At 34.2% G+C, this 71,402-nt stretch overlaps 7 protein-coding genes across 8 annotated transcripts; 1 reads left to right on the forward strand and 6 right to left on the reverse strand.

Moving 5' to 3' along the window:
* Positions 1 to 374: 374 nt before the first annotated feature.
* On the reverse strand, positions 375 to 3,471 carry LOC108479951 (uncharacterized). 2 transcript variants are annotated; one of them, XM_053022629.1, is made up of 4 exons: positions 3,048 to 3,471; positions 1,643 to 2,071; positions 1,130 to 1,327; positions 375 to 792 (listed from the first exon to the last, which is right to left on the reverse strand). In XM_053022629.1, exons 1-4 carry the CDS (start codon positions 3,156 to 3,158, stop codon positions 775 to 777), a joined length of 756 nt encoding a protein of 251 aa, XP_052878589.1. In that variant the 5' UTR covers positions 3,159 to 3,471; the 3' UTR covers positions 375 to 774. The 2 variants fall into 2 exon arrangements, with proteins under 2 accessions (XP_052878589.1, XP_052878588.1); XM_053022628.1 differs by having other exon boundaries at positions 1,084 to 1,327; positions 3,048 to 3,463.
* Positions 3,472 to 4,587: 1,116 nt separating this feature from the next.
* Positions 4,588 to 6,137, reverse strand: LOC128285682 (methyl jasmonate esterase 1-like). The gene is made up of 3 exons (XM_053023551.1): positions 5,603 to 6,137; positions 5,392 to 5,523; positions 4,588 to 5,042 (listed from the first exon to the last, which is right to left on the reverse strand). The coding sequence occupies exons 1-3, from the start codon at positions 6,041 to 6,043 to the stop codon at positions 4,749 to 4,751; spliced, it is 867 nt and encodes a 288-aa protein (XP_052879511.1). The 5' UTR covers positions 6,044 to 6,137; the 3' UTR covers positions 4,588 to 4,748.
* A 4,667-nt stretch (positions 6,138 to 10,804) lies between these two features.
* On the reverse strand, positions 10,805 to 12,728 carry LOC108478698 (methyl jasmonate esterase 1-like). The gene is made up of 3 exons (XM_017781173.2): positions 12,158 to 12,728; positions 11,935 to 12,066; positions 10,805 to 11,176 (listed from the first exon to the last, which is right to left on the reverse strand). The coding sequence occupies exons 1-3, from the start codon at positions 12,596 to 12,598 to the stop codon at positions 10,868 to 10,870; spliced, it is 882 nt and encodes a 293-aa protein (XP_017636662.2). The 5' UTR covers positions 12,599 to 12,728; the 3' UTR covers positions 10,805 to 10,867.
* A 5,257-nt stretch (positions 12,729 to 17,985) lies between these two features.
* Positions 17,986 to 23,198, reverse strand: LOC108479775 (uncharacterized). Its single transcript, XM_017782554.2, has 9 exons — positions 22,645 to 23,198; positions 21,136 to 21,333; positions 20,853 to 20,950; positions 20,110 to 20,194; positions 19,829 to 20,032; positions 19,504 to 19,760; positions 18,874 to 18,964; positions 18,549 to 18,765; positions 17,986 to 18,451 (listed from the first exon to the last, which is right to left on the reverse strand). Exons 1-9 carry the CDS (start codon positions 22,861 to 22,863, stop codon positions 18,240 to 18,242), a joined length of 1,581 nt encoding a protein of 526 aa, XP_017638043.1. The 5' UTR covers positions 22,864 to 23,198; the 3' UTR covers positions 17,986 to 18,239.
* Positions 23,199 to 24,561: 1,363 nt separating this feature from the next.
* Positions 24,562 to 26,611, reverse strand: LOC108478962 (pollen-specific leucine-rich repeat extensin-like protein 3). The gene has a single exon (XM_017781412.2). The coding sequence runs from the start codon at positions 26,537 to 26,539 to the stop codon at positions 24,791 to 24,793; it is 1,749 nt and encodes a 582-aa protein (XP_017636901.1). The 5' UTR covers positions 26,540 to 26,611; the 3' UTR covers positions 24,562 to 24,790.
* A 420-nt stretch (positions 26,612 to 27,031) lies between these two features.
* LOC108476993 (CCG-binding protein 1) lies at positions 27,032 to 28,722 on the reverse strand. Its single transcript, XM_017779392.2, has 3 exons — positions 28,239 to 28,722; positions 28,084 to 28,157; positions 27,032 to 27,566 (listed from the first exon to the last, which is right to left on the reverse strand). The coding sequence occupies exons 1-3, from the start codon at positions 28,468 to 28,470 to the stop codon at positions 27,246 to 27,248; spliced, it is 627 nt and encodes a 208-aa protein (XP_017634881.1). The 5' UTR covers positions 28,471 to 28,722; the 3' UTR covers positions 27,032 to 27,245.
* Positions 28,723 to 42,258: 13,536 nt separating this feature from the next.
* Positions 42,259 to 49,889, forward strand: LOC108477097 (uncharacterized). The gene is made up of 15 exons (XM_017779547.2): positions 42,259 to 42,697; positions 43,027 to 43,429; positions 43,519 to 43,696; positions 43,778 to 43,917; positions 44,269 to 45,112; positions 45,300 to 45,400; positions 45,627 to 45,771; positions 45,853 to 45,921; positions 46,016 to 46,061; positions 47,128 to 47,600; positions 47,947 to 48,026; positions 48,364 to 48,499; positions 48,790 to 48,988; positions 49,245 to 49,327; positions 49,458 to 49,889. The coding sequence occupies exons 1-15, from the start codon at positions 42,598 to 42,600 to the stop codon at positions 49,584 to 49,586; spliced, it is 3,126 nt and encodes a 1,041-aa protein (XP_017635036.1). The 5' UTR covers positions 42,259 to 42,597; the 3' UTR covers positions 49,587 to 49,889.
* Positions 49,890 to 71,402: the final 21,513 nt, after the last annotated feature.

Below are 71,402 nucleotides of genomic sequence, written 5' to 3' on the forward strand. Positions count from 1 at the left end.
TATACATGTATGTATGGTATTCAATGCTAAGATTTTCAGCAGACCCTGTATTACACCAGCATAATATAAAGCCACTAATAGATAAGGCAAAACAATTGATGTCCTTAAGCTCCAACTTCCTAGAATAAGTACTCTTCAGAATCTAGACCATTCTCATGTTAAACCTGTTGTTAGTAGTCAATGATAGGTGATAATAACATAGAATGAGACATGCTCATATCATGTTTCAGACATCATAAAGTTGAAATTTAGTTTCATTGGATTAGAGGAATTAGTTGAAGAAATCAACGCATCTGTAACATTTACAATTAGATCAACACATCTTTTATCCAATATTATCCCAACCTCACATGCAACATGATAGCGAAAACAAGTTTCGGAATACCAGCTGCTCGTATAGATAGAAGAGTCAAAGGTTCGCTTTCAAAAGAAAATTTACCAACTTTGCATTTATCACAAATACTGAAAGCGTAATTTATGTATTTAAAAATTTTCACTACTGCCACTATATGCAAGCTTTTAGCCACTGTTTGGACCAAATCCTCGTGATATTCTGTCCAGAAAAGAAGACTACACAGCCGCAAGTTCCCCAGTTTCTCTCCCAAAACTCAAGGTTAAATGAAACAAGACACGCACACAGAAAAAATAAAAGATTGGGGCATTTTTGGTGCTCAAAGTTTCAAGCTGAAAATCCCAATCACCAGCCGGTTAGGTTTGTCGAAGCCTTCTCCAGTTCTGATATATTTTCCCAAGCAGCTTGTCCTGGCCGGTTTCTCAGACACAAAATGCAATCTGTTATAAGACGGGAGGCATTAGCTATGCTAAGAAGTGCATGTATGACTTCAGTAATTAGACATCATTACTCATAGTAATGGAAAATTATTAAAAAGAAAGGGCGTCTATGATAATAACCAAATTGACATAGATTATCATTACTAACAGCTAAAGACAACTGCACCAATTACCGATCATTTTCTATGTTAATAACCAACTTGACATAGATTATCATTACTAACAGCTAAAGACAACTGCACCAATTACCGATCATTTTCTATGTTACACACACTACCCAAAAACCTTTACCTCTTGAGATTACTGCTTATTCAATTTCAGAATCTCTGACATTTACCAGACTATTTGGCAACTCAGCTCCTGATATTTTGGATCTGCGATACCACAAAAACATAAACCATAGAGTCCTGAATAATGCTCCATTTGCAATGTGAGGAATGAAAATCCGCCCCCAGTATGGGTAATATGGGCCTGGCAGTTTGACCAATGTGAAGAATATTGCTATTGCAATCAGGTGCCATGGAACTTCTGCATCCTGAAAAACAAGCCAAAAGATTGACAGAATGTTATGTGCCAACATTTTATCCCATATGTACTGTGTCAATAACAATATTTGACATTTTGAATAATTCTACTAAGGGAAACAATAATAAACATGTCCAGGCATTCTCTTTGTGATAGATTCTGACTCAAAAGTTACAAGAAACACTAAGGAACAATGACATAAATAAGGCATTCTCATAGTGACTGTAAACAATTTCATAAATATTGACAAGGCATTTCAATAGTCTGCTCAACCAGCATGTTTAAGTTTCCAACATCCTTTATTCATGAGTAACAAAATACATACCTTGAGAAGAGGAGAAAGTTCCAAGGCAGTTTCTTTCAGAAACCCGGCGAGTACAAAGCCAAGGAGTAGGGGAACAGGGATGATGGTCAACTTCCTTTGATGCGCACAGTAGGACATCTCACTGAGGGATGAAACTGCCAGTACGGGTACACTTAGATATTTGACCACTGCTAGTGTAAGATCAAGTATGAGTTGAACAAAGTTCTCCAAAGCTCTGTTCCAAGGAAATCTCTTCACAGGTTGAGGAGAACTGTCCCACAGTCTTCTTGCCTTCTCTTTTATATTGTCAAAATTTACTTTTTCAGGATCACCAGACTCGCCTGTGGCCATATTTATAGCAGAACAGATACTTGGCTTAGTATTCAGAATCACTTGGTTTTGTTTCATGCTCAAACCACATTTGTGTGCTTCAAGATACTGAGTTGAATCCTGATACAACAAAGTAAGCACATAAAAAAGTATGATAAATAATCTTGTCTTTAAAGTAAAGTGAAAATAAGCAAAAGTAAATTAGTAAGCAACCATTGAACTTTAACAAAAAAACATCACTATTCCATGTGTCAAAATTAAATTGATAAAGTTGAATCCAGCATGAAGATTATTGGCCAAAGATAATCTTGTCCAGGAGAGATAGGATACAAGAATTAAAGCAGACATTCAAATGGGCAGTTTATTTTTAAAAGAACAGTACCTGCTTCTTACTATAGATTGTAGAACCAAAATTTTAAGCAAAGTCACCAAACAAATCGAGTAAAAAGAAATTCATATACCAATAAGTAATCATACCTCAAAGCAGAAACAAAAACATAGCACTATCACAAGGAAAATTTAAAGTGATAGGCGAAACAATTCAAGAACTGGAATACTTCTGTTAATTGAACAAAATAAAACATGTGCAAATGCAATAAACATATAACTTCCCATGCTCCTTTTGACAAACAAAGAACCCTAAAACAACCTATCAATTTAAAAGCTGTTAGCATCCGGTACCTTCATACTTTACAATGAACATAGTTAGGTAAGACACAACTCGCCCGGCCAAAGCTCAATACAAGCGGAATAACTTGAAGCACTAGCTAGAGCCATAGCTATTTTGGCAAGTATTACGACTAGTCGATATACAAAGTAATATGGGAATAAAGCTAGCTAGTTGAGCGAATGAACGTGAAGCAATATTGGATACAAGAAGACGCGTGATTTCACAAGTAAATGATGATGCATTCAATAAGATTATGCAATTCAAGAACCATTTCTAATATCTAATTTTACCCTAGACTGAGAAAGACACAGGACAAAAGCTCACAAAAAAAAAAAGGTCAACCCAATTAAAAGCAGGTATAAAACCCAATATTCAGTATGGAATTAATTGGTAACCAACCCAAAAGGAGAAAGAGAAAAGCTTTACCTTGAGCTTATGAAGAAAAGGGGAATGAATTTTTAGATAGGTTTTAGGGAAGCCATGGAAATGGGTAGAAGCAGATAACAAGTGAGAAGAACATGCAGCGATTGTTGCCATTTTCGATAATCACAAAGACCCTTTCTAGAGATTAATGAGTAAATGTCTTGCAGAGGGGAAATTTTTTTATGAAGGGCACAAAATCGCCATTGTTGCAGATATAGTGGGAGAATGGGTGTGGGAGGGATAAGACTGTATCTTTTGATAGTTGGGGCTTTGGGACTCTTCTCTTTACTTGGAGCTTATAGAGGAGAAAGAAACGTTCGTGTAGATGGAGGGTTTATAGGTAGAGCCAGGCTATGCTACTAGCGTGACTATTTCACGCATGGGTGAATCTATCTTTGAACGGTTTATGATATGCAAGTTCAAAAGCTGTGTTACTGAAAGCGGAACTGTATTCTATTTTATTTAATATATAATTATTTTAATTTTTTATTATGTAAATATTAAAAATATGAGTAAACTATACTTTTAAATAAGGTTTGTTTGGTCTTTCTAAATTTTTTTCTCAATTTGATTATTCTAATTTAAATAATTATCCGAATCAATAATTATCTCTAAAAATTCTGTTGATTCACTAACAAATTGCTGACATAACACATGAGCTCATAGAGTGATTGACAGGTGGAATTTTTTTTTACAAAGTTAGGGACCTCTATAATTAACCCAAAATACTTTTTTTTTTACTTTTGATTTCTATAATATGCTACAAGTCCTTCTACTCTTTGAATAATTGAAATTTAGTTTCTATTTTTTACTTCTAAGGAATTTAGTCTCTCTACTTTTCATATTTCCAAATTTAGATCCAACTACTAATGTTGTTAAATTTTTTATTAAATTTGTTGGTGTGGCATTTTAAAATTAAAGAAAAATAGAGTGAACAAAATATGGCAAACAGTATTTTAAAGTGATCGTGGGTGTAGTTTACCCATTTTATATTTAAAATGATGAAAATAATTTAAAAGTTGTTGAAAATTATTTTTTAATATTTACTGAAAAAAGTTAAAATTTTGTCAAATAATATTTAAAATTCATAAAACAAAACTCATTTTGTCAAAATAAATTTAAAAATTCAAAACAAAAAAATAATATGAAAAAATCGAAAATCAAACCGAGTTAAACCGGATTATAATAAAAAGTTTAAGAAATTCAAAAGAAACTCGATCGAATCGAACTAATATCACCCTTGCGACTTTGAATGGGACATGATTTAAGTTTTTAAAAAAATATTTTTATAAAATAATAGTAGTATTTTAGGGGAACTTATATATTGATGTTGCTTTTTTAAAAAAAAATTAAAGATAACATTGAAAATTAATTACAAACCTATGTTGGTTTGCAATCCCGCTAAATCACTTGTTGAATAAGTGATTAATTAAAAAGATGTGTTCATTCAAGAACTTAAATCGGCTACTACTAGTTAACTTATTAATCACGTCATAGTGTACGAATGTCGAGTAAAGAATTAGTAAAAAGTATTATAAATTAAAGTGACTTTACTGTAAATGTGAAATGTCAATTGTACTATTTTAAATGTTACAATAGAACAGTTTAAGTATTTCAATGATTGAACTAATGACATTAAAATCTTATAATAAAAATACTATAAATAGATTATATCTTTTTAGCGTTGACTGTATTATCAGGGTCTCAAATTGAATGACTGTAGTATTTAGCTAAGCATAATAGCAGATTAGAAAGTTGGAAAGGCTTGGACATCATCACCATATGATCGGACCCTTTGATCACTTCAACTTGATGGGGTGGGTTTTCCCGAATCATCCACCCTACAAAATCCATCTTGGAGACCAAATCCTTTTCTGAAATTATAAAAACCCGATTAACCGACCCGTATTTCTTCTGAGAGAGTACTATTTCTCTTGACATGTCTTCTGCACTATACAACCGTATTGGTCTCATCAACATACTTGCCAATGCAGAATCCTGCAATTAATTTTTTTTTACATTTTTTAATTCTACAAGTAGATTTAAGGTGTGACAAATATTTTATATAATGGAGAATTCTATTGAATTTATGTTCATTACAATGTCATTTTCTTAGTTACATGACTATTAAATTAGTTTTGTAATGTCACACCAACAAATTTATTAAAAAATATAATTTTTATTATTTTCTAATTTTTACATATTTTTATTTTTATTTTCTATTTTTTAAAAATTATTATCTCTAACTTCTAAAATTTTAAATAGCATATGAATTTTTACCCCAATTACAAACTCAGACCGAATAGACCGGACCAATGAAGCCGAAGCAGTAATGTGAGTATCGTACCTCAGGTGGGCTGAGCTGGTAGACTTTAGAAGAGAGGAACATTGGACCAAAAGTGAAGGTGGTTGGAGGGCTGCTAGGCCCATCATCATATGTATAATGGTTGTCCATTTGGGAATCTTGATCACGTAATGCCTTTCAACAAAAACAAATTCGTTTCTTTTCAATCATTTATTCAATAATAAAATGAATCATTGCATCATTGCATGCGTACCTTCTGAATGAGAATGGAAACGTTGAGTATTGGACCAGGCATGGAGGCTGTCACAAAAACTGCTACAGAGATTTTTTCCGGAAACATTTCCATTGCTTGAGAGATGGCCAAACCGCCTAAACTGTGACCAACAAGCACCACTTTTTCTTCATTGGGTAACGATGCCATGAATTCCCTCAAGGGCTTTATGTAATCAGAGATCGATCTCAGAGTGTTGACTTGCTGTGGATCAACCCCTGACCCACCCAGGTCTAAGGCGGTAACATTGTGGCCACCTGATTTTAGCAGTGGCACCACCTTGTACCATGACCAAGCGCCATGGCAAGACCCATGAACCAGCACAAACTGCTTTGGTGGCTCCGATGATGTTCCCGGCACCTTGGATAGAAGGTGGCAAATTAAAAGTGAAACTAAGAGCATGAGCTTCCAAATCTGGTACATGTTTTTAGGTTGGGTGTTGGGTATTATCTGGTTATGGACAAAGCTCTTCACTTGGAGCTTTGGTTGAATGCAATATTATAAATCTTTCAGTTGGAATGACAAATTAACTAGAAAATATAGTATATTAATATGGGTATATAAATCATTTGTGTCATTTATTTTTTTCCCCACTTGCCTCATGACACAGGATAATGACATTTTCAATGATGGGCACGGGGACCAAAACAACGATATCAAGGATGGGTTTCTCTCTTTGGATTTGGCGGTTGACTCCAAACCAGAGAAATACATTCCAGATCGGGGTGTAATTAAACAGGAAATTCAATGAATTGTTTGTGAATTATTTGTATAATGTTCATTTATTAAGTTAAATAAATAAGTATAAACAAAATTTTTATATTCATTTAATAAATGAACGAACACGAATTGAGATGTGTTCGGTTCGTTTATATTCACAAACAAGTTCGTTTATTGGCTCATTTATAAGTTCATTTATTAACTATTTTATAAGTTCGTTTATTGACTCGTTCATTTATTAATGATATTTTCTTATAAAAATTCTATTAGTATATATTAATAAAATTATCTTAAAACTCGTTTATTGTTCTATTAATATATATTAATGAAATTATCTTGGTTTGTATTGTTTTTATTTATAATAAAATTATTAATATTTATATTTGACTATTTTATATCTAAACAATATATGTGTATGTATTTATTGTTTGTTTGTTTGTTTATTATTTATTAACATTGTTCGTGAACATGTTCAAATAAATTAAATGAACATATTCGTGAACAATAAATAAATGAACATGAACAGAAATAATTTTAAATAAACGAATATGAAAAAAATTTAAAATTCTTAACGAACACAAATTGAGCATGAACAAATTTAAAAATAAACAAACAAACATGGACAAATATTTGTTCTGATTTACAGCCCTAATTCCGAAAATCACTTTGGTGGGGAAAACTATATATGTTAGACGAGGGCTAAAATCAGGACTGATTTTCTATACTCTTAAAAAAAGGCTGGCCGGTGGAGAACAGCCACAAGATGGGCATAAATCCATACATTTTTGCTTTAAATTTAAAAATACAAGATGAAATTAAAGTGTTTAAGCTGTGCCCCATGGTCAGCCCTTGACTAAAATTCTCATGGGAAAGATGTTGGGCAATTGTTCTCTGATGAGTCAGAGCACATGGTGTTGGATGTAAGCCATTGTATCGTGGGATGAGGCTTACTTAAGCCTAATACCATGGGGGAAGGGATTGGCTTTGATAATGCCCAAGCACTCACCGGACTGGAGAGAAATATTGGGGAAGTTGAGCATGGAGTTTTAGCTTTCCTATTAAGGTAGACCCCAAATACAATATTTTCCCTTTTTTTCTTTGTTTTAGAATCCATTAGGCGTGGGAAAATTTGAACTTATTGATGAGGTAGAAGTTCAAGAGTATGGAAGAATAAAAGGGGCTTAAGACACTTCTCGAAATAAATAAATAAATAAAACAAAGTGAGTAGACAAAAAGGAAAATTGTCACACCCATGTATGACGGATTTGAGATTAAAACGTGTAGCAGTGAAATTATTTGTTTCGCAAAGTGTAATCACTCATTTGTTTATTTTGGCGAATAGGAGTATGTTTATATTAACCGCCGTGTAAGTAAGTGAAGATTCTATTTCAGGTCATTCTACTATTTAAAGAGAAAAATTTTGTTAAGCGAAAACGTAATTATAGTATGAGTTCCACTAAATGAATAGTTCGCCTTGTTTGTTTGAGTAGTGTGCTTGTTGGGTTATAAAATGATCTAATTAGAAACCGACTAGATTGACTAGTTTAATATCCATTATACAATATCTTCATTTATATTTCTCTCGGAGTTTGAAGTAGAGGTGTGCATGGGCCGGGTGACCCGGCCCGACCCTGCCCGAAGACCCGCCTGAAATGTAGAAGGGTTTGGGCAAAAATATAGGCCCGAAAAATGGGCTTGAGCAAAAAAATAAAGCCCGTTTAAAAAACGGATTGAGCCTCGGGTAAGACATTTTTGGACCGGGCCCGGCCCGAATTCACTACATGACAAAAAATATTTTTTTTAAATATTATTTTCTTATTGTTTTCTCCCTATTTTGCTACTATTTTGTTGTTATTGTTGAGATATTGTATAAAACTTATTTTATTATTAATTTTATTATTATTTTAAAGACATTTGTTAATGTTGTTATTATTTTAGAAACATTTGCTTGTTAAGTTGCATCTATTTTAGTGTTGTTTAAGTATACATATTTTTTAAAATTTATTTTAATTTGTTGAGAAGTATTTATTTTGATGTTTTTAGTATTTTTGATGGTTTATATATATTTTAAAATTATATAAAAATAAAATAAAAATTAATATGGATGGGCCGGGTCGGGCCTGGGTTTTAACATTTTTATTCGGGTCGGGCTTGGAAAAAAATTTAGGCATATTATTTGGGAAACGAGCCTAAATTTTTAGTTGGGCACGACCCGAACCCTGCTCGGCCCGGCCCATACACACCTCTAGTTTGAAGGCCATTAAGAAGGACAAACTCTAAATTAAGTGACATTTGGTAAGTTCCATTAAGTAAAATTGGGTTATATATGTGACAAGGGCTCGTAAGAAAGGTTATTCTTCTTTCAATATTACTCTCTGATTCTTTTTTTTTTTTCAAATCTAATTGTATCTCTCCCTTATTAAGTTGGAAGCAAAGGTTCTGGGTTTAATCGGTGCTCATTCCATCTCCGAGTAAGTGTTACGGCTCTACATCTTAGGTTTTGAAAGAGTAAGTCTATAAGGGGTATATGAACAATAAGTTGTTAGTATAAGGTCTTGCATGGGGTTATCTACGATTTAGATGTCATGGAATTTGTATGCATAAGGTTTGTAATAGTGAATCTATGTTCTTTAAGCAGTTGTTATTGTTGGTTTGAGAAGGATGTCTGGGTTAGAGCTTCGAGCTACAATGGGTGAGTATCACATGGGTCTCTAATGTCGATTCCCACAAGTTCTTCTAGATAGATCTCTTGTGATCGATGTTCCAATAACGATGCATAAGTTCTTAAATGACAGTTGAAAAAATATATATGTAATCTTAGTATAACGTTCTTGTGAGTTAAATATGTAATGATTTGTATGTGTGGGTGTAAGTGATTCTTTGAAGCAATTATGTGTGTGTGCCTGGGACGTATACTGTGATACATGTTTGTGTTTATGTGTGTGAAACTTGTATTGAAGTCTGATTTGATTAAGAAAATGAGTACAACCTACCTGAGTGTATACTTATGTTAGATATATGATTGAAAATGTTAAAGAAATGGGGTGTAAAAGAGTAATGGGAGATTATGTGATGTGAGCTTTGACACCATGGTGGTATTCAATATACATGAATTTCGGTATGATAATTCTAAAGAAGTCCATGGTCATGGCACATACTAGAAAGGGGCAGATGAGCTGCATTTATCTACTGAGGTTTTCTGTGTGTCCCAGGGCGACGATGGACAAACCTCACACGATGTGAGTTTAGGCAAATCTATATCGCAAACACAACAGTTCATGGAATGCCTGGGTGGAATTTTGATTGGCCTTTGTGGCGAATTTTGGTTAGCCTTTGTGGCGCATTTTGTTTGACATTTGTGGCAAATTCTGATTAGCCTTTGTGGCATATTCTTTATGCTACCTTTGTGGCATATTCTATATGTTACCTTTGTGGTATATTCTATTTGGCCCTTGCTACGTCCTCTGCTAAGTCTATGTGGTAAATTATGTATCGCAATTGTGGTGAATTATGTATCATAATTGTGGTGAATTCTGGGTACACTCTAGGTGTTCTTTGATAATCAATTTTATGGTAAGAAATGATATGTCTGGAGTTATTTTGGTATGGTTAGCTCTGTGATGTATCGAAGGAGTCATAAGGGAAGTTTCCTGAAAGGAAGTATATATCTATAAGTTTAAAAATGGTATTCACCATGGTAATTCAAGATTAACATTGAAAATTAATTACAAAGCTATGTTGGTTTGCAAACCCGCTAAATCACTTGTTGAATAAGCGATTAATTAAAAAAATGCATTCATTCATAAGCCTAAATCGGCTAATCACTAGTTGACTTACTGATCGCGCCTAGTGTCACGATACAACACACCTAGTGTTACGACATCTTTGGCAGACTACTCCAAGTTGATTTTTCATTGAAGTTTTGCTCCCCTGAAGTGATGGAGGGTCGGTGTCACGACATCATTGCATCAATGTTGCAACACCCAAAGCAATTGATTATTTCCTTAAGGTTTGGCCATAGTCATTTCTTTACACACTCAAATAAACCATTAGACTTCAACATTCACGAGGTCAAGGATGTTATTCATAAAAGTGGTTGAAAAAGCATGTGCGATGATGGATACAAAGTGCATATATTGCCAGAAAGTAGCTAGAGTTATGGATGCAAATCATAGGAAATTTAATTCCATGACAGTGGAAATATAAAATATCAATTTTCATCACGTGGCACAACCTTCACGTATCGCATAGCAAAAACAACCTAAAAAAATGGTTGTCATTACTCTATAACGGTTGACCGTTAACTTTAACAATCTAATGGCTTAAGTGATTGAGATTAATTGAGTGAAAAAAGAATAAGGGTTTAATTAATTTTTTGAAAATATTCAAAGACTTAATTAATAAAGAGATAAATATATATCATAATTGTATTTAAAGTGTATAAAAAATATGAACGATATAAAATTATATTCTTAAAAGGACATATTATAAATAGATTATAATACTTTAAATTTCTTTTAGCGTTGACTATATTATTAAAGTCTCAAATTCAATGACTGTAGTTTTAGCTAAGCATAATAGCATATTAGAAAGTTGGATAGGCTTGGACATCATCACCATATGATCAGACCCTTTGATCACTTCAACTTGATGGGGTGGGTTTTCCCGGATCATCCACCCTACAATATCCTCCTTGATAGCCAAATCCTTTTCCGAAATTATAAAAACCCGATTAACCGACCCGTATATCTTCTGAGAGAGTACTATTACTCTTGATATGTCTTCTGCACTATACAACCGTATTGGTCTCATCAACATAGTTGCCAATGCAGAATCCTGCAATTAATTTTTTATTCATACATTTTTTTAGATTCTATAAGTAGATTTAAGGTGTGATAAGTATTTTATATAATGCAGAATTCTATTGAATTCATGTTCATTACGATATCATTTTTTAATTATATTACTATCAAATGAGTTTCGGAATTTCACACCAATAAATTTAATAAAAAAGTTTAATAACGTTAACAATTAAACATGCATGCATTTTGAAATTGAAAAGTAAAGAGACTAAGGCGGTTTGGTTTCTCAAAATATTTTTATTTTCATCTCTAGAGAATAGTTTTCATTTTCTGTTTTTTTTAAATTGAAAATATGTTTGGTAAATAAAATAATATTTTTAATAATAAAAACATGAAAACAAACTTAGTAACTATTTTTTTCTAATAAAAATAAAATATAATAACTACATTTATACGAACTCAAAACAGTGTACCAAATTTAATATTGAAAATACTTTTGTGTTTACATGAGTTTGAACTAAGGGCAGTTCATCTAAAGTTAATAGTCCTTGTTTTAATTATTTTCATTCTTACAAAATATTTTTAGTGAAAACAGTAAAAATAATTTTTATTATTTTCTAATTTTTCACATATTTTTATTTTATTTCCTTTTTAAGAAAAAGATTATTATCTCTAAATTCTAAAATTTTAAATAGCATATGAATTTTTACCCGAATTACCAAGTAATTGATTAAAAACTCAGCCCGAATAGACCGGACCTATGAAGCCGAAGCAGTAATGAGAGTATCGTACCTCAGGTGGGCTGAGCTGGTAGAGTTTAGAAGAGAGGAACATTGGACGAAAAGTGAAAGTGGTTGGAGGGCTGCTAGGCCCATCATCATATGTATAATGGTTCTCCATTTGGGGATCTAGATCACGTAATACCTTTCAACAAAAACAAACCAGTTTCTTTTCAATAATTTATTCAATAATAAAATGGATCATTGCATCATTGCATCATTGCATACGTACGTACCTTCTGAGTGAGAATGGAAGCGTTGAGTGTTGGACCAGGCATGAGGGCTGTCACAAAAACTGCTACAGAGATTTTTTCCGGAAACATTTCCATTGCTTGAGAGATGGCCAAACCGCCTAAACTGTGACCAACAAGCACCACTTTTTCTTCATCGGGTAACGATGCCATGATTTCTCTCAAGGGCTTTATGTAATCAGAGATCGATCTCAGAGTGTTGACTTGCTGTGGATCAACCCCTGACCCACCCAGGTCTAAGGCGGTAACATTGTGGCCACCTGATTTTAGCAGTGGCACCACCTTGTACCATGACCAAGCGCCATGGCAAGCCCCATGAACCAGCACAAAGTGCTTTGGTGGCTCCGATGATGTTCCCGGCACCTTGGATAGAAGGTGGCAAATTAAAAGTGAAACTAAGAGCATGAGCTTCCAAATCTGATACATGTTTTAGGTTGGGTGTTGGGTATTATCTGGTTATGGACAAAGCTCTTCACTTGAAACTTTGGTTGAATGAAATATTATAAATCTTTCAGTTGGAACAACAAATTTACTAGAAAAAATAGTATATTAATATGGGTGGGTATATAAATAATTTGTGCCATTTATTTTTTTTTCCCACTGCCTCATGACACTGGATAATGACATTTTCAATGACGTGCACGGGACCAAAACAACAATATCAAGGATGGGTTTCTCTCTTTGAATTTGGCGGTTGACTCCAAATCGTAGAAATACATTCACATTGGGGTGTAATTAATGTTGAATGAATTGTTTGTATCACGTTGATTTATGTTTGTTTATTAAGTTAAATAAGTGAGTATAAATAAAATTTTATATGCGTTTAATAAACGAATGAACACGAATTGAGGTGTGTTCGGTTCGTTTATATTCACAAATAAACTCGTTTAAAAGCTCGTTTATTAACTCGTTTATTTATTAATGATATTTTCTTATAAAAATTTCATTAGTATATATTAATAAAATTATCTTGGTTTGTATTGTTTTTATTTATAATATAATTATTAATATTTATATTTAATTATTTTATATCTAAACAAATATATGTGTATGTATGTATTTATTGTTTGTTTGTTTGTTTGTTATTCATTAACATTGTTGGTGAACATATTCATTGAATGTTCGCGAACATGTTTGAATAAGTTAAATGAACGTGTTCGTGAATATTAAATAAACGAACATGAACACAAATAATTTTAAATAAATAAATGTGAACAAAAATTTAAAATTCTTAACAAACACAAGTTGAGCACGAACAAATTTAAAAATGAACAAATGAACATAAACAAATATTTATTCGTTTAAGCTCAATTCATTTACAGTCCTAATTCCGGAAATCACTTTAGTGGGAAAAACTATGTTAGACGGGGGGCTAAAATCAGGACTGATATTCTATACTCTTAAAAAAAGGCTGGCCGATGGAGAACAGCCACAAGATGGGCATATATTTTAGCTTTAAATTTAAAAATACAAGATGAAAGTGTTTAAGTTGTGCCCCATAGGCAGTCCTTGACTAAAATTCTCATGGGAAAGATGTTGGGCTATTGTTCTCTGATGAGTCAGAGCACATGGTGTTGGATTTAAGCCATTGTGAATGCCCAACAAGAAAAAGGAAAAATCGTGGGATAAGGCTTACTTAGGCCTAATACTATTGGGGAAGGGATTGGCTTTGATAATGCCCAAGCACTCACCGGACTGGAGAGAAATATTGGGGGAAGCTCAAGAGTTTGGAAGAATAAAAGGGGCTTAAGACACTACTTGAAATAAATAAATAAATAAATAAAACAAAGTGAGTAGGCAAAAAGGAAAATTGTCACACCCAAGTCTGACGGATTTGAGTTTAAAACGTGTATTAGTGAAAATTTTTGTTTGGTGAAGTGTAATCCACCAATTTGTTTATTTTGGTGAATAGGAGTAGGTTTATAGTAACCGCGGTGTAAGTATATGAAGATTCTATTTTAGATCATTCTACTATTTAAAGAGAAAATTTTTGTTAAGCGAAAATGTAATTATGGTATGAGTTCCGCCAAATGTATAGTACGTCTTGTTTGTTTGAGTATTATGCTTGTTGGGTTGTAAAATGATTTAATTAAAAACCAACCGGATTGACTGGTCTAATATTCGTTATGCAATATCTTTATTCATATTTCTCTCGGAGTTTGTAGGCCATTAAGAAGGACAAACTCTAAATTAAGTGGCATTTGTTAAGTTTCATTACGTAGAATTGAGTTATATATATGTGAGAATGGTTTGTGAGAAATGTTATTCTTTTTTCAATATTACTCTCTGATTCTTTTTTTTTTTTAAATCTAATTGTATCTCTCCCTTGTTAAGTTGGAAGTGAAGGTTCTAAGTTTAATTAGTGGTCATTCCATCTCTGGGTAAGTGTTACGACTCTGTATGTTAAGTTTTGGAAGAGTAAGTCTATAAGGGATATATGAACAATAAGTTGTTAGTATAAGGTCTTGCATGGGGTTATCTACGATTTAAATGTCATGGAATTTGTATGCATGAGGGTTGTAATAGTGAATTTATGTCCTTTAAGCAGTTGTTACTACTGGTTTGAGAAGGATATCTGGGTTGGTGCTTTGAGCTACAATGGATGAGTATCATGTAAGTCCCTAATGCCGACTCCTACAAGTTCTTCTAGATAGATCTCTTGTGATCGATGTTCCAATAACGATGCATGAGTACTTAAATGACTATTGAAAAAATATATATGTAATCTTTGTATAACGTTCTTGTAATTTAAGTATGTAATGATTTGTATGTGTGGGTGTAAGTGATTCTCTGAAGCAATTATGTGTGTGTGTGCCTGGGATGCATACTGTGATACATGTTTGTGTTTATGTGTGTGAAATGTGTATTGAAGTCTGATTTGATTAAGAAAATGAGTATAGCCTACTTGAGTATATACTTATGTTAGATATATGATTGAAAATGATAGAAAAATGGGTGTAGAAGAGTGATGGGAGATTATGTGATGTGAGCTTTGACACCACGATGGTATTAAAAGAAGTTTGTCAGAACAGTAAACATGAATTTCGGTATGATAATTTTGAAGAAGTCCATGGTCATGGCACATTCTAGAAAGGGGTGGATGAGCCGTATTCATCTACTGAGGTTTTCTGCATGTCCCAGGGCGATGATGGGCAAACCTCACACGATGTGAGTTTAGGCAAATCTATATTGCAAACAAGACAGTTTATGGAGTGCCTGGGTGGCATTTTGATTGGCCTTTGTGGCGAATTCTGGTTAGCCTTTGTTGCGCATTCTATTTGACATTTGTGACGAATTCTGATTAGCCTTTGTGGCGTATTCTGTATGCTACCTTTGTGGCATATTCTATATGTTACCTTTGTGGCATATTTTGTTTGGCCCTTGCTACGTACTCTGCTAAGTCTATGCGGTGAATTATGTATCGCAATTGTGGTGAATTCTGGGTACACTCTGGGTGTTCTTTGATAATCAATTTTATGATAAGAAATGATATGTTTGGAGTTATTTTATATGGTTAGTTCTGTGATGTATCGAATGAGTCATAAGGGATGTTTCCTGAAAGGAAGTATATATCTATATGTTTAAAAAGGGTATTCGCCATGATAATTTGTTAGTTAAAAATACGGGTGTATTCGCAATTATGAAAGATATAAGTATCCATATGTTATTTGGACTCTGCCATATTTGAATAGTATCATGCCTGGTTCTGGGTCCCTAAGGAATTGAAGTTGTTAGCTTGAGTGTCTGGTGTTTTGTAACAAAGATGTGCAGAATTCATTTGAATGATCTAAAGTGTACTTATCATGGTAATTCGCCAAAAGTAAGATTTGTAAGTAGTATCCGCCAAGAGAATAGTACTTGTGGTTGACTGTTCTGGAATAACTATTTTATGGTTGTTGAAGGGAAGAGAAATGGCAGTATTAACTGGTAAAATCTTGAGTCAGCCTTTTAGTAAGATGAAAAATGATAAGTTAAGAACATAAGTGGTGTATAAGTACGAGGTTATCCGACGATGTGAAGGTATCCGCCAATAACAGAATTGAGTAATCTGATTTTGCATGATGAAGAATTCAATAAGTAAGTTTAAAAAGGTAATTTATATTCAAGCTTAATAAGTTCTCCTGAACTTACAAGTGTTATGATTATGTTTCATATTTTTATATGAACGAGCTCGACAGGAGGGACAAGCAAGCAGTGTGCCAATGTAGCGGCGAAGCAGGTTGCTATGCATACGGTGGACCATTAGTAAATAAGGCGTATTGTAGAATTATGCTTTAAAGACTCTATCTTTAGTACATGTTTGAAATGTAAAAGATATAGTGACAAGTAATGGCAGAGCCTAAGTTTTTTTGGGGCGGAATTAAATTGTATATTTTTGCGATAGTAAAAATACAATTTCATCATTTTAATAGCCTATATCTTTATAATTTTTAAAGGGTTAAACCAATTTTTTATCATTTTTGAAAGGTTAAAGTGCAATTTTACTATTACTAATTTAAAATTTTATAAATTATAAAGGGCTTAAATTAAAAATTTACCATTTTATAGGGGCCATGGCCCCCCTGGGTCTTCATTATGCTCCACCACTGGTGACAAGTCTAATGTATTCTATTATGTCTAAATATTTTCAATTGCTTCTTTAAAAATAAGATTAAATATAGTAATTTTAAAAATGTTTAAAAGTCGAGTTGAAGAGAGCTGTTTTGAAAATTTTGTTAAATATTATGTGCAATAACACTCGAAATTTGGACTCGATGATTCGGGTCGCGTTAAAGACATTACAAGTAAGACGAGATCTGTGGGGCATATAAAAAAGAAATCGAGTTAATGAAGCATCAGCTTAGGTTCTTGAGACATGATTATGGTCCAGAACTAATGGAATTGCCAACCGAAGAGATCAAAGGGAGTGAGGAGGCAATGACCTCCTCAGAGGAAAGGCTTAACTAAACTTGATAGCTTTATTTAAGGCGAGGAACAAGACCTTGAATAAAGCTACAATCTTTTGGCTTGATAACTTTATTGGTTGGGATGATCCAGGGGTCAGATTATGAGGTTGAGGTTCCTGTAACTTCGTAGGATCTAGTTTGTTTTGTTATTTAGTGTTGCAACAGTTATACAGGATGTTTCATCTTACTCTTAATCACATGCTAACATTGTTAACACAGCTATTTGTTTTAGGTGGCTGAACTTAGGATTCACATTGACCTAAAGTTAGAATCTCGAGTTAACAGTCATGGAAAACTTGTATTATCGTTATCTACCTTAAGGAGGTTGCGCTTACAAACGTCACTCCATAGCCAGACCTTTTTCCTTTTTCTTATTTGTTATTTGTGTACTTTGTATTTCTGAATTTTCTGGTCCAAAGGTTTTTGTAGTTGACGATGACATCCTGTTCTTTTAACTTTCTCATTTTCCTACATCGCCCCATAAAACAATGTTTTTGTTGCCTTCTCAACCATTGGCCACTATTCCAAATTCCAACTTTTTGCATTGGTTTCCAGCATCCGAAATAAGTTCTTTGATATCACTAGAATTACATACAGCATGGTCAATGAGTGGGGCTCCGTTAGGCTTCCCTGGTATCAAAGTTCGGCCAGTGGAACCTAGTTGGCAAGATTTAGATCAGTGTGTCAAATTGAGATCAAATGACTTGCGCGTTGCATTTTATGTTTGCATTATATGACTTACCCCCACCTTCACTCACTGTATGGTGCAGTTCACTGTTTCATGTAAAGCACAAAGGTCGCAGTTCAGTTTTCCAAAATAGTGACCATAAAATCAAGAACAAGAAAATTTTCTTAAAACATTTGAAATCCGTAAAAAAGAACATGATGTTTGAATTTCATTTGATCCTTAACGTGGAAATGGTTTGTTTAACATTCCAGATTAACATTCAAGTTTAACAATGAAATCTACACAAAAGAAACTGCTTTACCCCCTGCTTAAAAAATGAGTTCAGTTTCAATGGTGTAGAGCACAAAAAGTTTAGTAATACTGGGGGTTAAAACCCATCTAAGATGCAACTATTTACATTCGCACTAACAAGACATGCAGAGAATTCAGGTTTTCAAGCAGCTGGCATTGAGTTCGAAAGGACCACATACGACAAATTTTGGAGTCCATCCTGGATTTTGCTCACTGCAATGTTCTGATCACTACGGAGATGTTCAGAGAAGGAATTAGCTTTCTCCTGGATAGATGCTTTTGTAAGTGCTTCATGTGAATCTGCATTAACACTCTTAATGGCCGCTAGATAAGCTCCAGCTACATCGGATATGCCTGAACACATTTAAAGATAATCACCCTCGGCTGAGATGCATACCAATGTTAAACATATATAATATAACTGATAACAAAGAAGTACAAGGAAATTAACCTGTGATAAAGCTGCTGGATACAGCTTCCACGTATCCTGTCATTGATTGTGCCTTCAATCTTATTAGTTTAGCCTTCTCAACAGAATCTTCTGGCCAGTCAATATTCATCATATCACCATCGGCATCTTCATCTTGAACTTTGTTAGAACCAGATATGACAGATTTACCCAGCATCAGGAGATGAGACATTGCTAAACAGCACATTTCTGAAAGCCTCTGCATAGACGCGCATAATCTTTTAAGATCGCCAAGGTACAGGAAATGAAAATCATGTTCAAAAATAATTATCAAAATGTTGAAAAGAATTTGAAAACATCTCAATACATGAACCCCCTCTGAGTGCAGCGAATCTAGCCTTCCAGCAGTTCTTTGAATTACATCATTAACAGCTAATCCTGCCAATGCATTTGTGAACCTGGAAATGTTGTGGAATTAACAACAGACCAGCAACAATTATGAATATCACTATGCTTATGAGAAGAAGAAAAAAAGACGACAAATAAAAGTTTACAACACTATAATATGAGTTGATAGTTCAGAACAAGAGTTATATCACTATTGCTGTATACCCATTCTGAGTTCATACTGGATCCAGAAACCCTACAAACTTGCAAGTTGCACCCATGCTTATAATATAAAAAATGTTAGGTCAAAATCTATTATTGTGCATTCCAAAGCATGTCTAAGACTTAAATTCCAAAGGACAAAAATGGAATAGTTATCAAGCAAAGGCTACTTAGCATATAGAACCAAAACCAAAACCAACTCATTAAAAGAAAATTCCAATTTGATATTTAATGGATGAGCTCCTGAAAGAAAGCCCAAACAAAAGATGCCTATAAGTAGTGCAGACAATCAGAGAACCACAGTATATAGCCATTGGCCACTAATGCCATGGAGCAGACAATTTCTAAGCTAAGGTAAATGAAAAGCCATCTGTGTTCAGCAAATTACCCAACAGCCATATCAGCAGCCTTGCTGACACTTGAATCATGTAAAATTTTCATCTCATCATGACTGCCATCAGTTCCAGTCTCTATTTTCTTTCCTTTGGCCGACTGTGGACCATTTCCATCAATTTCAGCATCTAAACTGAAAATTTGTTGGATTTGTTTAAGCTTTCCCTCATACACAGATTTCTGTTCAGAAGGCAATTTTGCTTTTCTCCGGTTAAACAGAAGGGCATAATGGCTGGATAATGCTTCCAGTTCCTGAGTTATGTAAAAAAAATTTAGTCATTTTAATCATCAAATATCAACTTCAAGTATAAGAAGCTAACCTCTAACTGCTCTGGACCTCCGTATATGTAGAAGCATCGATCAAAACTAACTTCCTCTACCGACTGATCCTCATCAGATAGATGCTCAGTGCCCTTAGAGTTCTTTTCAACTTCTATACCAGTTTCATTGATCAGTAAATCCATAGTCTCCTTTCCCACATATTCAAGCACTTGCATTCCCTTTGTCGTAAAGGCTTTTCCAGACTGCAATATAAATGTGAGAAACAAGAGATCATCATAACATTACCAAACAGGATAACAGGGACTGAACAATGACAAACCTCAATTAATGAGGGTGCAACTGAACCAGCGGGTAAACCTCCATGCTGAATGGAATCTGCAATGTTCACAGCAGAATGCTCAAGCCTATACAATAAAAGAGACAAACCTATTAGTGGAAAAATGCTTTCACAAGTATCCGTTTCTTGAGTTCTATGGCAACTATGAACTATGGAATGCCACTGCATCAGGAGAAAATTGAGGAAAATTATATAATGAAGCACAAAATAGAAAATAGAAGGAAATTAGACAATGGAAGCACAAAATCAAGCAGCAGCCTATGGTACTCACTTGTTTATCTTAGCATAACAAATCCCATTTCTAGAAATAAGTCTATCCAAACATGACATCTGAATATTCTCAACGCCAGGAAAATTCTACAGAGTCCCAAGTGATACATGAGTGGTTAATGTCTTGAACATACAGTCACATCATGGCTTTTACAGAGGAAAGGTAAGATCCAATATATGGGAAAATATTCTATGATAGTAGAACTCTGAATCCACTAGTTAGAAATTAAATATTCACACTGAAGGACTTCCAAAGATTTGTTTTGAAGACGCATTGCAATTAACAAGCATCAATTCTTTTTTCTCTTTTTTTTTGTTTGTTAGCTCCTGGAAACCAACTAATTATTTTAAAACCAAACTCTATATAGCTTGCAATTTGAACAATCAATCTTCTGCCGTATGCAATCAATAACATGATGCAAATAAAATGACACATTGAAAGACATGAAACATACTTCTGAACAAAATTGGTACCCCCCTTCCATGCACTCCCTAGTGCCTGCCATGCACCAGAAGCAAAATTTTCAACAGAGTTGTCAAAAACCTTCAAACCCTGCAAACAATGAAAGTAGAATATAAAAGATAATAAACCAAAATATTGATTCTGGTCCATCAGAACGATATGGTACAACTGAGTACACACCTTGGTGTGTCTGCAGAAACAAAGCTTAGAGAAAATTACCATCATTCCAGATTTGTACAGCAAATACTAGTAAAAATAATATAAAAATGACTTGCCTGACCAAGGAAAGAATCGCCACTTGCTTTCTCTAACTTATCCAGAGCAGATTTTCGTAGCTTGTCATCCTCATCCTCATCCTCACTTTCCTTTTCACTTGGAGATTCTTCTGCTTCATCTGCCTTAGAAGATTCTGACTCTTCAGCAATTTGTATATCTGCAATGCTCTTTGCAGCCTTCTCTGCAACCACAGAAGCCTGCATCCAGAAAGCACTGCTTAACAAAATTGAAAACAACCTCCTATAACTAATTATTACATGAGAAGTTGCATAAATCTCCTATAATTATCAATTTATGTTATTCAGGATCTTTCTAGATCATAAAGATAATTCTCATTACTGGATACCATAAAGAGGATTCTCACAACTGGAATCAAGAAACTTTCAAGTAACCATTTGAAATGTTTAAAAGCGACATATTACTTCCCAAAGCCTAAAAACTCATACTGCACAAACTGAAATCTGAAAGTGTTAAGAGGACAGTGAAAATATGAAAATTATTGACCTTAAGGGGGCACTTGTTGATCTTAATATTATTATACCATTTTTCCTATTCAACATTTCCAAATTCACCAAGGATAAAATAGCAATAGTTTGCATAGGAAAAGCAAAATGCAAGTGATCCCTGAAACCAAATAGGAAAAGTATAAATTTAACTCAGATTCCTTAAGCAAAATGGCCTAGTTGCAAGTTTGACAAGACTCGTTTTCAAATAATGAGTCGGACAAATTTTCACCCAAAATAGTGAATAGAGTTCTTTGTAAGGAATGTAATTTCAGTAATAAATCACAACATCTAGTATCTATGTGAAACTTAAAGATATTTCTACAACCAGCAGGTCTAACGTAACGAATAAATGACTACAGTAGCAACTTCTTCGGTCCTCAAACAGCAAGCTGCATCTTTGACAAAATGCATTTAAAAGCAAATCACAAAAGGCTCCACCTAGAATTGGGGAAAAAAATAGAAAAAGAGTTCATTATGGATAAATAACACATATTTCCTTTGCCATAATCAAATTGATTACATACATTATAACCATTTTATGGATACGGGAGTTCATGAAAAGGCTGGGGCAAGTAAGGAATTCTACTGCAATTAATTCTTTATTATGTAATGACCAAATTCAGACCATGCAAATCCAACACCTAGGATATGAATTTTAATAAAAGATTAGGTTTTTGAACAGCGAACTTCATTTTTCTCTTCCTACAATGCTTCACGTATTAAACACAGAGTAAGGTTTAATTCATCAAAACCAAAAATCTCTAATAACTAAACCCATACTGAATAAGGTTTCCACAGTATCAAAAACCTGCTAAATTAAACAACAAAGTGATGCACACTTCAAAATGGGTATTCGAAAAAACAGTCCCAAAACAGAATGTTTCAGTCCAAGATCTAGATTCACTCAAACCCACATATCTAAACATAATAAAATAAACAATCTTTCATTGGAATAACAAATCCCGGAAAATGATTATAAAAAGGGAAAAAAATGAGGCGTACATTGCGAGAGATCTCCTCAGCGGCAACAGTGGCAGCCTTTTGAAGATCTGAGAGAACCGAGAAAGCAGAGAAACCCCAACCGCCCCATCCTCCTCCACTATTTGGCGCTGTAGTTGAAGCCGCTAATTGCTCCTCCGTTTTGGGTTCTTCTTCTTTTCCTAGCTCTTCCTTTTCTGAAGATACTAATTGTTGTGGTGGTGGGTTCTTGGCATCTTCCATTTCTTTTCTTTGCTTTCGTATAAAAGAACAAATTAAAAGTTGGTATATCAAACAAAGAACCTATTTAAGAAAAAAGTTATGTTTGGCTTCGATTTTCTGGTATTTTAGAGAAAAGGTTGAATGAGATCTGTGCAAGGATAGTTGGAGGTTCAAGTTGTTGAGAGTCGAGGGGGATAGCGGCTGTTTTCAGTCGATAATTGACCACGAAACCGTGACTCAACGTGCGACCAAAGGCAATCGACTTTCAAACCATAAGCAAACCTAACGCTGCCGTTTTATGATTGGTTGGGGCCACTGGGCCAGAACAAACCTATTCTATTCACATTCTCAACCCATTATCCACAGATTGGATTAAAGTTTTAAGGGTAAACTACCATTACTCCCCCAATTATGAGTAAATTTTCATTTTAGTCAATTAATTAAAAGAGTTATAATTTGATTATAATATTTTTAAATTTATATTTTTATTCTTTCGTTAACAAGAAATGATTATAATATTAATTTTAGTCCTCAATTTTATAATTTTTATTAATTTAACCTTAATTTTGTATAAAACAATTGAAATATTTTTGAACTTTTAAAATTCTAAAAAATCTAAAAGTACATCAAAAATTCAAAAATAAAAATTTAAAAATATATAAATTCTAAAAAAAATTAAAGTAGGAGAAAATAGGAAAAATTATTTTTAAACCCTCCAAATTTTCTCTCTATATTATCTGTATAAAAATATACAATGTTGTTCTTTAAAAATACAAAAAAATATTATAAAATTCTAAAATATTATTTAAAAAATCTAAAAATCTTATAAATTTTAAAAATATATAAAAATTACAAAATTTAAAATTCAACTATCCAAAACTTATCAAATAGATATAATTCTAAGTTGGTGGTAGTAGCCTTTGACTTTAAACAAGTTCATCATTAAAGTTCACTCTCTTAGTGTTAGTTTAGCATTACTTTTAAAAAGTGTTTAATATAGTATGTTAAAAAGTACTTTTGAGAAATAAAATATTTATTTTAGACATGATATTATAAAGTAACAAATATGCATTTAAATAATGTTCAAATTAATTAATATTATGATATTTTAGCAAGAATATAAAAATAATATATTATAACTTATTGTTAATATTTTAATATATGAAATATAAATTTTAAATATTTATAAGTAATTAATATTAATTGTAGCATGCAATTTTTTATACTTATTATGTAAATTAAATTTTTTATTTTTAAATAAATATTTTAAGTAATTAATATTAATTATATCATTTCATATCGTTTAATTACCTCGATATGGCACACATTCTGACCGAGAATTGGATTGATTTATTTTTTATACTTACCATTTAAATTTTTAAATAAATATGAAATTTCTTTAAATAAATAACATTTTTACATTAAAATTGGTTGTTATTGTCATTTTATATTATTAAATCAAATTTGTCGGGGAATAATGGAACAAAGTTATATATTTTATTGATTTGTATAGTATAAAAAAATGTGTGTTTGCAAATTACAATAAAATTTGAGTATGAATGAAAAACCAACAAATATATTGTTTATTGTTATATTTTGAAGTTTGATTTTATAAATAAATACCAAAAAATATTTTTTATTTTTATTACAATATTAGTAAATAATTTTATATATTATAAATTTTTTAAAAAATTGAACATAAACCCATGCATCGTAATATTCAAAAGAAAAATAATTGCTTTATATTTAAAGGTAATATGAAATTAAGGGTAAAATGGTGAAACACTTGATTTCATATTATTGTAATATGGCATACCCTAAGTATGGCATTAAATACATATAAGTGACCTCTCTACCAATTATGTTACAATTGTATTGGGAATGAAATGCATGCGCAATTATCTTTTCTTTTCTTTCATTTTCTTATACATTATCAAGGTTGTAGTACTCAGTAGCCTGGGAACATTGGTGGAGGTGGCGATGAGTATTGGAATCCCAAGTTTGGAGGGAGGACTACTTTTTTTGTAGGTGGCAGTGTCAAAGCAACAACTGGAGGTGAAGTTGGTGGTGGTTGTGATTGAACTGGTGGATGTGGAGAGTAGACGGGTGGTGGTGATTGAACTGGTGGAGGTGGGAAGGAGACGGGTGGTGGAGGGGAGAGAACTGGTGGTGGTGGAGATTGAACTGGTGGAGGTGGAAAGGAGACGGGTGGTGGAGGGGAGAGAACTGGTGGTGGTGGAGATTGAACTGGTGGAGGTGGAGAGTAGACGGGTGGTGGAGGGGAGCGAACTGGTGGTGGTGGTGATTGAACTGGTGGAGGTGGAGGGGAGTGAACCGGTGGTGGTGGTGATTGAACTGGTGGAGGTGGAGGGGAGCGAACAGGTTGTGGTGGTGGTGAGTAGACGGGTGGTGGAGGGGAGAGAACTTGTGGTGGTGGTGAGTGAACGGGAGGTTTTGGCTGTGGCTTTGGAGGAGCTTTGACGGGTGGCTTAGGTGAAGAGCCACCACCACATTTGTCTTTACTACAATCAATTGGATGGCTCAAAACGGCTTCGCATTCATTGCCTAACTTCTGGTTCGGCCTATCACCCAAACAATTGCCAGTGTCATCCAATACGATGTCTTTCCTCGAAGTTGGTACACAAGCATTGGCCGCTCCATTAAAGTAGTTTTGAGAGAATGAGAAATTAGACAAGCTTGGCAACTTACAAATATTCTCAGGCAAAACACCTGTCAACTTGTTATGGGAAATGTCCAAAACATTAACCCCTATCAAGTTTGAAAGCTCTTGTGGCAAAGCACCGACGAATGAGTTAAAGCTGGCGTCGAACACAGTCAGGTTCTTAAGCGAACCAACTTCCAGTGGGAAGCAACCGCCCAGGTCATTGTTCATGAAAATAATCTCATCCAAGTTCTCCATTTTGCCAATGCTATGTGGAATACAACCTTTGAATTTGTTGTTGGCAAATGTCACCACAGAGACTGTGGATTGGCCGATTGTTTCGGGAATGGTCGAAGTGAACCTATTGTTATTTAAGAACAATGCGTCGAGTTTCATTTCGAAAAGCTCAGGCGGTATTTGGCCTTCAAAATTGTTGAATCTGATGTCGATGTACCTGACACTCGACCAGGATAATGTAACATTCGGGAAAGGGCCGACGAACCGATTGTTGCTAACATCAAACTCATGCATAAGCGTAAGCTCAGAGAAGCTATTGGGTATAATCCCACAAAATCTGTTGGAATTTATGTGGAACAATGCAAGATCGCTCATCAACCCCAGCTCTGCCGGAAGGTATCCGGCAATGTCAGCATGATTAAGATCAACACCAGCAACAACTTTTATTTTTGGGTCATCCAATGCTTGAGCGCAAAAGACACCGGAGTAGCCACATACATTAGGACCAACCCAATTGTTGGTTATGTTCTTCGGATCAGAATACATTGCCTTTTTCCAGGCTTGGAGGGCAATGTAAGCCCTCCTCAGCCTAGAATTATCAAATTTTAAGTTTATTTGAACTTGAAACTCAAAACCATCAGGAAGTTCACCATTTTCAGGGAGGGTTAAGAGTTGACGTTGACTGAGGTATGATGCTTCAGCATCAGACAATGCGAAAGAAGATGTGGATAATGAAGAGAGAAAAGAAAAGAAAAGAAAAGATAACCCAAAAACCTGCGACCTTCGAGGTTTACCCATGCTACCCACCTTGATAGGCCTGAGGCTGCTTATAGTTGGCAAATTGGCAGTGCAAGAGGGTTAGATTATATTGAGGAAGGGAGGGGGGAGGGAAGGAAGGCATGGTTTAACACGGAAGGTGGCACCTGTTCTACTTTTAGAAAATTTGTTGCGCCAAGCATAGCTAAAAATAAAATGATTTTACCAAGTCTTGACCATTAACCTACTTCTCATTATGGATCAGCTAACTAACTCTTCCTATTTCAATATCAAACAATGCCCGGATTCAAGAATGTAAATCTTTTGTTGACGTAGACTACCAATTTTATGTAAGTTCAGTTTTGTAAATATAATGATAATTTTTAAATCATGAATCAATATTGATTTCGATAATTTCCCTGTAATATTAGGGATGCTTGAATTCATCCTCCTAAAGTCGAGACACTAACAATTAATTATGTTTTCAAATTTCGGTTGCAATAAACAAAATCATGGTGGTAGTACAAGTAAAACTTTGAAACAAAAACAGTGATTAATAGGTAATGGAATTACAGAGATTCAAAACACAAACTTGCAACACCGTCATTTTCAAAAATGGAATCAGGTAAACCCCACATTCAACAACAGTTTCTCCACAGCAATCCCACTCGAAAACCCATTTCTACAAACTCCCAAAACATTTTATGTACAAGGGGAGGCTAGTGTATGTATGATAATAACATTTATATCAATTGGTCTCGTGGTCAGGTGCAGGAGAGTACCAGGCAGGAAGTGTGCCTTTGGTTCTAAGCATTCTGGTAAATGGGGAATCCAGCATTCTTGCTCTCTCTTCTTCCTCTATTTCTTCTGCAGATTTTGGCAACCCATCTGGGATATGACTGAATATTTTCCCTTCATGTTCAGTCTGCAATGGCTTTGCCTTACTTGAAATTCCTTTGTTGTTTCCATTGTTGTGGATGGATGCGATTCCATGTAAGAAACCAATCAGTGACTTAACTCCCCCTGCTTGTATAATTAACTGCTCTACCTCTTCTTTCGCTACCTCTTTCTGTCATCCATTGCAAAGTTAACTACTGACTATGTTTTCTTGAACTTAAAATATCTATGTCTATGTCTACCATCCATATAATCCTTCAAAAATCGTCCAAAAAATTTCAATATATATATTTATACCTGTTTTGAACATATATCATATCCCATAGTATCACCAAATTTCAAAAATTGACTGCTAGAGTCATAGTTGGATCCTCGTAATTATGGCATAAAAACACTAGAGACTAACTATTCTTTCCTACTTTGATTTATTTTCTACGAAATCAAACGAAAATGAACTAAACTAGGAAAATAATAATTTATGTAAAGTTACCACAATAATCTAATCAATAAACTGGAATTATTATGGATTTTAAAACCTTCCCAGATTAGTTTAATTGAATTTAGAATTAAATGAATTCATAGAATCTACCTATAGATTCTAGACTTAACATATTTCACCTGTATTTTCTTATCATCCAAATAAGTGCAATATCTCAATTATTTAAAATTTAAATCTATCAAAAGCTTACCTCAAGATCTTTGAGTTCGAAATAAGCTCTCCAGCAACTATAAGATTCGTCTCCTTCAAGTGTCGAACAGTAATCTGAAAATAACGAAATTACCAAAATAAATACTAAATCACTATTGATTTCTTTTTTAAAAGTTATACAAGTAATTGACGTACCAGCGAGATCGTTCTCAGATTTCTCAATCAAGGGAGGGTCTTTAACAGCACGCTCGAATTTTGTTCTACTAAAAGGCTCGAGCTTCGGTATGTAGGCGTCGTTGCTCGAAGAACAGCGAATCGTGGAAGCAAATCTCGTTTTCGACAACGGTGATAATCCCGAACGGCGGATATCCTTAACCTCCACAAGGATAGGAGCAGAATAGGTACGTAAGAGGATGGACTTTATCATCGTGGCCCAAAATCACAGAAATTTTCTTGTTTTGCTGGTAAAGATGATAATGTGTGGCAATGCGTTTCAAAATTTATAGTGGAGTGGAACAAACTGGATAAGAATCTAATAAAGATATTTTATTTGAATGATTGGGATTAGGATATTTTGTATTGAGCTTTTGAATATTTGGATGACAGGCGAATCGTAGCCGTTGGATCTGGTTTGATCTTAAGCCGCCCACGGCTTTTGCACTTGTTGGGATTTTGGCCCTTCATCCGTTGTTTTTCTAGCCGATCCCTTGTTTTTGTAGATGGATAAGCTTAATTTTCTTCTTAAATTAATTTTGGCTTTTGCATAAGCTTAATTAAGAATCAAAGTAACCATTACATCAAAAATAAAATTTTACATTTCCAAATCAACATAACCTTTAATTTAATAATTTTGAACGACTTATTTAATATAAAAATACTTTAATATCTAATTAAGTAGAATCAACACAAAATGATAATATATTTCAATAATATTATAAGTAAATAATATTATATTTTGGATAAGTTACACTAACAGTCACTCAACTTTCAAAAAATGACAAACCAGTCACTACCATTACAAATGTAACAAAAATCCGAGGTGGCCCGTTAACTTACCATGTTGGCATCCCACGTGGAAACGACATCCTCTACAACATTCCTGTTAACTTGCAGCAGTAGGAGAAGAAGAATAAAGAAAAAAAAACCCCTTTTTCCATTCAACAAAAATTGTTTCTCCTTTTCCCCCTTTCCCATTCTAAACCAATACTCCTCTTTTGTCATTGATGCCTTACCCGACTCTACTGATGAACAAACCGTCATCTCCGAAGATAATTTTAATGATCTTGGGGTCATCATTTCGGCTTGCTAGTAAAGCCATGCCATACACAAGTCATGTATCCAACATACCGGCTATGGACTCATTCATCTTTAGAGCATAAGCCTTCACTTATATCAAAGCACATGAGTTGTATATGAATGGTTAATGACTAACTCAGGATTTAGGTAAATCACACCATGAACGTCACAAGTGAATTAATTCACAAATGGATTTTGAATTAATTCATCTTGGGTTAGTCCAATGTATCATTCTACCAATGAATACATCTATGCTACTACTCGTGGAGTCAAATGCTCCAATAGCCAAGACTAGCCATCTCTCCAATTAAAATTGTAGGCTACATAATAATCCTTCTCAGTATTTGAATCAAATATTCACTTCAATTCTTTTACAGGATTACAAATTTAGTTAGATTATCTACTGAAGTAAATTATCTTTCTTGTAATATAAACGTTCTTATAATGCCACTTATCTTGAGTTTGAATTTAGACAATCAATAAGCTAATATTTGCTTGTCACATTTTCGCTATACATGCAAAATATAAAAGACAAAAGTATAAATGACATAGTAGTGAAATATGAAATTAACTTTATTTATTTATCGTTCAAATAAATAGAAAATAGTTATATGTTTACTACAATATGGGCACATTTCCCAACAGTATGCAAGTATAGTTATGCTTGAAATAATGTTAAACTAATGTATATAAATTATTGAATGCCATTGAGATTTTGATTTTGAATGGTTGGATGAAATTGATTATTAGAATATCATATATGTGTGTTTAGGATGTATTAAAAGCTTGTAAATATTGTTCATTTGGTAAAAATATGATAGGAATATGACCAAGCCTGTGTTGTGTAAAAATTATAGGTTTTTGGTAAGAAATTGTACAAATAGTATGTGACGTTGCGACGTCACATATGTTATCACGACGAGTCCTAGACGACGTGAATTTTGTTTTCGTGACGAGGAGGCCATTTGGCTAAGTCAGTATGTTGTGTCGCGATGAGGAACCCCCTCATGTCGTGACATTAACTCAAAGTTTTCAAATCTTTTCTATTTGATCCTTGTTCGATCGCGAGTTAACTTACCCGTGAATGTTTATTCATGGTACAGATCACTTATATATCTTGTGGTTATGTGATTGATTATGCAAATTCATATTTAAATTGATCGGAGTTACTCCAACAATGAATGTGACACACTACGACTCAGACCCAACGATCGGGTCGGGTATAAGGTGTTACAACAGTGCTTTTTATCTTCTGGTCTAACTCATTAGCAACTTTTAGTGACCAATTTTTAGTTTTTGTAGGTTACTGTAACACCCCTAACCCGTCTCTATCGCCAGATTAGAGTTATGGAGTATTACAGTACAATTGGAAAATTTTAAACATCATAACATTCAATAATTTAGATATATTATAAACCATTCATTATCATACATTTTGTCCTTAAATTGAGCCCTCAAGGCCCTAAAAATAACTTGGAAGCAATTTGGGATTAATTTGAAACAAATCAAAAACTGTAGAAAAAAGTAACAAAAATTGAAAACAAGGGTCACATGGCCGTGTGAAATCACCCTAGGTCATGTAACTTTTGAACAAGGGATACACAGCCATATCCCAGCCTGTGCCCTCACCTGTGTAACTCTCTGAGTAGGGTCACACGCCCGTGTGCCAGGCTGTGTAACTCTCTGAGTTGCCCTACACGCTTGTGTGCCAAGCTATGTGTTAGGCCGTGTAACTCACTGACTTGAACCCTAAGAAAATTCTCAGATGACACATGACCATGTCGTCAAGCCGTGTGCCTCACACGGCCGTGTGATAGCCCATGTCTCAGGCCGTATAAACCGAAAATTCACCTAAAATCAAGCCATTTCATAACCTAACCATGCATAAACATTCAATCCATTTGTGCACACTTTAAAAGGACCTAAACATAATCCAAACATACATAAAGATGCCATTTTAAGACCCTAATTCAATTAACCAATATGCCATTCAAATGCACCACAATACACCAAAACTACAACTATCAAAACATGTCAATATTGTCCCATTTCATACATGATAAACTATTCCAACTACGTACCAAAACATACCACACATAACCATTTTCAAACCATTCAAAACATACCATAAGAACCTTATTTACAAGCATTAACAAGTGACTAAAATGACATAATTTGGCGAGGTATCAAAGTGCAACAAACTAACACAACTTTAATAACTTAACATACCAAAACATACATCATAAAGATCCTATACATGCCATTAATAACCTTGGCCAAAATGCACAAAAACTACCAAAATGATCACTCGATAGTGTGATAGGTCTCCGACGAGCTTCCAACCAAATCGAGCTTACGATAATATATAAAACAATAAAAGTAAACTACATAAGCAACGAGTGCTTAGTAAGCTCGTATAAAATTAAAACATAACTTACCATTTCTATAATAAAATTCATAGAATAAGTACAAACCAATACCAATGCCATAAGCTTAGTGTAAGCCTATACAACATCACCAACTCACAAGTTAGTATGTCCATCCATAGCATAAATGAAATCATTCATAAAATATGTAATTTTCCATATAAGTACAACATCATTTAGTTCATCAATCCTTTCGTTAAATCATGATTCAATCTATTTGCATACTTACCATTTCGTTCCATTTTCTTGCCCGTTGAACCATCTAGAATTACATCGAATACTCGAGAAAACTCACACAAAGTGTGCCTTTCCGTAACATTTCCTTTACATCATTGCTCACAAGAGTTGTGGGTCGGAATGTAAGCTACACGATGCTACTCATGCGAGTTGTGGAGAATCTGCAATAAATGCAGGACCTCAGCTATCGATAGGACATTTAAGACCAACACCCAAAACATGAAATCTCTAATTACATGTCATTTGTATCCTAATGATTTCTAAGGTTCAACCGGGACTCAATATCCGTCAATTCATCATAGCATTTGTAACGACCCGTTTTTAATGAAATCAGAACAGTGGTTTTGGGACCACAAATATGAGGTCATAAAATTTAATTTAATATTATTTTATGGTTTATAGCATGTTATAATTATGGTATAAAAATTACGTTAAGAAATTTTACCGTTTGTATGCTCAATTTGTGAAAAAAGACTAAATCGCGTAAAGTGTAAAAATTGGATTCTATTAGCTAAAAGGGTTAAATAGCTATAGAAATTTAAATTGGAAGTCCTTATATGGAAATTAAACCATTAAATGTGATAGTGGAAGTTGTTGGCTTGGCAATAGTGTAATTATTAAATGATGTAAAGGGTATTTTGGTCTTTAGGCATAATAAGACAAAAGTAATAAATGAAAGAAAAATTTTCATCCTTTCTTTCTTTCTTCAGCCGATTTTGAAGAGGAAAGAAGCCATATTTGGTTGAGCAACATTCGTCCAAGCTTTTATTGTCCAATTAGGTACGATTTTTAGTTCCGTTTTTAATGATTTTTATGTTTTTAAGATCGTTGCAACTAGATCTAGCTAGCCTGTGCATTTAATTTTGAAAATATGAAAGTATTTAAGTTTTTCTATTGATAAATATGTTAAGGTTTTAAAGTCTAATAGGAGAAAAATAATGGTTGTTGTTAGATAAACAACATTTGTAAAGAAATTTTCTATGAAATTATCAATTAGAGATTAAATTGAGAAATATGAAAATTTTATGATATATATGTGAAATTATGAAATTTAAGGGCTGCTGTAGGCTTATAAGATATTCGACTAGGTTGAGTGTGATGAAATTTAATGAATTTCATTTTACAAGCCTAAGAACTAAATTGCAAAGAATTAAAAGTATAAGGGCAAAATGGTAATTTTTCCAAAATATGTGTTGGACTGAATTGAATGTGTTTAGTATTGAATTGAGTTAAATTCATTTCTTTAGATCCGGTTAGACCTCATACGGAGTTAGATCAAGGCAAAGAGAAAATCTCGGGTTAATCGCCTTCGAATTTATGTAAACTCGTCGAGGTAAGTTTGTGTAATTAAATTTCGTATTTATATGCTTTAATTGAAATACATGAATGTGAATGGTTTAATTATTTCGTATAATTATTGAAACATAACCGATATTGTACGAAGAATACCAAGCCCCGTTGTAACCTTCAAAATTCGTGGGATATAAATGACAATGTAATTAGGGTTACCGATTTGGTCGAGGTCTTGCATATGTTGTAGACCCACCAAAGCTCATATGAGCTTATCGATATTCAGCTCGTATGAGCTTACAGATATTCAGCTCGGATGAGCTTACCGTTTGTCACTTGTATGAGCATACATGTATAAGAATTGACAGATTACCGTTCAGTACACTTTCGTGTGTACTACCCGTGTATCCTACAATATTCTAAGTGGTTCAACGGGCATAGTATTATTACGAGACTTTACAAGTTCGATACAAACTAGTACAAGTATTTACATGGAAATGGTATATATATGATATACAGATATATGGTATATATGTTACATGTACATAGAATTTAATAATTGTTAAATTCATACATAATTCTGTTACGAGTTTACATGAAATCGATACGAACTAGCACAGGTATATATGTAAATTACACGAAATGGTTTATAAATGATATATGAATACATGGTATAGATGTTACATGTATATGGAATTTAAATAGTTAATGAATTCATACATGATTCTTGGTTTTTATATGAATACATGGCTAATTTGGTAAATGGTTCAGCGGGCAATATTCTGATAGGATATGACAAGAGTTTGATACGAACTATTATTGGTATAGATATGAATTACAGGGAAAATGGTATTATATGCTATATTGGTATATGAAATGGATGCTACATGTTTATGCAACTTGACTAGTTGTTGAGTTCATCCGTGATTATTGATTCATAGGTGAATTTACATGACTAACATGGTTGGTGTATATGTACTCAGGCTTTGGCTAAGTGTGGTTGGATTATACCACGTTAAAATTTTATGTTATGCATTGTAATGGTATATGCATAAACGAAAATATACTTGTGATCATGAAAATGTGATTTTTGGTTTATATATGTGTTTATATGGTTAACTTGGTTGATAATTATATGTTAAGCTTTTGGGCTAAATTAAGTTGTGATATACCTTGTTTCACTTACTTCATTTGTGATCAAATGGGTATGTGAAGAATAAAAAAACGATAAATTGCTTCAATTAAAATCGCTATAGTAGTATGGGATGGTATGAGTTTTTTTTTGTATGATTGGAATATGTTTAGCCACATGTTGGAATTATAATTGCACGTAAGTAGTGGATACTTATGTTATAATGTTTTGAGGTAAATTGGGTTGATAATGTGTTATTTAACCTTGAGAGGTTATTGTTGTTTAGGCTAAGGCCAAGACACGTCGGATTGACTTAAATGGATTGCACTTATAAATTGAAACAGTGAACTTTATTTTTAAGTTGCGAACTTATTAAGCTTAATTGCTTACTCTGTTTATTTTTCCATGATTTTTAGATATCGAAAGCTCGTTCGAGTTGGAAGTTGTCGGAGATTTCATCATACCATCTATCGGTTATTTTTGGTACTGATGGTTTATAATTTTGGTCCTATTTGATTTGGTCAAGTATTTAGCCATTTGATTTGATTTGTTTGATACATGTTGTTATGTATATATATATAACTAAATGGTCTTGTCACATTGATATATGTATTATGATGGTATGTGATATTATAACATGTTATAAGCTTGATATTGGTTGGCTTTGAATGCCTAATTATGTCATGATTATATGCAAATTGTCGTATTTAGGTTGGCACCACTTTGGGTGAGGAAAATGGCTTGGAAGATAGCCTATTTTTGTCGACACGGGCGTGTGTCTTGGCCGTATGTGACACACGGCTAGGTGACACGGCCGTGTGTCCCTTGATACTATTTAGAAATTAAGTCACTAGCTCCACACGGTCTAGCACACGGGCGTGTGGCTTGGCCGAGTGGCACAAGTTAGTATACCCTCCAATTTGCACACGGCCTGGCACATGGGCGTGTGAGGCCATTTCGAAGGGTACATGGCCTGGCACACGGGCATGTGGTCTGGCCGTGTGACCCAACTCAGAGAGTTACACGAGGTCGGACAAGGCCTATAGCACGGGCGTGTCCCTTAGTCAGACGGGCGTGTCCCCTGTCCACACGGGCGTGTGACCCCTGCACTTTGAAAAATTTTCCATGTTTTCATAAAAATTCATTGAGTGCTCAGTGTAGTCCCGAACCACTTTCAACGACTATTTAGGGCCTTGAAGGCTCGTATTAGGGACTATATGAATGAATTAGAGTGGTTTTTTATTTGAATGAAAATTGTATATGACAAGTTTGAATGATTGAGTTATAAGTCCGATAATGCTCCTAACCTTGTTTCGTTGTCGAAAACGGGTTAGGGGTGTTACAGCATTGATACATTGTATATTAATTCATTTACATCAAAACAACATAATAATCATTCAATTTAAAAAACATTAAAGCAATTACAGTTCATACAAACTTACCTCGATAATCAGTGTAGCGACGTGAAAATTTTAACTTGGTCGCTAATTGTGGCGATTTAGTGAAAACTTGAAAACTGAAGTTTGATTTTGAAATAAAGAGGGAGTCGCCACCAATCCTTTTTCCTAGGTGTGATCGGACACCTATTAGATTTCTTTCTTTTTTTTTAAAAAAAACAAAAAGAAGGCCGAATTTAGGTCTACGTCAAAATCCAGAGAAAAATTAGGGTTCAAGAGTTGGTTACGCGCGAGGAAGGTATTAGCACCCTCGCGACGCCCAAAATTGGTATCTTGTAAAACACGTGTTGTCTTGATTTTCAAAAATACGAGTTCAATATAAGATTTAATCATGACCTGATTGAAAAGACGAGAAATTTTAGTTTTTTGGTTTTTTTAGAAGGGTGTTCTGTCTTTAACACGAGCCGACAAATTCCATCCAACATAGCGATGAAATCTACGGCTTAATGTTAAATCGATGCATTGTCTTACTTATTAAAAACAAGAATAAGATTTTCAAAATAATGCAAAGCAAATTAATAAATAAAAATAAATAGAAGACAGATCTAGAAGTATATTGAAGCAAATATAGGTGTAACAATAATATTACAAACAATAAAGATGTATGCGATATTAAACGTAATACGAGAATTAAACATGAAATGGAAACGGTGAATGTATATGTATACGCGTATAATAATAGTATTAAGAGTATAAAGCGTGAAATATATATATATATATATATATGAATGATAATAGTATTAGAAATTTACTATATAATATTTGAAATATACATAAAGTAAGTAAAATATATATCACTAATAATGTTGAAGTATATACATAATAATATATATAAAAATTTTAAAAACGTATGTATAAAAATATATATATATAAGTTTATAATGACAATAATAATAAAAGAACATATAAAAATAAATATAACTTAATACTTTTAAAAATAAAACAATGGTTAATAATAGCATAAAGGGTAAACATATATAGTAAACATTAATGTTAAGACAATACTATAGACATGAAGAATTTATATATAATGAAGACACACAATAATGCTAATAATGATAATAATAGTAATAATGATACTAATAATGGTAAAAATAATATAATAATGATAGCATGAATATTATATACAAACAAAAATAATAATAAATAATATTAATAACAATAATAGTAAAAGTATAAAGAAAGTATGACATTATTGTAAGGTAAGGGAAATAAAGTAATAAATAATAATATGTTAAAGATGGTAAATATAATAGTAAATATAATGATGTTACCACATATAAAGAGCATGTATATACATATATGATAAAAATATTCATTAATATTATATATAATAGTAATACTAAAAATAATGATGTAATATAAAAGGTAAATATAATACAATAATAATATTAAAATAAAGTAATTAAGATAATACTATATATATATACATACATGTATAATAAAACCTATACTAATATTACATATAATAATAATACTAAAAATAGTAATAATAATACATTAAAAATAATTATGTTAATAACCGAATATTAATAATAATAATAATAATAATAGAAATAATAGTATTAATAATATTAGGAATAATACTAACAATACTAAAAAATGAAAATAAAATAAATAAATAAATAAAATGAAAAGGGACGAAAATTGAATTAAAATAAAAGTTTTGGGCGAATTTTAAAAGAAAGTAAAGAGGAGAGGACTTATTAGAACACGCGAAAAACGTGAAGGGACCAAAACAACAATAATTCCTTCCCCTCAAAACGCAGCGTATTAGTGGGGGCTAAATTGAAAACCACGAAGGATTATGGGGCCAAATTAAAAACATGAAAGATTTAATTACAAAACATCAAAAAAGCGGAGGGGTTAAACGCGCAAATAACCCCTCCCTTAAAAAACACGTGGATCCTACCTGGAGCAGGTCGGGTCGACCCGACCCAGGGCCAAAACGACGTAGTTTTTGTTTAAAAGAGGGGGGGACCAGAACGGTGCGTTTTGGTCCCTATAAAAGCCAAATTTTTTTGAAAATTTTTCATTTTGTAGCAGGAGAAGAAAAAAAAAAGAAAAAAAAAGGGGGGAGAGGAGAGAGGGGGGCTACCAGCCATAGGCCGGCCATTGTTCGATCGACGGACCTTCGCCGGCGCTGGCGCCGGCCATCGTACACGGTGGCCGAAAAGGTAAAATTTTCCCTTTTTTTTTGTTTTTTTATTTTTATATTTTTCGTATTATACGCTTATATATTTGGTGATTTTTTTTGATATATATTTGTGCAAAAATAATCCTAAAACAGTAGCTAAAAGAAAATCGAATCACCTTAGGTTTTCCACTTTTTGATTCTTTGATCTTTGGTTTTTTGTTTGCTTGAACGTTATTCTTGCATTTGAATACTGATTGGATTGCTAGTTTTGCCTTGGGATCGAATTTTTTCTTATTTTTTTGTGTTTTAACTGCCGACCCATTTACATTTGTTTTCATGGTTTTTATAGCCTATAATTTTTACAAGTTGTTTCCTTCCTTTTGCTGTTGAGTGTTCTTTTTGTCCTTGCAGGGTGGTTGAATGGTGGCATGGGGCTGACAGCAGTGATGGGACAGAAACGGTGGTCAGATGGCAGAGGTAAGTGGCCGGTCAAAAGGGTGGTTAGGGTTTCGGTTGAGAGCTGATTAGAGTTAGGGGTAATTGGGCTGTTAAGTTTTTGATGGGTTAGTAGGTTTAGGTATTGGGTTGTTGGGGTTTTGGGCTTTTGTAATTGGGTTTTGGGGTTTAATGATTGGGCCTCTCGGTTTGATTGTAATGGGTCTGGGTAATTTGTAAACGGCCCAAAATTGGCCTATAACAATCAGGGCGTAGAAATAAAGTTGAGTACCAATGCTTTAGCTTTTCCTCGATTTAGATCTGATTGTGGTTTATCTTGATCTATATAAATAATTTTATTCAGTTTAGTGCTTCTAGAATTCAATTCAGTTCAATCCATAATTCATATTTATGAAAAATTATGAATTTACCCTTAACATTTTAACTTTTCATAATTTAGTCCTTAAGCTCATAATTTGGAATTTAACCATTTTAATCCTCCATATAGGCTAACCGAATTTCATAGGGACTTATACCAACTCATTTAAGCCAACATTTCATAATTTTAACATGAAATTTTACTAATTTCTTAAACAAATCCCTAAATGCAATTTCATAAAAAATCACTTAACAAAACTTGTTTATTTTTCAACAAAGATAAATAATCCGTCAACTAATATCAAAACCTATTCAAAAAAATTCATGGCAAGTCCCTTAACCTTTAAAATTTTTGCAAATTAACCCCCGGGCTAGCTAAATTAAGCTAAAACGGACTCAAAAACATAAAAATCATTAAAATTGGGACTTGAATTCACTTACATGCATCAAGGAAGCTTGACCAATTATCTCATCCTATTTAATGGCTATTTTAGGGTTTGAAAAAAATGAAGATGATACCATCTTTGTTTTATGTTTTATTATTTAGTTTTACTTTTATTTACTAAATTACTACTTTAACCTTTAAAAATTATCAAAATTTCATTTAAACTATGTTTATGCATATCCACTAACCCTTTAATTGGTAAATTTACCAGCTTAGTCCATTAACATTCCTTTCCATAGCCATTTAGCCCTTTTAACAAATGGAACTCAACTTTTTTACCTTATATGATTTAGTCTTTTTTACTTAATTAATAATGTAAACATCAAAATTTCTTAACGAAATTTTAATACGACCTTAATATAATCTTGTAAACATTAAAATAATAATAAAATAATAACTCACTCATCAAAATTGTGGTCTTGAAATAACTGTTTCTAACACTGTTGAAAACAGGTTGTTACAACTCTCCTCCTTAAAGGAATTTTCTTCCTCGAAAATCTTACCAGAAAATAGGTTCGAGTGTTGCACTTTTTCCTAGGTAGCCTCTTTAGTTCCGTAACGTTGCCAGAGAACTTTAACTAAAGCTATTCTTTTATTTCTTAACTCTTTAACTTCTCGAGTTAAATTTTTGATCGATTCTTCATTGTACGACATATCTGGCTGAATCTCAACATTTATAGGTGAAATTACGTGTGAAGGGTCTGATCGATACTGTTGTAACATCGACACATGAAACACGTTATAAATTTTCTCTAACTCTGACGGTAAAGCCAATCGATAAACCACTGGCCTAATCCTCTCGATGATCTCATACGGCCCGATGAATCGCGAACTAAGCTTTCCCTTTCGGCCAAATCAGAGAAATTTTCTCCAATGTGATACTTTCAGAAATACTCTATCACTGACTTGATATTCAATATCTTTTCTTTTCAAATCTACGTAGGATTTTTGACAGTTAGAAGCAGCTTTCAAACTGTCTCATATTACTTTAACCTTTTCTTCGGTTTCTCTAATCAAATCAATACTTAATAACTTTTTCTCGCTCAGTTTAGTATAACGGAGTTCGACATTTTGACCATACAAAGCTTCATACGACGCCATTTTAGTACTCGTCTGATAACTATTATTGTAGGCAAATTCAACTAACAGTAGAAATTTCTCCCAATTACCTTTGAATTCTAAAACACAACATCGGAGCACATCCTCAAGTACCTGAATTACTCGCTTAAACTGACCATCGGTCTGTGGATGAAACGCTGTGCTGAAATATAGTTGAGTACCCAGAGCTTTGTGTAATTTACTCCAAAATCGAGAAGTAAACCGTGGATCCCTATCAGAGATAATAAATACCGGTACACTATGCAGTATAACAATCTAAAAAATGTACAATCCTGCCAACTTTTTAAGTGAATAATCTATTAGAAAGAAATGCACGGATTTAGTCAACCAATCTACAATAACCCATACAACATCTTTCTTCCTTGGAGATAAGGGCAATCCCGATACAATATCCATTATAATATGTTCCCATTTTCACTTTGGAATCATCACAGGTTATAATAAACCAAAAGGTACTTGATGCTCGGCTTTAACTTGCTGACAAATCAAACATTTCGATACAAACTCTAAAATCTCTCGCTTCATTCCTGGCCACCAGTACATCTGTTTCAAATCACTATACATTTTATTGCTACCAGGATGTATCAATAAGCTACTACTGTGAGCTTCTTGTAAAATCTTCTGAATAATATTAGAATTCGTCGGAACACAAATCCTGTTTCTAAATAATAGAGAATGTAACAAAAACTTATACAAAAAAGGACTTTGATGAACTTGAAAGACAAAAGGAACAAGTTGGAAAATAAGAAGACTTGGAACTATAGAGAAACACTTAAGAAAATTGGAAGCAAGGTTCCTCTCAAAGAGCGTTAAAACCTTTATTTATAGAAAAAGAACCAAGTTAGTGAAACAACAGAAAAGAAATAAATGATAAAGAGCCCCCGAAACAATTTAATCGTTGGCCAATAAAGTGGTGCTATATCAAAAGATAGCAATCAAACCTATTAAAAGATGTTGTTTCAAAATTTTGAAATTATTGTCGAAGTAATCATTAAACTTCACCATCGATATTCTAAACGACAACAATTTCCATTTTCACCAAAAAAATGACATCCCATCACCCTAATATCATAGTCTTCGAGAAGCTCATTTTGTAAACTTTTTTTTAACTTAGGGATAATTGTTATACTCCTAATCCTAAGTACTTCCCATGCCTCTCGTACATGAGCACTTTACACCGTTATAAATACATTTATGAAAAGAGTATTGTTGCAATGCCACTAAGAACACATCAAATCTAATCTCATTAATGTTTCCAACTTCTTTGGCTCATCAACCTTGAAAGGGGTCACGTTCATACAATACTCTAATCTAAGCTTAAGTTAGACTCTACTAATGAGGAAATAATGGAATACAGGGATCACTCTAAGTGCTCTCCTATCTATAAATACCCTTTTTTCCAAGAAAAGAATGATCATGTCGTCAAACATGATATTCATGTTTTGCTCGAGTGCAACCTTAACTCCCTCAAGTCACCATTTCTAACGACTTTTCGCATCACCTATGATATGAACTGCCTTCTTTCTAACAAATTTTCACACCTCTTATACCGTAAACCACTATCATTGTATTGTTGTACACCTCATATAACATAATTATTATAACAACAATTAAACTTTTATTTATAATATTATTTTATAATTCATTTTACACAAATATTTTCAAATGATAAAAATATAAAATATTAAGATTTTATATTTGGATCTGAAAAGTTTGTATTTAATCCACGACCGCGGATAAGACTGAGAGGTGGGAGTATTTTATCATGACGACGTAGACATAGAAAATATTACCCATGTCATGTGAAAAGTCATCCTTAGCCAGAGACATATGATAACATTTCGGATAAAAATAAAAGCAGTCAAGTTTCTTACGTGCCAACATTTTAGACGATCATAATCTCCTAAACCTTTGTTTCCTTTTCCCACGCATTTTATTGCTGTCTAACTAAACTACTAAACCATATTTCTATATAAATTAAACACAACCAAATTCCACATGCTCTGTTTTACCCTTCTCTATCTTTCTTTGAAATTTCAATTTCAACAACCGCTGAAGCTTAGATGATCCAACGATATATCCATATATGCATGAGAAGAAGATTGAATTTTATGATTTCTCTGTTTCCCTCTTCAATGTTTAAAAAGATTTAATAATTTGAATTCCTGAATCCTTCGGGAAGAAACAAACAAAAGCTGGATAATGAAGCCAATGGAGACAATACAGGATCTGATTGACGAAGCCAAAGTACGTACACTTTGGTTGGCCATGGTTATCTTTATCGTCACTTATTTCTTGTCTCGTAAGTTAATTGATAATATTCCAAAAAATAATTATTTGTTTTATGTTGTTTCTCTTTCAGATATTTAAATTGTATTTTTTTAATATATGATTCTTTGATTCTACATCATTTGGATACTTCTTGGAAGTTTTTCGGACGATTCCAACGTATTAGGAATCAATTAAACATTGTATTTTGCATTTCTGTTGATTGATCATGTTTTGGTTTTCCATTACTATTTTGTGTTTATGTAGTTTCATTTCTACATTTATGAATGGATTATAAGTAATTTTTTGAAGTTTCAGGAGTACTCTGTTTTATTAATCTTCTTCTTTTGTTAATTTGTGCAGATACAAGTACGTCAATGTGGATGAATTTACCTATAGCAATTATTATTGTTTCCACATTCAGAGCTATAGCTAATGAGGTTGAGTTCAAATGGAAAGTTAAATCAGTTCATCCCCGAACCTATTTATCTCATTTGGAGAGGAAACAGTTGTCTGTGAATGATTCCCGCCTTTTTAGCTCACCGCCTCCACCCAAGTGGAAGCAGAAGATTGATTCTCCTATAGTTGAGGCTGCTCTCAATGAATTTATTGATAAAATACTTAGGGATTTTGTCATTAATTTGTGGTATTCGGAGATAACTCAAGATAGAGAAGCCCCTGAGCTGATACGTGCATTGATTTTGGATGCTATTGCTGAAATAACTGAAAGGGTGAAAGAGATAAACCTTGTTGATTTGCTTACAAGGTGGGTTTTTAGTTTAAGAAGGTTTCCGCTCTAAACATATTTCACGCTTTTAAAGCTCAAGGCTTTCAAATGGTTGTCTAATGTCTCAGGGATATAGTTGATTTGATAGGAGATCACTTGGATCTTTTTAGAAGAAACCAAGCTGCAATAGGTGTTGATGTTATGGCAACATTATCATCTGAGGAGAGGGATGAAAGATTGAAACACCACCTTATGGTTTCTGGAGAGCTTCATCCTGCATTGCTTTCACCAGAGAGTGAGTACAAGGTGTGAGTGGAGTGTTCTGATCAAAACACATTTTGCCTTTGCATTTCAGGGGTTGCTTTTGTTTATTTTTATTTTTTTCAGGTTATTCAGCAGCTTTTTGGCGGAGTTTTAGCAGTAGTATTGAGACCTCGAGAAGCTCAATGTCCTTTGGTTCGAACTATTGCTCGTGAGATTGTAACTTGCTTGGTAGTGCTACCTCTTTTGAATTTGGCAAGCCCTCGGTAAGTTTTCAAGCTTTAACTTCTAGATAGCAAAAAACGGAATTCGTACCGTACTTAAAATTGCCATTCCGTTTAACTCAGTTAACCTAAACTTTTAGGTTAAGAATTTTGATGTTAATTGGAAATGCATTTTTTTAGTGTTTATTTGGTTCTTAAATAGAGTGGAATGATTTGTGTTTATACAACTCGATTAAATTCTTACCCTTGACCACTGTATGTAAACCAATGGGTGGAGAATGTTTAGAAGGTTACCCATGCTGAACTTCAAGCACTTTGTTTTAACTTAGTATATACTTTCCTCTGTTAATAAAGAATCCTTATTCTATCCCTTTTCCCTATATGTTTTGTTAGGTATATCAATGAAGTGATTGAATATGTTCTACTTGCCATTAAAGAAGATTTGAATAAGATCGTGGCAGGTTTTGATCAGTCTTCAGTGGGAGTACGTGATGATGGTTCTATGTCATGCAAAACACCGTCCTTGAATAGACAAGAAACTGATTTAAATTTGGTTAGAATTGACAATCAGAAAGAAACATATCCAGTTTGTAACAGATATGAGGAAGAACCAGTGCACCATAGACCAGCTGATTGGGCTCGAAAATTAGAGGCAGCAACCCAGAGAAGAACTGAAGTTCTTGCTCCTGAAAATCTTGAAAACATGTGGACAAAAGGAAGAAACTACAAAAAGAAGGAGAGAAAATATGTAAAAACAGGATTTCAAGAATCTATCCCTAAAGGTTCTGAGACAAAGAGTAGTGTACTGATGGGGAATTCAGTAAATGATTTCTCAAGAAACAAGACCAGAACTTCTATGCGAAGCGAAGAGAAAACTAGGACGCAACTAGAGCATGGCTTGAGCCTTGACACCCAGTCATGTGATGATAACATGATAGACACAAAGTTAGCTAAGTCATCATCATTTGAAGGAGATCGTCATGTTAATACATTTAATAATGTTAGTGAGAAAGCTGCTGATGGAAATAAAATTAGGCTTAAGAGATCCAGTAGTACCTCTGATTTGAAAGTTGGAACTGATACAAAGAAGGCACTTAGTGTAGATGTTGAAGGGCCTATTTTTTCAGAATGCTATGGCCCTGATTTTGACAGGCATAGTGAAGAATATGGGGGTAAGATTGCCTCAAATCTAGTACTTCGCAATGAGGGGCCACATATTCCCAAGCTTAGGTGTCGGGTAAGGATTCCTGTCAATAGTGCTGCTAGTTATGCAAATTTGAAAATTGCACTGCTAGATGAATCAAGGTGTGACATGGGATATAAATTAAAATAGTTCTTGAGCTTGGTCGTGTTGATTGTTTTCACAGTCACTCTCATTTCTCTTATCTAAAACTAGATTTGCTATTTTCTGTCTATCTCTGCAGGTTATTGGAGCATACTTTGAGAAACTTGCATCAAAATCATTTGCAGTTTATTCAATTTCTGTGACTGATGCGGAAAACAGAACTTGGTTTGTCAATAGAAGGTTTTATCTCGCCCAACTTAAAAAAAAAAAAAAAAAACTAAGAGAATTGAAAATGTTAAAATGCCGTTTAAGGGCCTTTACTTAGTTCAATGTCCCTCTTGATATTTTGAAGTCTTTAAAGTTTAAACCACAATGTATTGGTCTCAAGAGAACAAAATGAAGCTCTGAGAATTTGATTTATTTCTTCTTTAATGGTTAATCTTGTCTCTCTCTTTTTAATCTGCAGATACAGAAATTTTGAACGGTTGCATCGACATCTGAAAGAAATTCCCAATTATTCATTACATTTGCCCCCCAAAAGGATATTTTCATCAAGCACTGAGGATACTTTTGTTCATCAGCGGTGCATTCATCTTGACAAATATCTGCAAGTAATTGATGTCCTAGTCTTTCATTTTTTTTAGGATGGTTACTTTTGAACCTGTTTCTTCAACTCAGCCACCTCTTTACAGGAACTGTTGTCTATACCCAATGTGGCTGAACAGCATGAAGTGTGGGATTTTTTAAGTGTTTCCTCGAAGGTGCGTGTCTTATTGGAATTGGGTGCTCCCTTATTTTCTATGGATAAAATGAATGACATCCAACACTAATTGTGCTTGTAATTTTCTTTTGAAGAATTACTCTTTCGGAAAATCCTCATCAGTGATGGAAACCCTTGCAGGTATGTTGTTTCTGTTCTTGGTTATTATGCCATCCTTACTATTTATGCTCTGGTTTCTGGCTGTCAGTTGCACTTCGTGGTTTTACTACTTCAAAACACAAGATCTTCTAGAAATCTTCTTAAAAAAATCAATAAGCTAATGATACTCCAAGTGGGCATCAATAAGTTTGGGAACTCAATCATATGCTTTATCTTTCAGTCTGTCATTCAGTTGTCTGGTAGATGATGTTTAGCTATACGATTGATGTCACCTTTTACGCTAATGGATTTTACCCATACCAGCTTTCAGAGATTTACACATTTTATTGCTTGCTTAATATTAGTTGATCTCCAGATTTCTTATGAATACTTTATCATCCTTTCGCAGTTACATTGTGTTCAGTTCATTTGATTACTCTGGCCTTTTCCTTCTGCTATGATTTTGCTTTTCTGTAATACCGTGCAGTATCTTTCCATCCTTTTTGGTTTATTTTGTTAATTTTACCATTTTCTTTTAATTGGGAATGAAGAAAGGAACCTGACTCTTTGAGCAGGTATTTTGCACCTACTTTTGAGCTAGTTGTCTGGTTCTCCATTTTACTTGTTAAGATGATTTATTTTTACTTTTAAGTGAATTCTAAACAAAAATAATCAATTTGTGTTTGTTTTTCTCCTTACACATTTTCTGTGCACTAGTGCTTAAGCTTGGTATTAGTTCTTTTTGTTGCCGTTCTTTTTTTTCTTTCCTTTTTTTCTATTTTCTCAATTATATTTAACAAACAGTTCTATTTATTCCTGCATATATCTTCTAGGCTCAAACATCATTACGAACTCCTAAATATGTCATTAATATTGGAACATGTATTCTTATTGATAATCCTTCATATGTGTAAGCATCACATACTTTTTCGCCCTCATCTTAGAATGGTAAATGATGAGTATCTATCCTATATCCAGTTTTTTTAAAATCATGCATGCTTTGTTTACTTATCGGTTTGACTTGTCTGTTTTTTTTTTTTTTTGTGCATAAACGGCATTTTTTATTCTATTAATTGCTGATACTTTGAATTCTCTTTTCTATTGACAGTCAGTGTGGATGATGCTGTAGATGATATTGTACGCCAATTTAGGGGAGTATCAGATGGCTTAATGCGCAAAGTAGTTGGTTCATCCTCTCCCCCTAGTGAAGCCTCTTCTTCAGCCACTGGCAGGACGCTGTCATGGAATGCAGATGAGATTGCTAAAGACATTTCAAAGCATTATAACTTAGACACGGTACATAGTGCTTCTGACAATGAAGATGGTAACAAAGATGGGGACCATGGTTATGAGGATGATGGATCATATTCACAAGGTCTTGATATGCATTTGGACAATGAGTTGAACTCAAAGAATTTGCCGCCACTGGTAATAGAGTGTGGTCGGGAGTCTGTTAATTTAATTTATGAGAAACATAATTTAGGTGTGAAACCTGAACCGTTTGGCCAGGGTGGATCTCCTAAGGTAAAAATATCAGCAACCTCCAGCCATTTGGAGGATCCAGTTGGAATGCCCCCTGAGGTATTGTGCTTTATCTCTGTTTTATTTACTGTTAAGATTTTAGTGTTCCTTTGTCACCAATACTTAGTTTATGTTCCCTTGGAAGCACCTCCTCCAAATTGCTTTCATAAGAATCTCAACCAAAAGCGAGCATCATTATTAGAAAATCACTCTTGGTTTGTTGCACAAACTCTCTAGCTGCTGCAACCTTTTTCTTTGGTGTCCGCTTGGCTGTAATTCTGTAACCCACCCCTATTATCAGTGATCTTTTGTTTGAATAGTTAGTTTAGTTAGCACACTAATTTAATGTAGAACATTTTTTTCTGTTTTGGAATTTTGAATGATTATTTAATTGATTTTTGTGCAGTGGACACCGCCTAACGTGAGCGTACCTTTGCTGAATCTAGTTGATAAGGTGTTTCAGCTTAAGAGAAGAGGCTGGCTAAGGTGAGTGAATTTTTCCGTAATTCCATATTGTGAAATTAATAAATTGCTAAAATGTTGTATTTTTCGTCAGGAATATAATCTGGAAAGATGAGAATGATATGGTACCTTGTACTTTGGTGTTACTAATATTTTTTGCCTGTCATTTCAATTACTTGGTTGTTTGAATGATCAATTACTGCTTCCAAGATTTTTTGTTGTGACCTTTTAGAAGGTGGTACCTCTCTCGTCTTTCAGACTATGTCATCCTATTAACTTTATTAGCATATTGTGGGGTTTTAAAATGACTTGTTTCCAGAATAAATTGGCATAAACAATGGAAATGTTTTCATTGATGCAGAAGACAGGTCTTTTGGATATCTAAGCAAATATTACAGCTAGTGATGGAGGATGCCATCGATGACTGGCTCTTGCGCCAGATATATTGGCTTCGGAAGGAGGAAACAATTACCCTAGGGATTCGATGGATTCAAGATGTAAGGGCTGAACACACTAGAAAATTGTAATTTAAGTTTGAGTTTAAGCGCGATAACTGGCTCAGCATCTGGTGCTGTAAAAGCACGAGTTTTTGTCATAAAGCAGTGTGTGCACTTACTAGATCTGGCTAAAATTGATGTCTTTAACCTGAAATCAATCTCTGAATGATAACTGTGTTAGGTTGAGGCTCAGTTCACAGCTGTAGCCCAATCTCGAGATCAATGAGCCACATTCACTATTTACCTAGTCAATGTGTTCTGTTTCTTCTAATTTTCCCTTCTTCTCTCAGCTCTTGTGGCCAGGTGGTAAATTCTTTAGAGCAATTGGGGACATTCACAGCAAATTTGATAATAGTAATCTCAACCAGACACCTATACCTCTGCTCAACTTCAGCCAATTTGGAGGAAGTAATGCCTCTAAACCTGGGTCCTTTGAGCAACAACTTGAGGCTACTCGTAGAGCAAGCGACATCAAAAAAATGCTTTTTGGTGAGTATGTGTTCTGTGTTATTAAAATCTTGTCTGATCAGCCATGACTTTTGGATCTATATTTTACGTGCCTGCAATTCATTGCTTTTGGTTTAATTTCTTGGTCCATAGTTCATTGATTATAATTCTAATTTTTGTCATTTTTTCTTTTCTTATATCTAGTTTATGATGTCGTAAGCATTGAACTTTGTTGATCATAAAAGTACTTGATTATCAATTTATTTATATGTCATGTATTTCCCCTGGATTCTGCCAGATGGACCCCCAGCAACATTAGTTGGCCTGATTGGATATAAGCAATACCGACGGTGTGCAAGAGACATTTACTATTTCACTCAGGTGGAAATTTTATCCTTTTTTTCCCCACGTACTAGAATAAGTGTATGATGTTGATATTATTCTCTTAGTTCCATTGTATTTCCGCTTTTCATACTTGTAATTATATGTACATGTCATTTTTGCGTTGCAGTCTGCTATATGTATCAAGCAACTTGCTTATGCAATCTTAGAACGACTACTTATATCAGTGTTCCCTGAGCTACGGGATCTTGTGATGGATCTTCATGGGAAGAACATATCAACATTGCATAGAAAGTAGAAACTTCTTGTTTCTGGTTCTGCTAAAGAATACCATGACAGGTAAGTGTTTCAAGGAACTTGAAGAGTCATGCCACCATTTGTTTCAGTGATATTATTATTCACTACAGAAACTACCATTTGTTTAAGAAATAGATCGTCTGTATAGAATCGGATCTTATACTCTTTATCATTTTTTTAAACTCTAACATCAGCCACTCGGTAGGACATTAAAGAAACACAGTGAAGTGAAATTAGTTAGATGTCTGTATAAAACTGATTCCTCCATATTTCAATCTTCTTTTACCAATATTAGTTACATGAATGTAGGTTTCATGCTTCTTTACATTTTTTACTAATCATCTTTAATTTAATTTTAGAATTTATTCATATACATAATTTTAACATATAATTCTCTACATACCTATAAAATATATTAGTTCTAATGATAGGCTGTGTGTGTAATTTTATCAATTCACAGTATTGTAAATTAATTTATTTTTATAAAATGTAATTAAAATCATTTTTATTATTTTATATTAATATAAAAATTTCAAAATTTTATTCCAAAATATAAAAGAATATTCCAAAAAATTAAAGCATAATATCAATAAAAATTAATATATATATTTTTCTATTTAATTTTTATTTGCATTTACAAGTTAATTAATTAAGATATGAATATTATAACATTTTATATTGCCATAAATTTAAAAACATATAATTGTAAGCTAATTTTTAACATTGTAAATTTTAATATAAATATATTCTCAACTAACTATTACAAAGAAAATAGTAATATTTATAAATTATATGATTTTTTTTTCTTAATTAATAAGCACAACCATCTGGCAGTGTATTAACCTATAACACTGGTGGTTCATCAACCCATTTTTTGGCAGCTCTTATATGCAAATACGTTCTACATTCACAACCATCTGGCAATGTATTAATCTACAACACTAGTGGTTCACCCACCCATTTTCTGGCAGCTCTCATGTACAAATATGTTATGCATTCACAACCGTCTGACAGTGTATTAACCTATAAATTTTTGTGCTTTATCCATAAACCGGTGTGTAGGGATGGATGCGTTCTAGAGAACTCTTACTACGGTGTGTAGAAGTAGGGCTCACTCCTATTTTATTTCCATTTTTACAAATAACCCACAAGGTTAGGATGCAGACACAGCATCTAGAGGATCTTAACTCGATTTTGTTCTTATTAAAATTTTTTAGATTTTTTACTTGATATTTTTGTTATTCAGAGACTGTATTGCTATAATTTCGATTTGTGGCACAAGAATTAGGATTTCGGTTTAAATAGCATGTATCACCCCTTACCTGGTTCGATCACTAAACCCAAGCAATAGGATGTTACGAACAAATACCAAACAATTACATTTAATTATAGATAAAAAAAACTCAACTAAATATCATTCCATCACATAAGAACATGCATATCCTGCAGTTAAATCAACTTGGGTTAATATCAAGCTTACAAAAACTTTAAACCAACCTAACAACCAATAGGGATTAAATTGAAATTAAAATTTTCAAATAGGGGTAACACGGTCATGTCCCCTGGAGAACACTTAGCCCGTGTGTGATGGACTACACAACCGTGTCACTAAATCGTGTACAAGAGTCGTGCCCATGTGAGATAGGCCACATGGTCATGTGAGTGGGTCACATGGCCGTGTGCATTGGTCACGCGATCGTGTAACTCTCTGCATCTGTGTGCACCAAAATCACTTAAGGCTTTACAGACCACACGACCATGCCATGAGCCCGTGTATGGCCTACGACTGTGTATTAGCTCGTGTGTACCTAAAACATGCCCTTTTTAAGCAAGCTATTCAACCACGAACACTTAAGCCACAAGCCATCATTTAAACCACATCTCAACCAATTCAAAAGCATTCAAATCGACCAAATTCATCATTTATATCAACCGTCCTAAGTTTCTAACCAGCATGCCATAATTGGCACCTCAATCAATAATATAAAATTAAACCAAAAGACCACATACATACCAAATCATTAAGCATTTAATGACATTTTCACTATCATCTAGTCAAGCACCAAATAACCATTCAAGCAATCGCATACTTAAGCATCAAGCTTAACCAATCATTTCAAACATGCCTGAACTTATAACTCATCTTTGTGCACCTATTATCTAGCATATCATTTAGACACCATCAAAGCAAACAAATATCCAAGTCAAACTTCTCATCAAGATACCATCTTCATGACCAACGACATCATACGCATTTTTACATAAACATAATGTCAAAACTCCAAACTCACTTAAGATATAACATTTGCACAAACTTAAGATTTCCTAGGTACATGCCACACATAACCAAGCCTTAATATGGTCAAAAGACTACAGAATCAATATCGGGATAGTGTGAGCTTCTTGATGATCCGTCTAACACGTTCCACAAGTTGACACTACAGAGAAAAAAGAAATAAGGGAGTAACCATTACAATTGCTTAGTAATTTCACAGGTATAAAACCAAATAACTTACCTCCGGTTATAATTATACACTACATGCTACTTAACTTGGTAAAGTTTGCCTATAAATGTGAGTTCAACATTTATCAAACCATATATTAACTCAATCATATAATATTTCAATTCACTTATTCAACATTTCATTGCTATTCAAAAAACAAATAATCATTTAAATCAATTTCTATCTAAACTTATCATACAATCTATTTATCTACAATACATCATATTTCAAATTAATGCCAAACATTGATTTTCATTTCATAATTTTAATTCTCAATTCAAATCATAGTAATTCAGCTTTATACCAAATAGATATTGAATGTCAATTCAATATTAGTCACTACTTTATTCCATAATACTAATTATGAATCACATTCATCAATTTACCATGTTTCCATATTGGTCCCTTAGGCTTGTATAAACGATTCTCAATATGTATATATATCATCCGATCATCATTACATCTCATTTTACAAATAGACATCTCATTTCACATTTTTCTTCTATTTCTTATCAATTTGCCATCTCAATATCGAATACCACCCGTAATTAATAAGTTATATAAGCTTTCATAATTGTAATTATAAAAGTTTCTTGGGATATCATATTATCAATTATTTATTTTATGTTATATACCGTTTACTATTATTTTATGAATAATATATTTAATTATATTATATATTATTTATTATCATATTTATCTTTATTTCATTAATTAATTGCAAAATATTATTATTATTATTTATAACCTTTCTTTAATCCTTAAATAAGAAGAAAACGTGTTCGAATCTATATTCTTTTTACTAATAACAAAACTAATATCGATCGAGTTAAGACATAATAAATTACAAAATATTATTATTAAAGATTAACTAATTTGTTCTGACGTCATACTAGTTCATAAAATTATTAAAATAAGTCATATGTTATCTTTACTAAATATCTAACTTTTGTGCGAACTTTAATAAAATTTTCAAAATATAAAAGCAAATAAGCTGAAATTTTATTATGAATTAATAAATTAATAAATTTTTTCTTGATGAATTAAATATTAAGTATTATATTACAACGTTTAAAGGACAATTACACATTTGTATTATATAAATATTAAGACATGTAATCAATAATACCTTTTAAAGATAAAAGCAATATTTAATCTTTAAATTTAATAAAATTTTGTGTGTTAGCCTAATGATTAAGATGTTCACTACTTCAAGTGTGGTTTAGATTCGAGTCATACTAGTTATGTTATTGTTAGGATTTTGCCCTCCTCGTATAATTCACTAAAAAAAATTATGAATAACAACTTTTTCAATAAACAATTTAGTCTATTTTTATAACATTGTAATGAGGTGACGATGTGATTATGAAATTATGTCACATCATCACTTATTTTTCTTTAAAAATTTATATAAAATTTTAAAAATCTAAAATACATATAATTAAAAACTATAAAAAATTTAGGAAAAATATAAAAAAATAAAAAAAAAATCTCATGGAAGTAACAAACATACCCATCCTGTAGTGAGGAAATGGGTCCTAGTTTGGCCTGCTGAACTAGTGAGATACATATAAATAATGCATACTGGACAGCAAAAATATAAAGGCATAAAATGTAACCAAAATATATATAAAGGCTTAAAGTATCTCATCTAATAAAATCCTACAACCACTTCATATCAAATGACTAAAGTTAAGACCTCCGAAAATATGCTTAAAGCGCCACGAACATCCTTGCTATCCAATCCCTGGGTCAGTATAGCATCGTCTATAAACTGATACTAGTTTAGGGTGTAAATTAATTGCTATTCCTAGTAATACCATCACCATGCGATCTGAAAATAAATTTAAATTATTAAATATATTAATTCAACTTTATTTAATATCTACTACTTATTTAACCGATGATCGATATCTTAAATTTATATTTTACATTGAAAAATAATTGATTTGATTTTTTTTTAAAATCAAATGGTTAGTTCCTTTGTTTCTTTACTTGTACCAAATCTATATTTTTGCATTCAAGACATCAATTATACTTTAAACTCTAATATCATATGCTTTTCATTTCACATCTAATATTAATTATTATTATTTTATAATTTTTCAAATATTATAACAAATTAAAACAAACTATTAGAACTGAATTTCTGAATAAATTTATTTTAATAATCAAAATTGTTTCAAGTGAATCAATTTATGTACAATTGATGGTGTACAAGTAAATTTAAGAAAAATGTAATCAAGTGAATTATATAATTAATTGTAAAATCATTATTGAATCAGTAAATATATGAATGTAAGGATATTGTGGAGGTGTACAAGTAATTTTAAGAGTATTTATTAAGGTTGTTGGAATCGGATTAAGACACAACTGGGGTTTTAGTTCGGAGAAAGGGATTAGATCAGTTGACTTGTCAATCAGTATGAATTGAGCTAAAATAATCAATTGAACCAATGGTCGAATTGATTTTCACTATTTTTAAATATATTTTTATTTTTTGAGTTTTAAATAATTTATTTAATTGAATCGGACGAACCTGTCGAATTGAGAACCGATGGTTAGATCGGTTTGATCATTGGTTTAGATTGAAAATCTTGGTATTTATCAGTTGTACATTTTTTCTAATTATGAGTGTAATCTTGTAAATTCTGCTAATTACAACTTGAATCAGATAATTGAATTGATTAAATCATAAAATTAATAGATTAATTTTTTATTTAATTAAATTGGTCTAAACACAAAAAATCATACACACATGTCTCTAATTACAAACAAAGTCTATTGAATTATCAAATTATCAATTAATCACTGATTTAATTGAATAGGTTTATGTACAAATGTAAGCCCATTTACTCGTATACACATGTTTCTAGTTTGGTCCTGATTTGTGAGTAAAAACTTCAAGGAACAAAGTAAAAATAAGGTATAGTTTAGGGAATAAATAATGCATTAAGCATAAACAAAACATACTTGGCAGGACCGTAGTCAATGGAGTGCTACTAGGTTGCAATTCCCTTCAAAAGAAAAAAAAAAGTCAAACTTTCTTTAATATCTTATAACGTTCATCAGGTTTCTTAGAGTTGTTGCATTTTGGAGAGTGATCAAATTCCAAACGCTTTAATTTTTAAGAGGGAGTTTTTTGTTCTACAAAAGGGAATGTAAAATTGAGCAAATTCAGATAATTTTACCTCCAATGTATATTTTTGTTATACCCTCATTCGTATCAAGCCAGTAGAAAATGAAGAGGATATAAATAGTAAAATAGTTGTCAATAAGTCGGAAGGTAGTCCACAACCCTCTTTTCCAAGATGACCATCTGGACAAGTGCGTGCCACTCGCCATTTGGGTCCTCAAACTTTATCTGGAACATGAAGTTGTTGGTCACCAAATATCCACGTGAGTTTAATTACTTCATACCATCAAGTCAGAATAAATGACAAGATCTATCCCGTAACAAACATCATTTTCCCATCGAAGACATTCACCCCAAATGTTTCATAATGATGGCTTAGTGACAAGTCCAACATGTTAACATCACCTTACATGAAACCCTTGCCTATAAGTACCTTCAAGAACGAGAAATAAAAGATTGATTCTTAAAGATACTAAGCCTACACTTTGTTAACTCACTTTTATCCTTCAGTCTTCATACTCTCCTCATATTCACCTTTCAAAACTTCTAGCTTTCCATCCTGGCTAGGTGAACTGGCTTCCACAGCAACTACCACTTTCTTCTTCATATCTTCTATTTGTTGTATCATTGTACCACCAATTGGTGTGGTGAGCGTGAAAAACATAGGTTCACAATCACTGGGTGGTATCCTTATTGACCAGACTAACCAGGCCATCAATTCAACCAACCAAATCCACTCTTCCACTCCACCCAGCACCTCCATCCCACTTGCCTCAAAAACTCCCATTTGTATGAACTTTACCTAGAATCCTTCTCCTTTTACCCCTGTAGGAACCCCTTTACAGTACGCAATTATCTTTTTCCCCTACCCTGAAACAATTGATGAAGCACTGAGGGATCCTTTGGTTTCCAACCCTATCATTTCTACTTCACCAATAGTAACCATTCCCCAGCTGCTTCGACTCCACCAATTATCATAGTGCTTCAACCGCAATGTGATGTGTCCCCTCCTAGATACTCATCATTTGTAAGAGGCATAACTTGTCTCACAACCATGCCTGCTCCATCGACTGTGACCCACACTCCTTTGGACTAGGGTTCTCACCAACAAACGCCAAGTCCTTAGCTTCATGAATCAGAAACTCAAGAAAAGTTGTGACTTTTAAAAGAGCAGTTTTCCCAATAGGAGCACCCTTTAAAGAACAAAAAGAACAACAACGCGTCTTTGACCAAAGGAACACCCAGAATGAGCTACATATTACTAAGCTAAGAGCTGTACGGGAGGTCCTTAAACGAGAGTTCCCTTACCTACGGTAGAACCACAACAATCCCGACTGTTTCTTTTGATTCCCTTCGAATGGCTGGTACAGATTCTAGAAGACCTTGAGCTTTGGGTCCTTCTTTCTCTCTTGACAAAGGATGATGAAGCCAGTCGACAACCATCAAGAGGTTAATGATAGTTGTGTAATAGTCCAAATTTGTCGGCCCATAAATAAATAATTAATTAAAAAAAACAAAAAAATACTTATTAAATAATAAAGTCCATTTACAGTCCATTTACAAAACCCAGTTACATTTATAGCCCAAGACCCGATTAGCCCTATACCCGGTTGTACCCAAAGGCTTAAAACCCTTAGCCCAAAGACCTAAAACTACCCAGTGCCCAATTACACCCAAGCCCGTATTATAGACCAAATGCTACCCAAAATACACAGGGCCCAAGTGGCCCAATCTGTTAACGGAAGACAGAAGGCCTAGAGTTTCAGAAACCCTAGGCGTCGCAAGCACTCCAACCGTCACTCTCCAATCGACGCCTCCATTAGTGCCGTGATTACAGGCCCCATATCGCGCCGTGATCGGCGCGCGAATCAACGCCAGTGTACCATTATCAGTGCCCGATCATCTCTAGTCTCCTCGTCGTCACCTGCAAAAAGAGAAAGAAGAACACAGCAAACAAGGCAAGAAATCGAATAGGGAATAAACCAAACTTGTAAATAGAGGCTATAAAAGCCGAATCATTTCACTGTAACAAGGACCGATTTTTACAGATACAAAAAATATACACACATATATACACAGAAGAAAGAAATAAGAAGCAGTTGTTTACTTAAAAAAGGTGATTTTGTTATTTTTTTTTCTTCTCTGTTCAACGCATATAAATCATTTTTTTTAAAAAATAGTTAAGTTTAAAAGGGAGAAGGGATTACCTGCGATTCGTCGAGAGGAACGAAGGCTTTTAGCCTTCCAATCGCCGTGTACGGCGGCGCGTACAGTGCGTGGGCGCTTGTAGTCCAGTGGCCGGAGGGCTCCCATTTTCTCCTCTTTCAGAGGATTTCAAAGTTTTTTTTTTAAAAAACTGATTACAAAATAAATTTTGGGTTAAGTTTTGACATATATAGCATTACAAAAACAGTGTCGTTTTGGCGTAGTTCAATAAGCACTAAAACGGCACCGTTTCAATAGAGGATCCGTGCGTTGACCCAATGACCCGGGGAGGATCCGCGTGTTTTTGATAAATGGGCAAATTGCCCAATCGATCCTTCCGTTTTTTTAAAATTTATGATTTCATTTTATTTTTATTTTAAATTGGCCCTAACCTTTTATATTTAATTCAATTTAGTCCCGATGGCCATTAAAATCTATTCTGGAGAACGACGTCGTTTTTAGGGATTAGGGCTAATTGCCCAGTGAGTCCCTCAGATTTTAATGTGTATTTCAATTAGGCCCAATTTTTTTTTTTATTTGTAATTAGCCCTAATTTTTAATAAAATTCGATTTTAGTCTTTTTTATATATATTTAATTTATTTTAAAATACTATATGTATTATTTATTTTTATAAACATTAGTTATATATAAAAATAATGTATATTATTTTTATTTATATATTATATTATTATATACGTTTCTTATAAATTTTATTGTATATACATTTTACTTTATATATTATTTATTTTACTATATTTATATATGTAAATTATTATATATTATTATATTATTTTTATTATTAACTATTTATTATGTATAATTAACATTTTTAAATTATTATTGAAAATTACATTTTATATATCATTATCTAAAGTTTAGTATGTAATATTCTAAAATTTTAACATGAAATTTTGTTCCTATTTAACATATTAATATTTTATAAATATATATTAAGTATTTAAGCTATTAAATTTATATATTGACCATTGTTTCTTAAATTATTATTTATTATTATTTATATATCGTTAAATTTTTTTTACTTCGTTTATTCTTTTTGAATTGAATTTAGATTTTATCCTTCAATATATAATTTGTTTGTTTATTTTAGTATCCTTTATGTATTTATCATTTTAATATAATAATCTTATCTCATAAATTATTTGTTATTATTTATTGTTTTTACACATTTGCATGAAAATTGATTATTTATGGCATTATTCCAAGTTGTGTTTGCATGAAATGTTATTGCATATATTATATAACCGGTATTGTTCTATTCATTATTCGCTACGTTGTATTTTATAAATGATAATGCATGAATGTGTATGTTATTTACAATTACATATACGTAAAATGATAATGTATATTGTGTGATTTACGTCATTATTTATTTTTCTCTATACTACATTTATGTGAAATGTTGAAGCGTATATCATATAGCTTAGTTTATTTAATATTAATCTTTTGTAATATGTTAAATATATCATTGCTTTAAAAATTATTTCATTCGATTCAAAGGAATTAAAAAATAAGGCAATGTTTTTGGTACTAGGGAATTTGGGAAATAGTGTCCTAACATGCTGGGTTGCGATTTCCCGTTTGTTTAAATGCCTAAAATATCCTTCTAAATAAGTTTTGAAAGTCTCAAGATGATTTCAATTACGAAAGTTTAAGAGTATCGTGTCCAAACATGCTGGATATGATGTTTATATTCTTTGAATTGAAAGGATCTTGATTTTTAAACTCAAATTATTACGGTTTTAAAAGAGATCATATTTCTAAATTCTTTCAAACTTTTGACATTAAGACAAAACTATTCAATTGGGTACCAATTTTGGGCGTTGCGAGGGTGCTAACCCTTCCTCGTACGTAACTGACTCTCGAGCCCATTTTCTCATAATTTCGTAGACCAAAATGTTTTATAAAGTGATCCAATCACACTTTAAAAGGTTAGTGGTGAATCCCATTTTTAAAATACCCTTCGTCTTTTAAAAAGAGGTTTCGACAACTTGGCGACTCCGCTAGGGACTTATAAGAGAGTTAAGCCAAGAAATTGATTTTTTGTGTCTTAATGTCAAAAGTTTGGAAAATTTTAAAATATCGATCATTTTACATGTGTTTGCTGCATAAGTTGTTACTTTGATTTCGCACATTGCATTTGCATGACCGTTGTGGTCGCACCTTTAAGTGGGAGTAAGAAGCTACGCTTTCGTGAGGTTTTCACCCCCGTATGAGCTAGTGGATTGCTTCCGGGATACTGTACCTATGTCTTCGTGAGATTTTCATCTCCGCATGGCCATAGGGAAATGTGTCCCCCTGAACTGAATTTGGTCTATATGAGCCTATAATGGATGAGGACCGAGGAATCTGTTGGTTCAGGTACCTTCGCTTTAGAACTGAAACTCATATAGTGAACTTTAAGCGCTTACCCTAGGGATTATGGTGATAGTTTTTAGTAAACTACCCTTATAAGTGTTTGTTTGTTATACTTTTATATGATACTAATTTATTTTGTTTTACTATCATTGCCTGTCATTCAACATTCAAAGGTATCGATTCACGGTTCGATTTCTGGGTTAGAAAGTTTTGTAATGGGGAATTAATATCTTGATAAAGTGGAGGACAATGCCTCTGTCTGTACCTGGTCAGAGAAAACCCAGTTAGAGAAAGGAGATAGTATTACCGAGGGGTATACATCAGAGTTATGGGACTTCACTCGCATTAATTCGACACAGAATGAGTTTCAAGAGTTGAGAGACATTTGGGCCCAATGGGATGACGAGGCTAAGCAGCTTTTCTATCAGAATTATGGAGATCTTCCCTATTTGCTAGACATCAAGGTAGATAAGCATCTGTTCTGAGCTATGGTACAGTTTTAGAACCCTGCTTATAGTTATTTTACATTTGGAGAAGTAGACTTAGTACCTACTTTGGAGGAGTATACGACCTTGCTTCGCTACCCAAAAATTCAAGGTAACAAAGCTTATGTTAGGGCTACTAATCCTCCAACTTTCGTGAAGAAATTAGTGATGATTACAGGGGTGAGTGAACAGTGGGCCGCAGCTCGAATCCAATAAAAGGGTGATAGCAAATGTATTCCATGGGTAAGTTTGAGGGATTTGATATTGGCACACCCAGATGTGAAAAAGAAGGTTGATGTCCTAGCTTTAAGCATATATGGATTGATGATTTTCCCAAAGGCTATAGGGCACATAGATGAGGCAGTTGCAGATTTATTCGATCGAATTAGTAAGCAGAACACGCCTGTGCCTGCAATCCTAGCCGAGATGTTTAGATCCTTGAGTGAATGTCGGAGAGCTGGTGAAGGTAGATTCATTGGATTTGCACAATTATTGTTAGTTTGGTTCTACGGTCACTTTTGGAAGGTTGATAAGGTTCCTTGCCGGGTGTTCTTTAAAGACTATTCTCTACTAAAGGAAGCAGCAGCTATACCGAGGAGGGATGACATTACAGAGGAAAGGTGGATAGAAATACTCCAGAACCTCCGAGAAGAAGATGTTATGTGGAAAGCCCCTTGGATGACTCCTAGCGAAATCCTTTATCGTTGCGGGAACTTTGATTGGGTACCTGTTCCCAGAATTTGAGGGGTTGTTGGTTATGCACCATTACTTGTCCTAAGGCAATACAAGCCAGAACAGTTTATACCGGCAACACAAGGGCTAGCTAAGAGTGACTTCTCATATAAAGGTGATCATTATAAGAAGAAGATGCGAGAAATCTCTGAGGCTTGGAAGAAGGTTTGCTGTATGAAGATTCTGACTAAAGTACCGATGACAACTTTTGAATACAAAGGGTGGTTTAGTAAGAGGGTCAATGATAACATCCCTAGACCAAGTTTGGAGGCTGCTCGATCAATGGAGGAGAAGTTACGAGTGATTCCATCAGAGTTAGAGGTCATAAAGCAAGAGTTCGAAATGAAGAGTTTGAAGCTTGGAAGAAAGATAGAGAGGCTCGAGTAGGAAAAGATGTACCTAAGTTTAGACGTTGACGTTCAGAAAATTGAGGTCGAGAAAGTAAGGAAAGAAAAGAGAAAGATTGAGGAAGACTGAGATGACTTGAAGACGCAGTATAAGAAGACACAGCTATCATTGAAAAGAGCTGGATTGGGGAAGTCTTCAGAGCAGTGGCAACAAGAGGTTCAAGAAGAAAAAGCCAAAGCCGAGTATTGGGAGAAGAAGTTTCAAGAGATGCAGTCGCGTAATCAGGCCCTAGAGAAGGAAAATCAAGGATTAAAAACTAAGGTGGCTGAGCTTGGACAATCTCTTCATCATCACTAAAGTCGTAACTCTGCGGTCGAGTTAAAGGCAAGCTTGGATAAGATTGAGGAAATGAAGCACAATATTGGAGGGTTAGAAGCAGCACTTCAAGACTGTGAGCTACGGATTGAGCAGCTTGAGGCAAGAGAAAAATAGTGGAAGGGAGAACTTCACCATCTTCAAGATCAAGTTGGAGATAGGGATTATCTCATGGGAGAAGCTATAGTCCAGATTCGAGAGGTTGCTGATCATTTACAAGACTTAGCAGCACAAGCTAATGTATTGAGTACAAAATATGATTTAGTGTCAGATAGAGGTCTAGAGTTAGCTTTGTTGTTGGATAGGGTTAAAATCTTGGGCCTGAGGGTAAAGGTGTATTTGTAATCCGTTTTGTGTAAAGATTTTTGTTTCTTAAATAACATTTTCTAAAAAGAAACTGAATCAGAATCGATATCTTTTAGCATTCATGCATTTGTATCTCATCACATCATATGCATTCAAGTTTATAGAAAGACCCTAATTAGTTAAAATTATTAGGGAGAAAGAGAAAGTAAGAGCAAGAAAATCTAGAAGCAACACATCCTTACGGTACACGCGCTAAGTCAAAGAATATGGATCAAAGACTTGAGCAGATTCAGAAAGAAACGCAAGAGCAGTTACAGGAGCAATTAGCAAAAATCCAACAAGAGATAAATGATCAAATGTTGGAGGCTCAAAAGAATATGATGACTGAGATGGCTCAGCTGTTGAGGGGAACAACAGATAAAGGAAAAGCCCCTATGACTACCACTGAAGAGGATAACGAGGGTCATCCTCCTGGTTTCACTCCACCTCACGTACAGACCCAACCTGAGGCATATCTCCGAGGGCCATCTGTCACAATAAGGCCTCAACAGGGTCTAGCCGATGCTGGAATACCCATGAACTTTCAAACAGGTTCGAGATTCAATCCTGGAGACAATCCTGCCAATCCAGTTATTCCCGATCTAGATGTAGCTGAGAGGGAAGAAATGAGACTCGAATCATCAAGGCAATTAGAGGAACGTTGCAGATAGTTAGAGGAGAAATTTAGGGCACTAGACAACGCTGATAATCGTCAGAGAATGGATGCTAAGGACTTGAGTTTAGTCCCAGATTTGGTGCTTCCCCATAAGTTCAAAATGCTAGAATTCGAGAAGTACAATGGGACTACTTGCTCGGAAGCCCATATTACCATGTTCTGTAGACGGATGACTGGTTATGTAAACAATGATCAATTATTGATCCATTGTTTTCAGGATAGTTTGGTTGGGGCAACGGCTAGGTGGTATAATTAACTAAGTCGCGCAAGGATCGGTTCTTGGAGAGACTTAGCGCAAGCTTTTATGCAGCAATATAATCATGTGACTGACATGATTCCTGATAGAATTACCTTGAAAAACATGAAAAAGAAGCCTAATGAGAGCTTTAGGCAATATGCACAGAGGTGGATGGAGGTTGCCATGCAAGTTCAACCACCGCTCTTGGAGAAAGAAACTACCATGCTGTTCATTAACACTTTAAAGGCCCCATTCATTACCCACATGATTGGAAGTACCACCAAGAGTTTTGCCGATATAGTTATGGCAGAAGAAATGATTGAGAACGCCATAAGAGGTGGCAAGATAGAGGGGGAAGCTACTTAAAGATCGGCCTCAAGAAGGAAGGATAATGAGGTGAATAATACGAGTAGCTATAATTCAAAAGCGGTTACGATTAGTCAGTCTAGAGTAACTATGGTTGGGCAATAAGATTCTCAAAAGTAGGGATCTGGTTCGAGACAGAATTCTAAAAATGTCTTATTTACGCTTATCCAGTAACGTATCGAGAGCTTTATCAAAGTTTATTCAATGCGCATACAATAGCCCCTTTTCATTTGAAACCGTTACAACCACCATATCCCAAATGGTATGATGCAAACGCCAAATGTGAGTACCATGCGGGGATATCTGGGCATTCAATTGAAAATTGCACTGGTTTTAAGAAGGCAGTGGAAAGACTAATCAAGATGGGGGTCATAAAATTTGACGACACCCCTAGTACAGAGAACCCGTTGCCAAATCATGGTAATCAAGGGGTAAATGCAGTTGGGGATACGGGTATGAGAAGGATTAAAGAGGGCGTGTTCGAGGTGAGAACGCTGATGAAAATGATTTGGAAAAAAATGCTGAAAAGAGAGATGATAATCTCTAAAGAGAAGAATAAAGGATCAAGGGACTACTGTGAGTTCCATGCTGAAGAGGGGCACGAGATCCAGAAATGCGACGAGTTTAAGGCATTGGTACAAAGCCTTATGGACAACAAAGAGCTAGAATTTTATGAAGTTGGCTCAAATGAGGACATAAATACACATTAGAAGGTGCACCGGAGAATCAAAATTGGCCGAAGATTATTATTTCTTTACCAGTAAGTAATGAAGTTGAAACATCAACGGTACCAAAAGTCATCATTCATAAACCTGTTTCCTTTCCTTATAAGGATAACAAGAGGGTACTCTGGAATTATAACTGCCATGTGTCAATGCCGGAGAAGGAGGATATAGCTAGTGCTTCTAAGGAAGCTCAAGGTGAGGGTTCTTACACACGTAGTGGGAAGCGCTACGATGCAGAAGGCGTCAAAGTTGAGCCTGTAAAAGCAAAAGCTTTAAACAAAGGAAAATGGACTGAGACACTGGTTAATGAGCCAGTGAAGGAAGAAGAAGCCAGAGAATTTTTAAAATTCTTAAAACACAGTGAGTACAGAGTGGTTGAACAATTGCGGCAAACAACCAACTCGTATATCAGTGTTGGCTTTGGTTCTAAGTTTAGAGGCACATCGGGAAGCATTAATGAAGGTGCTCAATGAGACTTATGTTTTTAAGGATATATCTGTTAACAAGTTGGATCGATTAGTTAGTAACATAAGTGCTGACAATTTTATTTATTTCAATGATGATGAAATCCCACTGGGAGGCGTGGGATCAACTAAGGCTTTGCACATTACCACTCGCTGCAAAGGATATACATTGCCGAGTGTGCTTATTGATAATGGGTCAGCCTTAAATGTCATGCCATTGTCCACACTGAACAGATTACCCATTGACAGTTCTCACATGAATGCATGCCATAATATAGTGCAAGCATTTGATGGCACGAGAGAAAGGTCATGGGAAGAATTGATATTCCTTTAATGATTGGGCCAAACACGTATGAGGTGGACTTTTTAGTGATGGACATCAAGCCCTTTTACAATTACCTGTTGGGGAGGCCTTGGATACATTCAGCAGGAGCGGTGCCCTCATCTCTGCACCAAAAATTGAAGTTAGTAGCTGATGGACGGTTGGTCACTATAAATGCGGAGGAGGACATTATAGCGACAGTTACCAGTAGTGCATCCTATGTAAAAGAAAACGAGGAGGCAATTGAATGCTCTTTTCGGTCATTAGAATTTGTCAACGCAACATTCATTTCAGAGGGGAATGAGGTACCGGTGCCCAAGATATTCAGAACTACAAGGATGGGTTTGCAAATGAAAATGGGAAGAGGAGCATTGCCAGGAAAAGAATTGGGAAGATATCTTCAATGAGGGATTCAAATTCCAAAGTTAAAGGAGAAGAGAGACCATTTTGGTTTGGGTTTCAGGCCAGATCAAAAGCAAATGAGGATGGAAATGGAGAAGCGTCAAGAAAAGAGAAGGGCGCGTTTAAGCGGAAAAGAAGTAGAGTGAGAATCGATGACATTCCCCCATATATCTCAAACCTTTGTATCAGGAGGGATAATTCACCCTAAAAGAGGGTTGTTTGAAGAAGGAGGTTGTTACACCAATGCTGTGTATAATGAAGAGTCTGAACGAGAAAACCTTGAGGGCATTCGCCCTTACGAACCCGGAAGCTCTTTGAATAATTGGGTTGCAGAGGAACTTCCTGTAGTTTTTAAAGATTCTTCAGAGTAATTTCCAAAACACTCTTATTACTCTAAGGCCTAGGAGTAGTAAGATTTCATTTGTAAAATAGGCTCATGTTCAGATATTTATATTTCAATAAAACATAATTTTTGTTATCAATTCAAGTGAATTTTCTTTTATACCGTTCAATATTCTTTTGACTTTTACATTCTTTCATTTCATTCATAACATATATAAAAAAAACTTTCCAAAAATTTATTTATTCTTTGTATATTCTTTCGTACCACGCAGGTCCCTAGATATCAATGACATGAGCACTAATACTACAAATCCTATATTCTCTTTTGAGCAAGACGTGTTTAGAAGAACTTCAGGATTTTAAAGATGATAGGGATTGTGATATGTCTCCAGATCTTTTAAGAATCGTAAAGCAAGAGGAGAAACAAATCCTACCCCGTGAGAAAGAGGCAATAGAAAGTGTAGCCTTAGAGGAAGGGAAGGAGGTGAAAATTGGCACGCATATTGCTAAAGAAACGAGACAAGGCTTTGTTGAGCTACTACGGGAATTCAAAGATATCTTTGCATGGTCATATGAGGATATGCCGGGTTTGAATACTGATATCGTAGTACATCGCCTCCCCATAAGACAAGATTGCAAGCCAGTCCAACAAAAATTGCGAAGGATGAGGCCTGATATTGTGCTGAAAATAAAAGATGAAGTCAAAAAGCAGTTTGATGCTGGATTCCTACAAGAGGTTAAGTATTCAGAATGGATGGCCAACATTGTGCCAGTCCCTAAGAAGGATGGGAAGGTATGAATGTGCGTTGACTACAGAGATCTGAATAAAGCTAGCCCAAAGGATAACTTTCCCTTACCGCATATCGACACGTTGGTGGACAATACAGCGGGATATTCATTATTCTCCTTTATGGATGGTTTCTCAGGATACTATCAGATAAAGATGCATCCTAAAGACATGGATAAAACCACATTTATAACATTATGGGGCACCTTTTGTTACAAGGTAATGCCCTTCGGACTAAAGAACGTAGGGGCAACATATCAAAGGGTTATGGTGACCTTATTTCATGATATGATGCATAAGGAGATTGAGGTGTATGTTGATGACATGATTGCTAAATCTCGAACAGAAAATGAGCATATTGAAGTTTTGGGAAAGTTATTCCTGAGATTAAGGAAATTTCAGTTGAATCTTAATCTGGCAAAATGCATCTTCGGAGCTAGGTCGGGGAAGTTATTGGGCTTTGTGGTCAGCGAAAAGGGAATAGAAGTTGACTCAGACAAAGTTAGAGCCATACGAGAATTGCCTCCACCACTTACTTAGAAGGAAGTTCGGGGTTTTCTTGGAAGATTGAATTATGTTGCTCGATTTATTTCACAATTAACCGAGAAATGTGATCCTATATTTCGCCTCCTTAGAAAACACAACCAAGGTACTTGGGATGAGGAATGCTAGAATGCTTTTGATAAGGTTAAGTAATACTTGTTAAATGCCCCAGTGTTATCTCCGCCTAGTCTAGATAGATCATTAATTCTGTACTTATCAGTGTTTAGTAATTCTATGGGATGTGTGCTTGGCCAACATGACGAGTTGGGAAGAAAAGAGAAGGCAATATACTATCTCAGCAAGAAATTCACAGAGTGTGAGATGAGATATTCGCCAATTGAGAAATTGTGTTGTGCTTTAATCTGGATGACTCGAAGGTTGAGGCAATATATGTTATATCATACGACTTGGCTAATTTCAAAATTTGATCTATTAAAGTACATGATGGAGTCAACAACATTAAATGGAAGAATGGCAAGATGGAAAATATTACTTTCAAAATTTGACATAGTGAAATTCACAGAGTGTGATATGAGATATTCGCCAATTGAGAAATTGTGTTGTGCTTTAATCTGGATGACTCGAAGGTTGAGGCAATATATGTTATATCATACGACTTGGCTAATTTCAAAAATTGATCTATTAAAGTACATGATGGAGTCAACAACATTAAATGGAAGAATGGCAAGATGGAAAATATTGCTTTCAGAATTTGACATAGTCTATGTGAGTCAAAAGGATATAAAAGGGAGCGCGATAGTAGAATTTTTGGTGAGCAGAGCTCTAGAAGATTATGAGCCATTAAACTTTGATTTCCCTAATAAGGAGTTGATGTATGTGGCAACTATTGAAGAACGTCCATGGAAGATGAACTTTGACGGCGCATCCAATGCGGTAGGAAATGGAATTGGGGCAGTCTTGGTATCCCCAAATGGTGATCATTATCCATTCATATGTAAATTAGATTTTGACTATACGAACAATATGGCTAAGTATAAAGCATGCATCATGGGGATTCAAGCGGCCAGAGAGCGGAAAATTAGAACTCTGGAAGTATATGAAGACTCTGCGTTGGTAATATACCAGCTTAGGGGTGAATGGGAAACAAGGGACCTCAAATTGATTAATTATCGAAAGGTAGTTTTTGAGCTACTTGAAGAGTTTGATGATGTCACTTTCAGTTATCTCCCAAGGGATGAAAATCAGATGGCGAACGCTTTGGTGACATTGGCTTCCATGATTAAAGCAAATAAATAAGAAGATATAAAACCAATTCAGATGAGCATTTCTGAGGTTCTAGCTCTTTGTTGTAACATAGAAGAAGAGGAAAAGGATGACCATCCTTGGTATCAGGATATATTACGGTATGTGAGAAATCGTGAATATCCTGAGCAGGCAACTGAAAATGACAAAAGAACTTTGAGGAGGTTAGCCTGCGAATATGTGCTAGATGGAGATATCCTTTATAAAAGAAGGAAATATCAGGTACTTTTGATATGCGTTGATGCTGTAGAAGCTAAACAAATCCTGGAAGAAGTACATGAAGGAGTTTGTGGTACACATGCTAATGACTTTACGATGGCAAGACAAATCATGAGGTTTGGATACTATTGGTCTACTATGGAAGGAGATTGTATCAGTTATGCTAAAAAGTGTCATAAATGCCATATATATGGAGATAAGATCCATGTACCACCTTCACCCTTACATGTTATGACTTCTCCATGACCTTTTTCTATGTGGGGCATGGATGTCATTGGGCCAATATCACCAAAAGCTTCGAATAGGCATCGTTTCATTTTCGTGGTCATTGATTACTTCACAAAATGGGTAGAGGCAGCTTCATATGCTAGTGTTACCAAGTTGGCAGTAAGTCGTTTCTTGAAAAAGGAGACCATTTGTCGGTATGGAATGCCTGAGAGGATCATATCAGACAATGCACTGAACTTGAACAACAGCATAATTGCGGAAGTCTGTAGCCAATTCAAGATTAAACATCATAATTCATCCCCATATCGCTTAAATATGAATGGGGCAGTGGAAGCTGCTAACAAAAACATCAAGAAGATAGTGGGAAAAATGACTGAAATCTACAGAGATTGGCATGAGAAATTACCATTTGCACTCTAGCCTACCGAACGTCCATCAGAACCTCTACTGGGGCAACTCCTTTCTCGTTGGTTTATGGGATGGAGGCTGTGTTACCCATTGAAGTTGAAATACCTTCTCTTCGAATTTTTTCAGAGATAAAGCTAGATGAAGCAGAATAGATTCAATCGTGGTATGACCAATTGAACTTGATCGAAGAAAAGAGGTTAAAAGCTATTCGCCATGGTCCGATGTATCAGAAGCGGATGATGCGAGCCTATGACAAGAAAGTTCATCCAAGAGAATTTCACGAATGGGGCATGGTGCTGAAAAAGATCCTTCCTATACAGAAAGACTTTAGAGGCAAATGGATGCCGAATTGGGAAGGGCCGTATGTTGTAAAGAAGGCTTTCTTTGGAGGTGCTCTGATTTTAACAGAAATGGATGGGAAAAGTTTACCCAATCCAGTGAATTCAGACTCAGTCAAGAAGTACTTTGTCTAAAGAGAAGGGAAAACAAAGTGAAAACCCACAAAATGCGCTTTGAGATTTCTAAAAAAAAATAAAAAAATAGAGAGGCCAGGGTGAAAACCCGCAAAGGACGCCTTGAGACCAAAGGGGTTTTGAGTTGAAAACCCGAAAGGGCTGCTCAAATATTCGAGAAACGTGCGGTGACTTTGCTATACCGAATTTGATAAGAAATGGAGTGTGTTACATACCGACGCATCAAGAAAGTACTTTGGATCTTCTAAACACATGTTAAACTCAAAATAGTCTTTATGGAAAAACTCAAAATAGTCTTTATGGAATTTGTGTACAGAAGCTCAAGCTGTGATATGTTGGACATCGAATTTTTGTTCTGATTACTATCTTTAGATTCTTTTTCTTCTCAAAGATATGTTTTCAGATTAATTTCTTGTTGTACTCTGATGATTTATCTAACTATTCTCAATATTAAATCATTTGTCTTCCATTACTCATAAAGAGTGTTGTATTGAAATAATAATTGACGAACTAAATATTTTTACAAATGAAGTTTTGCATATTACTCTAGAAATCTCTAGAGAATACAAGAAACTAAAACAGAACAATTGTTTAAAGAATTCCCATGAGTAAATGTAGGAGGTACTCGAGGAGATTTCTTTTTCAGTCTAAAGGATGATTGGACAATTCAAACGATTCAATTGTGGGAGAGGATCGCCTTCAGTAGGTTGTAACGTTAAAAGAATGGTATAATAGGACCAATTTGATTTAAAACGCATGAGAGAGTATGATTGATACTTTGAGTAAAATAAAAGTGAAACTGTGATGGATGAACGAGTAAAGACGTCCGAAATAGGAATCATTTTCATAACATTTTGCATAATTAGGAGCATTTGATTCATTTCGAGCATGGCATCTTAATCATCAGGCATGAGTACATATGCATTCTACAGGTTATGTCCTTTAAGGAACAATGTAGATCACCGATAGCTGATTTGGCGTCTCTGTATTGTCAGAGAGCAAATCGAAGATAGCAGATTTGGCGTCTCTGTATTGACAGAGAACAGATTGAAGATGACAGATTTGGCGTCTCTGTATTGTCAGAAAGCAGATCGAAGATAACAGATTTGGCGTCTCTGTGTTGACAGAGAGCAAATCGAAGATGACAGATTTGGCGTCCCTGTATTGTCAGAGAGCAGATCGAAGATGACAGATTTGGCGTCCCTGTATTGTTAGAGAGCATGACAGATTTGGCGTCCCTGTATTGTCAGAGAGCAGATCGAAGATGACAGATTTGGCGCCTCTGTATTGTCAGAGAGCAGATCGAAGATAACAGATTTGGCGTCTCTATGTTGATAGAGAGCAGATCGAAGATGACAGATTTGGCTTCTCTGTATTGTCAGAGAGCAGATCGAAGATAACAGATTTGGCGTCTTTGTGTTGACAGAGAGCAGATCAAAGATAGCAGATTTGGCGTCTCTGTATTGACGAAGAGCAGATCGAAGATAGCAGATTTGGCGTCTCTATATTGACAGAGAGCATATCGAAGATAACAGATTTTGTATCTCTGTATTGACAGAGAGCAGATCAAAGATAGCAGATTTCAGTATTGACGGAGAGCAGATCGAAGATAGAAGATTTGGCGTCTCTGTATTGACGAAGAGCAGATCGAAGATAGCAGATTTGGTGTCTCTGTATTGACAGGGAGCAGATTAAAGGTAGCAGATTTGGCGTCTTAGTATTGACAAAGAGCAGATTGAAAATAACAGATTTTGCGTCTCTGTGTTAGATGGGGAGCAGATCGAAGATAGCAGCTCTGACATTTGTATGTTTACATCAAAGCAGACTGAAGATGACAGATTTGGTCTCTCTGTA

Source organism: Gossypium arboreum, chromosome 12, assembly GCF_025698485.1.
Source record: "Gossypium arboreum isolate Shixiya-1 chromosome 12, ASM2569848v2, whole genome shotgun sequence".
NCBI lineage: Eukaryota > Viridiplantae > Streptophyta > Magnoliopsida > Malvales > Malvaceae > Gossypium > Gossypium arboreum.

Excerpts from the sequence above, each read along its gene's own strand:
- LOC108478698 (XM_017781173.2), bottom strand. The coding sequence starts at position 12,598 with ATGTATCAGATTTGGAAGCTCATGCTCTTAGTTTCACTTTTAATTTGC. Across the intron at positions 12,067-12,157 it reads CTTCCATTCTCACTCAGAAG|GTATTACGTGATCTAGATCC; the intron begins GTACGTACGTAT and ends TTTTGTTGAAAG. Across the intron at positions 11,177-11,934 it reads ACCAGCTCAGCCCACCTGAG|GATTCTGCATTGGCAACTAT; the intron begins GTACGATACTCT and ends AATTAATTGCAG.
- LOC108478962 (XM_017781412.2), bottom strand. The coding sequence starts at position 26,539 with ATGGGTAAACCTCGAAGGTCGCAGGTTTTTGGGTTATCTTTTCTTTTC.
- LOC128285682 (XM_053023551.1), bottom strand. The coding sequence starts at position 6,043 with ATGTACCAGATTTGGAAGCTCATGCTCTTAGTTTCACTTTTAATTTGC. Across the intron at positions 5,524-5,602 it reads TTTCCATTCTCATTCAGAAG|GCATTACGTGATCAAGATTC; the intron begins GTACGCATGCAA and ends TTTTGTTGAAAG. Across the intron at positions 5,043-5,391 it reads ACCAGCTCAGCCCACCTGAG|GATTCTGCATTGGCAAGTAT; the intron begins GTACGATACTCA and ends AATTAATTGCAG.
- LOC108476993 (XM_017779392.2), bottom strand. The coding sequence starts at position 28,470 with ATGATAAAGTCCATCCTCTTACGTACCTATTCTGCTCCTATCCTTGTG. Across the intron at positions 28,158-28,238 it reads ATCTGAGAACGATCTCGCTG|ATTACTGTTCGACACTTGAA; the intron begins GTACGTCAATTA and ends CGTTATTTTCAG. Across the intron at positions 27,567-28,083 it reads TCGAACTCAAAGATCTTGAG|AAAGAGGTAGCGAAAGAAGA; the intron begins GTAAGCTTTTGA and ends AATGGATGACAG.
- LOC108477097 (XM_017779547.2), top strand. The coding sequence starts at position 42,598 with ATGAAGCCAATGGAGACAATACAGGATCTGATTGACGAAGCCAAAGTA. Across the intron at positions 46,062-47,127 it reads AGTGATGGAAACCCTTGCAG|TCAGTGTGGATGATGCTGTA; the intron begins GTATGTTGTTTC and ends TTCTATTGACAG. Across the intron at positions 48,027-48,363 it reads AAGAGAAGAGGCTGGCTAAG|AAGACAGGTCTTTTGGATAT; the intron begins GTGAGTGAATTT and ends TCATTGATGCAG.
- LOC108479951 (XM_053022628.1), bottom strand. The coding sequence starts at position 3,158 with ATGGCAACAATCGCTGCATGTTCTTCTCACTTGTTATCTGCTTCTACC. Across the intron at positions 2,072-3,047 it reads CTTTTCTTCATAAGCTCAAG|GATTCAACTCAGTATCTTGA; the intron begins GTAAAGCTTTTC and ends TTGTTGTATCAG. Across the intron at positions 1,328-1,642 it reads AACTTTCTCCTCTTCTCAAG|GATGCAGAAGTTCCATGGCA; the intron begins GTATGTATTTTG and ends CTTGTTTTTCAG.
- LOC108479775 (XM_017782554.2), bottom strand. The coding sequence starts at position 22,863 with ATGGAAGATGCCAAGAACCCACCACCACAACAATTAGTATCTTCAGAA. Across the intron at positions 21,334-22,644 it reads CTGAGGAGATCTCTCGCAAT|GCTTCTGTGGTTGCAGAGAA; the intron begins GTACGCCTCATT and ends TTCTGGATGCAG. Across the intron at positions 20,033-20,109 it reads TTGCACCCTCATTAATTGAG|TCTGGAAAAGCCTTTACGAC; the intron begins GTTTGTCATTGT and ends TTTATATTGCAG.